Genomic DNA, 72,089 nt, shown 5'->3' with positions numbered 1-72,089 from the left:
GGCTTTAGAGTTGTGTTTGATAAAAAGAATTGTATCATTGAAAATGCTAGTGATAGAAAAGTTATATTTGTTGGAAATAGAGATGAAAATATTTATACTATTGATTTGAATGATTGTCCTATTAATGATAAATGTTTATCGGCTTTGCATAATGATTCCTGGTTATGGCATAGAAGACTAGGACATGCTAGCATGAACTTTATTTCAAATATTTCCAAGAATTCTTTGGTTAGAGGTCCCAAATTTAAATTTGAAAAAGACAAAGTTTGTGATGCTTGTCAAATGGTTAAGCAAACTAAGTCCTCTTTCAAATCTAAAAATGTAATCTCTATAACTAGACCCCTTCAACTATTACACATGGACTTATTTGGCCCTTCTAGAATTGCTAGTTTTGGAGGGAACTATTATGCATTTGTGATAATTGATGATTTTTCAAGATTTACTTGGGTTTTGATGCTAAAAATAAGGATGATGCTTTGAAAAGCTTATCTAGTTTTGCAAAAAGAGTTATTAGTTTTTTAATTTCTAAAATTAGGAGTGACCAAGGAGGAGAATTTGAAGCAATGCTTTTGAAACTTTTTGTGAAGAAAATAGTTTTTCTCATAATTTCTCCACTCCAAGAACTCCTCAACAAAATGGTGTAGTTGAAAGGAAAAATCTACTTTGCAAGAATTTGCTAGATCAATGTTGCATGAGTATGATTTACCTACATACTTTTGGCGGAAGCCGTTAACACCACTTGTTATGTTTTAAATAGAGTTTTAATTAGACCTTCTTTGGATAAAACTCCTTATGAACTTTGGCATAACAAAATTCCAAATATTGGGTATTTCAAAGTTTTTGGTTGCAAATGTTTTATTTTGAAAAACAAAGAAAAACTTGAAAATTTTGATTCTAAGATGGATGTTGGTATTTTCCTTGGCTATTCCTCTACTAGTAAAGCTTATAGAGTTTTCATTAAAAGAACTTTAGTAATTGAGGAATCTATGCATGTAGTATTTGATGAATCTTGCAATGTTATTTCTAATGAGCCTATTTATAGTGATGTTTTAGAAGGAAATTTTGGAGATTTACTTGCTAGTGACAAAAGCAAGGAAATTTTTTCAAGTAAGCAAGAGGTGAGCTTAATCGAAAAGAACGAAGTTGGTTCTTCATCCATGTCTAAAGAGTGGAGGTATGTTCCTTCCCATCCCAAAGAATTAATTCTTGATGATCCCAAACAAGATGTGAAAACTCGTTCCTCTCTTAATATGTTTAATAATCTTGCTTTTGTTTCTCAAATTGAACAAAAAAGTTTTAAAGATGTGGAAAATGATGAATTTTGGATTTTAGCTATGCAAGAAGAATTAAATCAATTTGAAAAGAATAAAGTTTGGGAGTTAGTCCCTAAGCCCTCTCATGCTTCTATAATTGGAACTAAATGGGTCTTTAGAAATAAAATGGATGAAAATGGAAATATCATTAGAAATAAAGCTAGACTTGTAGCTCAAGGTTATTGTCAAGAGGAAGGAATAGATTATGAATAAACTTTTGCACCTGTTGCTAGATTAAAAGCTATTAGAATGTTGCTTGCTTTTGCTTCTTATAAGAATTTCATTTTGTATCAAATGGATGTGAAAAGTGCATTTTTAAATGGTTATATCATGGAGGAAGTTTATGTAGAACAACCTCCAGAGTTTAAAAGTTTTGATTTTTCTAATCATGTCTATAAGTTGAAAAATGCTCTTTATGGCTTAAAACAAGCTCCAAGAGTTTGGTATGATAGACTTAGTAATTTCTTGCTTGAGAATGGATTTAAAATGGGTAAAATTGATACTACTCTTTTTATTAAGACTAAAGAGAATGATATGCTTTTAGTACAAATATATGTTGATGATATTATTTTGTTCTACTAATCCATCTTTGTGTGAAGAATTTTCTAAGTGTATGCATAATGAATTTGAGATGATTATGATGGGAGAACTTAGCTTCTTCCTTGACTCCAAATCAAACAACTCAATGATGGTATTTTCATAAGTCAAGAAAAATACACAAGGGATTTGCTCAAAAGGTTCAAATTCAATAAAGGTAAAATTGCAAAAACTCCTATGAGCACATCCACTAAGCTTGACAAGGATGAAAAAGGTAAGTGTGTGGATATAAAAACTTATAGAGGTATGATTGGATCTTTACTTTATTTAACTGCTAGTAAACCCGATATTATGTTTAGTATATGTCTTTGTACTAGATTTCAATCTTGTCCTAAGGAATCACATTTACATGCCGTTAAAAGATTTTTTAAATATTTGCTTGGTACTATTGATTTAGGCTTATGATATCCTAGAAATGTTGAATTTAATTTGGTAGAATATTCCGATGTAGATTTTGCGGGTAGTTTACTTGACCGTAAGAGTACTAGTGGGACTTGTCAATTTCTTGGTAGTTCCTTAGTTTCTTGGTTTAGTAAAAAGCAAAATTCGGTTGCCTTATCCACTACTGAAGCAGAATATATTACAATTGCTAGTTGTTGTGCTCAAATTCTTTGGATGAAACAAACTCTTTGTGATTTTGGATTAAAGTTTGATAATATGCCTATATTTTGTGATAATACTAGTGCTATTAATTTGACAAAATTAGGCTTGAGCTCGGTATTATTCGTTGTGATGCCTCTTGATTTTATAATTGTACTTGTTAAATCTTTTAGAAGACATTTAGGGAGATATGGAAAACATGTGTTAATATTCTTAGGGGGAGTTGTGCTAAATTTATGTTCATGTTTTTAAGGGAACATTTATGTAGTTCTAAATTTTTCTTAATTATTCTTTTTGATGATTCCAAAGGGGGAGAAGTTTAAGAAAAATATGTTATAGATTTGTTATGTTTTTTATTGTATTAATTAGGGGGAGAATTTTTTTTTTTTTTTTTTTTTTTGAGTTTTTCAAGAATGATCTTTATGGTGATATGTTGAATTTTATTATGTGCTACATATGGTTTACATATATTTAAAGCTATTTTTCTTGAATGGTTTGTCATCATAAAAAAGGGGGAGATTGTTGGCTTTTTGGCCCTTAATCCTAAATTAATTAATTATAATTAATTAATCAATGTTTTGATGATAACAAACTCAATTTTTAATTACTGAAAATCGTAGTGTTTTAATATGTCCATAGCGTAGAGCTCGGAACAATGATTCAAACACCTCTTGTATCACTCAAATCGGAGCTAAAACGAAGATGATATGACTGAAACAAGTCTATAGAGAAAATTCCGTGATGGATGATGTGGCATAACCAGACCATTTGCATGTAGACATGTGGCAACATATTGGTTGAATGGTGGATCATTAAGAGATTAACATATGATGGACTTTTTATTTTTAGATTGACTTTAAAAAGAATGAATTTAAAAAGAAAATGAATTAAAAGGAAAATAAGTTTAATATTATTTTATGTCTGTGTCTAATGGCTAGTTTTTTACACATGGTATGTTTTCTATTTTTGGATTGACTTTAAAAAGAATGAATTTAAAAAGAAAATGAATTAAAAGAAAAATGAATTTAATATTATTTTTATGTTTATGTCTAACGGCTAGTTTTTGACACATGGTATGTTTTTTTATTTTTTAGATTAATTTGAAAAAGAAAATGAATTTCAAAAGAAAATGAATTTAATATTATATTTTGTTTGTATCTAACGACTAGTTTAAAATTTCAAAAGTATAGTGATGATGATCCGCATGCTAAATATAACTATTGTGGTATGGTGTATGCATGTCATAAAATTGTATGTGCACAAAATTGGTTACGTTCTGAACAAATTAGCACTGGTTTACAACAATACTTGGAGGAAATTGAAGATGAAGAGGAAGGTTCGTGTATTCTAAACATATTTATATATATATATATATATATATATATATATATATATAAACATATTTATTCATATATTTATTATAGTAACTACTAACAAGTTTATGATTTGTTTCTTAGTTTTCATAATAGGATTGAACGGAGCGACAAATGCAAAAAACAAGGAGAAGGAGAATCAAGATTGACAAGCGAACAAATTTGTTTGTATTGATTGGATTTTTGGAATTCAGCACTAGTGTTTTAGCTTGTTATTTGCTTTTATGTGACCTCTGTATTGTGTACTTCTACTTTGGAGAACTTTTTAGTTTTTAACTTTTTATTGTAGTCATTTGGATTGATATGTTTTTATGAGTTATTGTGGATTGATATGTTTTTATGAGTTATCGTGGATTGATATATTTTTATGAGTTATTGTGAATGTGGATTGATATTTAAGAAATTTGTACTATGTGTACTTTGGAGAACTTTTAGTTTTAAACTTTTATTGTAGTCATTTGGATTGATATGTTTTATGAATTATTGTGGATTGATATTTAAGAAATTTGTGTATTGTGTACTTTGGACATATTTTTATTATGGATTACTGGATTGATATTTAAATTATGTTTAGAGTATAAAAAAAAGAGAATATATAAATTTCAAAAAAAGGAACAAGGAAAATAAAAGGTAATTTAAATTATGTGAAAAATTGGTAAAATAAAAAAAGAGAATATACAAATTTCAAAAAAATGAAGAAGGAAAATAAAAGAGAGTGGAACTTGGAAGGAAGAAGGAAAATAAAAGGAAGAAAAAACAAAAAAAAGGCAAAAAAAAAAGGCAAAAAAAAAAAACTAAAATCGATTCATGAAAACCGAACCGAATAGAATCGATTCGGTTTGGCCATCAAACCGAACCGAACCGAACTAAATTGATTCACCCCTAAGTGGGTGAAGGATATGTGTCATCATGTCCTGCAGTCTCCTTCATTGGTTTGCACTATGAGATCTTCTTGCAAAGCCTCGTGGCACCCTGGGAGCGTCCCCCTTCAGATGGTTTGTATGGTTGGTCAATATCAAGGTGAACTCCATAAATTAGTTTGTGCCCCAATCGGATTTTTTCCTTTCGAATTGGCTGTTTGGGGTGGAACTCTAGGATCTAAAATGAAGGGTCACACTTACGGAAACTGTTAAGCAAGTTAATGATTTATTGAACAAATCAATGATGGCTAGTCATTATAGGAACAAGAGTTGTTCTGGTGTTAATTACTGGTTGAGAGTGTCTCAATTCAGAGGAGGAATAAATTGAGTACCCTTCGGTGGCTTTTGTCCTAAACCACTGAACCATCATTGCAAAACTAGATGTCACACGGGATTCATTTAGATTTTGCTAAACCAGATTGGATTTTTTTTTAAAGAGTATTTGCTAAAATCTAATGTAGATCAATGTGTTTGTTTTTTTAGTAACATGTATAATTTACCATTAGTGGTCTTTTTTAATTTGACCGATTACATACATTGGAAAGAGTCTCTTAAAACATATTTCGTGGTAAAAGACCTCGAGTTTTTCATGGTTAAGGAGTGTCCTCAAGTCCCGACCTTTGATACACCACGAAATGTTTGTAATGCATTTGAGGTGTGGATGAAGGCTAATTCAATGGTTTGACTTCATATTTTGGCTAGCATATCAGATGCATTAGCCAAAAGGGTTGAAAACATGGTCATTGCACGTCAGATCATAGACTCATTGAGAATTATTCGAATATTAGTTCTCATTTTTTTAGCAAAAAGAGATGGATGACAAAGAAACCAGTAGTGTCAGTTTCAAAAATAGTCTCCAGTCTTTCTTGAATGTCAAAGGACTAAAAAAGAAAGCAATTATTGTTGACTCAGATGAAGTTCATCGACGAGAATTGTTCTCTGAAATGGAACTTAGAGCTTATATAGTTTCTGACATTGATCCCACTACTCTCCAGAAGAGGAAGAAGTCTAAAGACAGTAAATGTGATTTATTTATCTAGGAGACGTGTTTGGTAGAGAATGATGATTTTACCTGGATACTTGATTCAGGTACTACTTATCATGTAAGTTCTTCCTACCAAGAATTTAGTTCCTAGAAAATATTGGAAGAAAAAGAGAACTCTTCGAGTTGGTACTAGTGAGCTTGTTTCGGCTGTCACTATAGGCAAGCTGAAGCTATTTTTGGACAAGAAACATTATCTATTAATGGATAATATTTTGTAGTTCCTCATATCAAGATGAACATAATCTTAGTTTCTTGTTTGATTGACCAAGGTTATATCGTCTCTTTTTCTGAGAATAAAGTATTTATTTTCAAGAATGGTATGGAGATTGGTTTTGGTTCAATGGAAAATAACTTGTATGTACTAAGGCCGTTAGTCATAAAAATTTTTCTTAATACTAAAATGTTCAAAATAGCAACAACTACAAAAAGACCAAAAGTTTCTCCTAAGGAAAATGCCCATCTTTGGCATCTAAGCTTAGGTCATATCAACCTCAATAGGATTGAGAAGTTGGTGAAATGTGGACTTCTAAAAGATTTAGAAGAAAACTCCTTGCAGGTATGTGAATCATGCCTTGAAGGTAAGATGACCAAACAACCTTTTACTAGAAAAGATTATAAAGCCAAGGAAACCTTGGAGCTTATACATTCAAACCTCTATGGTCCGATGAGTTTTAGAGCTAAACGTGGGTATGAATATTTCATCTCTTTCATAGATGATTATTTAAGATACGAGTATCTATACCAAATCAACATAAGTTTGACGCCCTTGACAAGTTCAAGGAGTATGAGGCTGAAGTTACAAGGTAAGAAGATAAAAACACTACGATCTGATCGTGGTGGAGCGTATATGGACTTAAAATTCAAGAATTATATGATAGAACATGGAATCACGTCCCAACTCTCGGCCCCAGGTACACCTCAACAGAATAGTGTATTAGAGAGGAGAAACAGAACCTTGTTGGACATAGTTCGGTCTATGATGAGTTATGCTCATCTTCCAGAGTCATTTTGGGGATTTGCAGAGGAGGCTGCATGTTATATTTTGAACAACGTTCCCTCAAAGAGTGTTTCTGAAACACCTTTTCAGTTGTGGAGAGGCCGTAAAGGTAGTTTATGCCACTTTAGGATTTAAGAATGTCCCATCCACGTGCTTGTGGCTAACCTTAAAAAGTTGGAACCGCGTTCGAAAGTTTGCCTCTTTATAGGCTACCCCAAAGAAACGAGGGGTGGATATTGTTAGGTTGTATGTCCTAAAACTCGTGATTAAGTAGCCTAAATAGTCTATAGTACATGGATCAGGTTGGGTACCTCTTCCTGGAGACACTATTAAATACAGCCCGCTTCATAATTGTTACAAATGTTGTAAGGTGTCATAAATGAAGTGATCCTGATTTGTTCATGTAGATACATGTGAGTTGGGGTATTCTCCATAATAAGATTGTCCCTTAACGATTTGTTCATAAATAATCACTATTACGTATTAACACCGTTTACAATTAACACTGATTAATTTCACTTAACGATGACCTAGATAACTTAATCTGAATCTTGAGCTATCTATGAACTCCTATTTATTCAGAATTATCCCTTGATCTACATAGGTGAGAGTAAGCTCAATAGTACTGCTCAATATTTCTCCCATTTCAGGGATAAGACCAGGTAGATAGCTGGGGACATAGAATTTGTAAGACGGAATTCACTCCTACCTAACTTAGGGATAGTAGAAAGGTTGTTCTCTTAAGTGTTGTTCCCGGGTCTTGAACAAGGGGCCCTATCCTCTCACTGGCCTAAGAGGGAATGGATTTAGTGATTGGATCCTAAATCAATTGTTCATTAGAGGGACAGTGGTACTTAAGGAGAAAAGATGTAACTCAGAGGTAAATCGATAATTGACCTAGCTGAAGTTATGAAAAACCTGTGAAGGATTGACTTATCGATGACGGTTATATCAAATGGATACAAATATATCTATAGTGAGGAGAATGCAGCTACGGGCTTTAGTTGAGTATCCCGTTAGTTAACGAATGTTGGTTAACTAGGTTAAAGAGTTTGGCCGATAATCTCGGATCGTTGGAGCTCATAATCTGTAGGTCCGTTAGGTCTCTCTACTAGCTCATAAATGGACTAAAATCTTAGATAGTGTGGTGAATGAGTTTGAATCTTTCAAATCTTGGCTTAAGGAATGAAAGTAAGATATGTATGATATATCGACGTTTAATTACGAATTTAACAGACAAATAGAGTTAATTATAATATTTAAATATGATTTAAATATTAATTATATGAATAGGGATTCATATCTTTTTTTAGAAAAATCGAGACAAGTGGGAAAAAATAATATTATTTTATATTAAAAAAATATTATATTTAATTAAATTAATTAAATATTAAATTATTTGTATTTATTTAATTATTTAATTAATTATTTTTTAAATTAAAAATCAATTTTAATTCAATTTTTGGAAATTCATTGAAAAATTGATTTTTGAAGATTGGATTTTCCCACTAATTTTCCCACTAACTAAGCTAGGAGCTTGGTTGTCTTTTTCACAATTAACCAACAAAATAACCATTTTGTGTTGTCAAATTTTGATGCAATTGGATTGCATGTTATTCTTTAATAAATAGAGATGATTTTGGCATAAAATGGTTAAGAATTTTGTGAAATAAAAGGTTAATTTTGCAAAATTCAATCCATTATTCATCTTCTTCCCAACCTTTATTCCTTCTCAAATTCACCACAAATTTGGATCCCACCATCCAATCTAAGTCTAGAGAATAGTAGAGAAGACTCTTGTGGTGGTCTACAACCAAGTTGTGCTGAAATTCATCAAGAATTGAAGGCGAATTTGGAGCTTCAAGGGTAAGTGTTCTTAAAACTTTGTTTTTCCTTTTTTAATTGCATGTTTAATCCTCTAAATTGAGCATCTTAGAGTGAAAATTGATCGAATCAACTTCCACTGCATGCTCATTTATCCTGCATATATTTCTATGATTCGAGTGAGAATAAGGTGTTTGTGTCGACAAATTCTATCTTCTTGGAAGAAGACCACATCAAAGATCATAAGTCACGAAGTAAGCTTATTTTAAATGAGATTTCTTGTGAGACTACTGAAAGTTCAACAAGAGTTGTTGAACAGACTGATAGTCAACAAGAGTTAATGACATCGGTTCATCTAATCAACCATCTCAAGAGTTGATACTACCTCAACGTAGTAGGAGGGTTTCAAATCCACCAAAACACTACATGGGTTTGATTGAAGACTATCTTTTTAAGATATGGAAAATGGACATCAAGACTGCCATTCTGAATGGTAATCTTGAGGAAACCATTTACATGGCTCAACCAGAGTTGTTCCAAATCAAGAGTAAAGAGTTTGCAAGCTTAATAGGTCCATTTATGGGCTAAAACAAGCATCTAGATCGTGGAACATTAGATTTGATAGTGCCATCAAATCATTTTGCTTTGATTAGAATGTTGATGAGCCTTGTGTTTACAAGAAAATCATCAATAGCTCAGTAGCTTTCCTAGTGCTGTATGTGGATGATATCCTACTCATTGGGAATGACGTAGGTTTTTTGACTCACATTAAGAAATGGCTTGCCTCCTACCAAATGAAATATTTGGGAGAGACGCAGTCTGTTCTAAGGATCCAGATCATTCAGGATCGTAAGAACAAAAGTTTGGCCTTGTCTCAGGCATCGTATATTGAAAAGATGTTGATCAAGTACTCGATGAAGAATTCTAAGAGTGGTTTATTACCCTTCAGGCATGGAATTATTTTGTCTAAGGAACAGTGTCCTAAGACACCTCAAGAGGTTGAGGAAATGAGACGGATTCTCTATGCTTCTGCTGTTGGAAGCCTCATGTATGCAATGTTATGTACTAGACCTGACATTTGTTATGCAGTAGGGATTGTCAGTCGATATCAATCCAATCCAAGACTAGATCACTGGATGGCGGTCAAAACAATTCTCAAGTATCTTCGAAGAACGAGAGACTATATGCTTGTGTATAAAGATAAGGATTTTTAAACTTTTTGTACACATTGTTATTAATAAAATAAGTGTTATTTTATAAGCATTTACTCAATCCAATAAACTAAGATCCGTGGTTATTTTATGTAACTTAAGCATGTATGTGAGACATACAAGTGATCATGCCTTAAGTAATAACTTAAATGGTCTGTAGTATAAGGATAAAGAAGGGATACTCTATCTTGGTGACACTACGGATACGACCCACTTTGTAGATGTTATAAGTGTTGTAAAGTGCTACAAATGGTCTGATCCTTGCCATTCATGTAGAGACATGTGAGTGGGGGTATCCTATACAAAGAGTTTATATAAGACCGGACCACGAGATGATTAGTCTCTTTATACAATGCCGTTCATAATTGAGACTTACATTTCACTAAAATGACCATAGGTGACATGACCTTAATCTTGAGTGAGTTGGGAATTCCTGTCTATGAAGGAAGTCCTTTGATTAGTATGTGTGAGAGTGGCTAGATTGCGAACTTAACAAGCCTACCTTATTGGGAATTCATCTGATTGGGGAGCTGGGAACTCAGCTATACAAGACAGAATTCAATCATTTTCCAAAGTAGTGACAAGTAGATAAATTACTCCTTTAAGGGCTGATTCCGGGTCTTGAACATAGTGGTCACACCGTCTCTTTGGAAAATAGGACTCGGTCATAGTAGGACTATGACTTATTGTTCATTAGAGGCACCAGTGGTACTTAAAGAGTTAGATGTAACTACAGGTGCAAAACGGTAAATTGGCCCAACTGTACTTACGAGCGATTTGTGAAGAGTCATCACACTGTTGATTGGTTATATGGACACAAAAATATATCTACAGTGAGAAGATTGCAGTTGTCTGTCTTTAGTAGAGTGACCTAGTTAACACATGGTGGATCTCGTGACTAAATAGTTTAGTCAGTTATTCATCTACCGTTGGAGCTTCAAGCTACAGGTCCATGAGGTCCCCTTGGTAGCTCAATGGATTCAAGTTGAGAATCAGATTTTAGGTTGATTTAAAGTGTTCAAATTAACAAGAGGAAATTCAATTATATGTGATATAATTGATATGATGTATTAGATACATTAATTAGAGGAATTAATATAAATATGATTTATATTAAATATCATAAAATAGAAAAAAAAATTATGGTTTATATGTTTCATATGATGAAATATTAAAACTATAAGTTATAAATATAATATGATAAGTTGGTTATTATAAATATAAATATAATATTTATTACATATTAATTATATGATAATTAATTATTTTTTTTCTCTAATAACCGAATTGAGTGGGAGGTTATTGGAAGTTTATGGTAACCGCGAGATAAAAGAAAAATTATTTTCCAAAATTAGTTATTGATTCACTTGAAAAATCTCACGAAAAAGTCTATCAAGTAAAAAGTGTTTTTACTAAGCGATAGCATCGAGAGTATACACGATCGAGATAGGAATTGACTATACGATAGTTACTCGCTGATCGTTGCTACACGATCGAGTAGTAAAGTCTATACGATAAGCTTCCATTTTCTAAACGATCGAGTACATCGTCTGTATGATAGATAGTCTTCATCTCATATGTACTCGATCGTATACTGATGCGTTGTTTTATGTGATGAAATAATGGAATGAAATATGGTGAAGGAAATGTGTTGAGCAATAAGTTTTCTCAGCAAAATCCAATGTAAACCCTACTGAGATTTCTGGCAAGTCCAGGGTCGAACTCAGAGACTAAGGAAAACGATATGCGGTGATAATTTTCAAGAATATTTTGCGGTAACCAATAAATCAAATAGTTATTTTTGGTTGTTGTTTGCGGTATGAAATAAATGTATGCGGAGGACTAACGAAAAAAGTTGATAATACGGAAGATGCGATGAATATGCAGGGAACGGGTTAAGAAGGGGTTTAGCTAACACTTCCTAGGATGCGTTCATGTTATGCGATCATGCAACACATATACAATAGAAAATCATCTCTCAACGCAAATGCTACAGCTTCTAGTACTAGAACGCATGCGATATATGCGATAAGTCTATAGGGCCTACACATAAGCCTCTATTCTTACTTGTGCGATGACAAATGACACACACACAAATAAGGTGACCATTTAATATCATAACCTATCTCTAGGATGCATGCGATGCATGATAGTAAACAAAGCTTATCTCTAAGTCCCTATCTCTCGCTTATGCAGATCTAATCTCACTCTCTTGAGTCTAGATTCTAACCTAACTCTCTCAAGTCTTAGGTTCTTTCTTTAGACTCTCTCTCAAGTAGCTCTAAAAGGATGTTGGGCACAGCATAAGACGAGATAATCGCATGCACTGAAGATCCTAGGTCATGTTAGCTTAGTTCTTCTCAACCCATTCGATAAAGTTAGCTACTCATGCGTGCTTTTAAGAGAGTGAACAAATGCAGATAAGCAAGTTCCATTTTATAGATATAGAGTTGAAATACAAAATAACAATGCAAGATGAGAATAAAGAGCCTGGTAGCAATCTCTTGCTTCCCAAGGCTTTTACACTATCTTTTCTACTCTATTCAAAAGATAGTCTCACTCTCGTGAGAGTCGTCCCTCTCTCTGCTTTTCACGCCTCTGGATTCTCTCTCGAGCTGACAAGAGCGATCTTCCGACGTCTCTTCCCTTCTCTCGCTCCGCCTTCAAAATAAAAAGAAAAATTATGAACAAGGTTGTTTCTTTCTGAGGGAAAAATTCTCTAACTGTCCAAACTCCTTTACTAAAAGTTTCCTTCGGTATTTATAGAGCTTCGGAGTCAAAGGCGTCTTCTCTCTTATGATTGCACTAATGGAATGACATTAGTTCTCTGTCTGATGCAACGAATATTTGTCACCGAAAAGCTGAGTGTACTCACTACAATAGTTCGTTAGCGGCTTGTCAACTTAATTCAGACTCAACCGTCATCAGCTTTTTGTCCCATCGTGATTTATTATGCCTTCACCCGGATGTATCCACCAAGTTACGATGGCTCTATGCGACAATCCTTCTGAGCAAATATTTGCGAGCACAAATCACCGCAAAACCTTGCGGTAACGCTGCGTTTGGCCGTTGCTTTCTTGTGATCGCATTTTACGTTTTGCGTCAATACATATTCTGCACAAAAATACAATAGTTAACTGTTTTCATGCAATAAACGCATGTGACCGTAATATTATGGACTTAATGCTTTTTGGATGCAATTTTATATATTTTATCAACGCAAACCTTCGTTGTTTACTAACTTAGTATTGTAATAATGTACATTTCTGCCCGTTATCATATACCTCATATCTTCCCCAATCCAAGATCATACATAGCCCACAACTCTTTGCTTCTCACACCGAGAATACCAAGGTAACCAAGGTAACCATTGTGGTGGTGTTCCTGTTTAGTTCGTGGATAGAGTTGGACTTGATTGGGATCAAGGCTCATTCAGATGTTTGTGGAAGTTGTGTTCTGTTCGTTGCATTCGAGTGCTGCTTTGGACACATTGGAAACCGATCGAGGGATACTTGAAAAAGAGTTCTTCAAAGGTACTCTATCCCTTATATCTTCTTGTAGCATGCTATAATTTTTGTGTTCATTCTGAATGGGACTTAGAACGAATCACTTCCGCCGCTCATGGAGATCTCTATTTAGATTTCCTTCATCTACTAGCTCGTAAAACATGAACACCTTGAATTAATAAATTAAGTGAATTTGGAATGATATCAATTTGAAGTGTTTAAATTGAATTTCAAATTGAAATGTTCAAATTGAAATTAGGGTTTGAATTCGAATAAGTTCAAATTCAAATTAGGGTTTGTATAATTATATTTGAATAATTAATTAATGTTTAATTTATTGAAATTCAATGAAATTGGAGAGTTTATAATATTTAAATACTGATTTAAATATTAATTACATGAATAGGATTTTTGTTTAAAATTAGGTGTGTAATTAATTTAATATTTAATATTAAATTGTTATTTAATTAATTAAATATGTTTAATTAATTAAAAAATCAAATTAATTTTCAATTTCAATTCAATTTGAGAAATTGAATTTTGATATTCTAAATTTAATTAATTACATTAAATTTTAGTTAAATTTTGAATTTATTAAAATTTGTTTTTGAAAAACAAAATTAGAAATTTATGGTTTAGTGGGATTTTCCCACAAAATCACTTTGGAGAAGCTGTTTTCTCCTAATCACACCACCTATCCACTTGAACAATCAACTTTAGTGTTGTCATTCAGATGCTCCATTAATGCTTGCTTATAGGAAGTTTATAAAAAGCTCTCCATTTTTACTGAAGAATGGTTAAGGTGCTGGAAATTGGTTTTTGCTGCAACTATCATCTTCACCTGAAAACTCATCCAATTCCCTTCACAAATTCACTCCAATTTGAGTTCCACCACTCAAATTCAAGGTTAAGAATAGTAGAGAAGATCTCTTGGTGGTTAACTGTTGAATTGGAGCTAGAATCACGTGAAGAGCGGCTTGGATTTGGGAGAATTCATCAAAGGTATGTAGTTTAGAAACCCTCTTCTGAAGTTTTTGTTTAAGCATGCTTTTAGAACATAAATTACATATAATTAGAGTGCTTATTGATTCTGTTTGCTTCCGTTATGCTAGTACATCCTAACAGGAACAACCTCTCTACTATCCATAAAAACGAGTAAGAGTGAATTCCGTCTTGCACCCATGTTCTCAGTTATCTACCCAGTCTTACCCCTGAAATGGGAGACTTATTGAGTCGACGTTGTTGAGCCAACCCTCACCCATGCAAATATAATGATAATTCGAATAAACAGGATTTCATAGTTAGCTCAAGATTAAGGTCAAGTTACCTAGATCATCGCTTTGAAATAGTCAGTCTTAAATAGTAAACAACATTATAAAGTAAGAGTGACTATTTCTTGGTCGATTCTTATACAAACTCTTTGCATAGGATGCCCCCACTCGCATTTCTCCACATGAACGATTCATGATGACCTCATTTATACTAATTACAAAGTGGACTGCATCTGATAATGTTTCAATAATAAGGTACCCAACCTTATCCATATACTATAGACCGTTTTGGCTATCTACTCAAACTTGATCCATTTTTATGTCTCCATATAAATTCTAAGTACTCATGTAATAAACATGGATATTAGTTTATTCAATTTAGAGCAATTTATATATTCAATAACAGTTTTATTAAACAAAATCTCAATAACATCTTTATTGCAAATAGAATATGTTTAATCTTACAAATTGCAAGTTTTAGGACAACAACCCAATAGATAGTTGCACTCTTTGCACTGAAGATATATTTTTGTGTCTATGGATATAACCAATCAACAATGAGTTGACCCTGCATAAATCGCTCATAACTACAGCTAGGTCAAATTATCGTTTTACCCCTGTAGTTACATCTAACTCTTTCAATACCACTGATTCCTCTAATGAACAAACTATCTACAGTCCAACTAGAAACTGACACCTCTCGGGTCAGTGAGAGGTTGAGGCCTCAATATTCAAGACCCAGAATTAGCTATTAAGGAAGCAATTTATCTACTTTTCTTAAGGTTGAGAAGAAGTGAATTCCATCTTGTGTAGTTGTGTTCCTAACTCCCTATTCGGACAAATTAAAAAATGGTAGACTTATTGAGTAAGCTAACATAGCCATTCTCATCCATACAGATCAAAGGACTGCCCTCATAAATAGGAGTTCACAACTCACTCAAGATTAAGGTCAAGTCACATATGGTCATCCTAGTGAAATGTAAGTCTCTTCTAGTAATGGTGTTATATAGAGAGTCTATGCATTTCGTGGTCCGGTCTTATACAAACTCTTTGTATAGAATACCACCACTTACGTGTCTCCACATGAACTATCAGAATCAGATCGTTTGTAGCACCTTACAACAATTGTAACAACTACTAAACGATACGTATTTGTAGTCTCACCAACATAAGGTACCGAACCTTATCTATCTACCACAGTCTATTAGGTTATTACTTAAATATGATCCACCTATATGTCAACTACATATATGTTTTAAGTTATAGAAAATAACCTTGGATCTTAGTTTATTGGATTGAATTAATGCAGTTTAAATTTTAACAAAATATCTCTTATTTTATTAAATATGGGATTTGTTTTTACAACTTACAAGATATATGAGATTTAAGACACCAAATCCAACATTTGCATGGGTCAATATCAATGTGAATGGAGAAAGTATTTATAGTAAGTGAGAGAAAGATGTGTGTCAACATATCCTACGGTATCCTTCATTGGAGATCTTTTTGCACAACCTTAAACTGCCTTAGGAGCATTCTCTTTCAGATTGTTTGTGCATTAATATCAGGGCGAACTCTAGAAATGTATAGGATCGCTTTAGTTTTTGCCCCAATTTTTTTTCACTTTGGTCGGTTAATTGAGGCAGGACTTTAGGATCTAAAATAGAGGGTCACACTTACAAGAAATTGTTAAGTAGGTTAATGGGGTGAACATGCAAGTTTCCCTAATAAGACCCAAGTATAAGTCTTCTTAGGTTTCCTGGTAAGTACAGGGTCGAACACAGGGACTACTAAGTAAATATGCGACAGACACTTTGATTCTTTTATGGTTGTAAAAACAAATGAAGTGGATAGTGTTTGAGTAAGAATTTTTCCTATGTGACAGAGTTGAACACAGAGTTGATAAAAGCATAGAGTTACAATGAGTATGCGATGAAGGGGTTGAGAAGGGGTTTAGAAGGGGTTTAGCTAACATTTCCTAAGATTGTGCACAAGTTATGCAATCATGCTACACACACATAACAGCACGTCATTTCTCAATGCAAAATGCCATAATTTCTATTTCTAGGACGCATGCGACGTGTATACGAAAAAGTCGATAGGACTTATGTCTAAGCCTGTATTCTTGTCTATTTGATGATGAATGATGCACACATAAAACAAGGTGATTGCATATAATCATTCCTATTTCTAGGGTGCATGCGATGTGTAAATAGCAATAGAATTTATGTATAAGTTTCTATTTCTTGCTTATGCGATTCTAATCTGACTCTCTCAAGCCTAGATTCTAATCTGACTCTCTCAAGTCTAGACTCTATTTTTAGACTACTCTCTCAAGTATATCTAAAGGGTGAATGATGCATACATAAGACAAGATGATCGCATAAAATGTAAATCTTAAGTCATGCTAGCTAAGTACTTCTCAACCCATTCAGAAATTTAGCTACTCATGCGAAGTATGGAGAGATCGAACATAGATCGAAATGAGATTTCCATTTTCTGTAAATAAAGTACTGAATACAAAATAACAAATAAAATTGAGAGATAAGAAGCCCGGTAAGCAATGTGTTGCTTCCCGTGGCCTTTTATACTGTTCTTTTTCACTCAAACTCTGTTCTAGATATGTATTCTTGCTCTTGCAAGTGTTGGCCTTCTCTCCTTTGTAACGCTTTCCGACAGTCTCTCGATCAGTCTAGGAATGATCTCCCGACTTCCTCGTCTCCTTGTTCATCTCCGTCCTCTCAGTAGATGTATGAGTATGTATGTGAACAGGCTAACTGCTTCCCTCTCTCTTGTTGACCCTTTTACAATGGTGGCCTTCGGTATTTATAGAGCTCAAGGTGAAGTAGCCTTTCTTTCTAATGATTACAATGATAGGCGACATTAATTCCCCTGCTCTGATGCACCGATTAATGATCACCGAAAGTTGAGTGTACTTGCTATAATGTGGCTTTTAATGGCTTGTCAACTAAATTCGGATTCGACTGTTATCAGCTTTCCGTCCCATCATGATTTATTATGTTGTCACCTTGATGTGACGTCTTTATACGGCCACCTTTTTAAGAAACTTCTAATGATTGCATACGATCGCAATCTTCAAGTGCGCTGACGTCTTGCCCCTTTGGATCGCAATTTTACTTGCGCCATCGCATTTTTCCTGAACAAAATAAGTAAATTAACTACTTTTATACGATGGGCGCTTGCGATTGAGATTCCTTTCAGTTTAGCACTTTTGGACATGATATTGCTTATTTTACCATCACATTCTCTCATTGTTTTACTTATTTGAGCTGTAATAACTTGTATTTCTACCAGTTATCATTCCTCCAAATTTAAAACAATGCTTGTCCTCAAGCATAAACTAAAGATTTTCTTTAAAATGTCAACCGCTTTTACCCTACCTAGATTTCTCAAAGTGCTTTATTCAAATTTCATGAACCAATGCCTTCTTAATTTCTATCCTAATCTCTTCTTAAAATATTTCTAATCTTTAGGGACCTCAAGTTTAACCTTAAAAAAAATATTACTCGTTTCCAGGACATCGCATGATTTATTTCAAAACTTTCTCCAACCGGGGTGTTCCAAGTGATTTTTACCCTTGCGCAATTTAGATATTCTTTTCGTGTTTTGCGCTGATCCAACTGCCTAGCTTTCGTTTTTGCTTGCCTCCATGGGTGTCATGTAAGCATCCAACTATGAGCAAGGCGCTCTTTCTCAGTCAAAACTCATGCCCATTTCTTTATTTGGCAGAGGAGTTGCGATCACTTGGTTTATGCATTGATCACGATTCCCATCTTCGTTTTGGCTTGCCTCCACGGGTGTCAAGCAGACATCCAATTACGAGTAGGATCCAATCTCAATGTTATAATTTATTTTTTTTAGATTGAAATTTCTAAAAGTAGCAAGGTTTAAAATAAAAATACTAGCACCCCCAAATTTACACACAGCAATGTCCTCATTGCTGATAGACGAGATAACTCATGCGATGGACTTAGGAAATTTCATAAAAATAGTTTGAAGGAAAACTGGTAGATCGCTAATTTTAGAAATGTTTCATGAATTGATTGACCTGAAATTAAGTTGACTCTAGTACATGCGGTAAGAAATAAAGGCATGAATTTCATCATTGAAATCATAATTGGTATGGGGCGAATGCGGTGATTAAATAATGTAAGCAAAATTTCAAGATTGAGTCAACTAGAGAAGATGTAGAATTTAGCAATATTAACTTGAAATGCGAGAAATGTCAAATTGAAATAAAATGAGTCAAGGAAATACACAACCCCCAAATTTGCTCCATTGTCCGTATCATCTTTGATCGCATCCTTTCTTGCAATGGGTTGATTCCTTGATTGCGATGAGCTGATCGAACTGGTTGCGTATTTGAGGTTTAGCTCCACCGCAATCGTTCACTACGATCATTGCTACATATCAAGAGGATACAAAGTATGAAAGATAGAGTTGGTAATTCTAAAGGGTAGTGGTTATGCAAAAAGTAAGATAAGTTCATGAAAGAAAAATATCAAAAGGATACTAAAAAAGATTCGTCCCTAATGAGTTTGTGTCGTAAATCAACGTAGGGACTACTCGTTTCTTCTTCATTTTGGATTCCTCAGGTCCACGGAGGTTTTCTCGCGATGAAAGTCTCCTCCATGATATATCTTAATTCTTTGTCTATTGACCTTAAATGCGCTAGTCCCTTCTTCATTTGTTAACTCGACCACATCGTGCGGGAATACTTCTTTAACTATGAATGGTCCGGACCAGCGTGATTTCAATTTTCCCGGAAAGAGTCGTAGCCTAGAATTGAATAGCAAGACCTTCTGACCAACTTGGAGATTCTTCTCACACAGTCATTTGCCATGCCAACGCTTTGTATGTTGTTTGTAGATCTTGGCATTTTCATACGCTTGAAGTTTCCATTCGTCTAGCTCGAGTAACTAAAGTTTTCTCTCCTCCCCTGCAGTTCTCAAATCAAAGTTAAGCTTTTTCACTGCCCACAACGCCTTATGCTCTAATTCCAGTGGTAGATGACATGCCTTCCCAAACATCAACGTATACGAGGACATGCCTATAGGTGTTTTATAGGCAGTCCTGTATGCCCACAAGGCATCGTCAAGCTTCATGGCCCAATCCTTTCGTGAAGGATTCACCACATTTTCTAAAATCAGCTTGAATTCTCTATTAAACATCTCGAATTTGCCATTTGTTTGGGGGTGATATGCGCTGGCGATCTTATGACGGACATTGTACTTCAGCAGCAGTTTGTTAATGATGCCATTGAAGAAGTTGGAGCCTTCATCACTTATTATGGCACGTGGGATGCCAAAACGAGTGAAGATGTTTCTCTGTAAGAATCTGGAGAATGTCGCCGCATCGTTTGCGACGCATGATACTGCTTTAATCCACTTGGATACATAATCGATGGCCAACAGAATGTACTTGTGACCATTTGATGGTGGAAATGGTCCCATAAAGTCTATAACCCACACATCGAAGAGTTTCAATTCCAATATAATGTTCATCGGCATCGCATTCTTCCCTGAAATATTTCCCGTGCGTTGGCACTTTTTGCATTTCATAGAATAGTCTCGCACATCCTTGAATAGAGTTGGCCAATAATACTCGCTTTGTAACACTTTTGTTGTTGTGCGTTGTCCCCCGAAATGTCCGCCATAGGGTAAGTCATGTCATGTGAAAAAGTATGCACTGAAAAGCAGTCTCTGGCACACAGAGTTACAAGACCTGGTCTGGTCCCTTTCTGTAAAGATTCGACTCGTCACAGTAGTAGGATTTACATTCATGCATGAGCCACTTCTTTTTGTGGGCTATGTAATTTTTCGAAAATTGCTCACAGACAGGAAATCGACAACATCTGTGTACCATGGTAATTCTTCAAGTCTGAACAGCTGCTCATCTAGAAAGGATGCGTTCACCTCTGACTAAATGCGGTCTACTTCTGGATTCTCTAATCTCGATAGGTGGTCAGCGACCTGGTTCTCCATACCCTTGCGGTCAATTATCTCTATGTTAAATTCTTGGAGGAGGATAACCCATCGGATTAGCCTCGGCTTTGCATCTTTTTTGGTCATTAAATATTTTATTGCTGACAGGTCGGTGTGAACTATAACTTTGGATCCCAATAAGTACGGTCTAAATTTTTCAAGCACAAAGATTACCGCAAGAAGCTCCTTCTCTGTGGTAGTATAGTTTGCCTGGGTGGAGTTCGATGTTTTGCTCGCATATGCGATGGCGTGTAACATTGTCTTTTCCTTTTGTGCTAACACTACCCCCATCAAATAACCGTTGGCATCGCACATTAGCTCGAATGGCTTTGTCCAGTCGGGTGCGATCAAAATAGGCGTTGTAATTAATGTGTTCTTCAGTACTTCGAATGCGTTGAGGCATTGTGAATCAAAGTCAAAAGTTCTATCAGCCTCTAGCAACGCAGTCAACGGTTGAGCTATCTTAGAGAAGTCCTTCACAAATCGTTGGTAGAATCCTGCATGTCCCATGAAACTCCTTACAGCCTTCACATTTGCTGGAGGTGGAAGTTTTTCAATGGCCTCAATTTTTGCTTTATCCACCTCTAGCCCCTCCTTCGAAACCTTGTGCCCGAGCACAATTCCTTTGTTAACAATGAAATGGAATTCCTTTCAATTCAGCACTAGCTTGGTCTCGTCACATCTTTTTAGTATCCTCTCTAAGATTTTCAGATAGACTTTGTACGTTTGCCTATAAATTGAGAAATCGTCCATAAAGATTTCCGCTGAGTCCTTGAGATACTCGGAGAAGATTGCCATCATGCACCTCTGAAACATGCTCGGCGCATTTCATAATCTGAACGACAAGCAACAAAAAGTAAACGTACCATTTGGGCATGTGAATGTGGTCTTTTCTTGGTCTTCTGGTGCGATCATTATCTGGTTGTAGCTCGCATACCCATCAAGAAAACAGAAGTAGTCATTTTCTGCTAGTCTATCTAGCATTTGATCAATAAAAGGCAAATGGAAATGGTTCTTCTTCGTCACCGCATTGAGCTTTCGGTAGTCTATACAAATTCGCCAGCTAGTGGCGGTCTTCATGGGTATTAACTCGTTGTTTGCATTCGTGACTACTGTCATTCTGCCCTTTTTGGGAACGCATTGCACGGGGCTAACCCACGTGCTATCGGCGATTGGGTATATGATGTCGACGTCTAACCATTTAATGATCTCCTTTTTTACAACCTCTTTCATCGCAAGGTTCAGTCTGCGTTGATGTTCGACCGAGCCTTTCTGGTTTTCTTCAAGTCGAATTCTATGCATGCAATATGTTAGGCTAATTTCTCTTATATCTGCTAACGTCCACCCGATTGCTTTTATATACTTCTTCAAAATGCTGAGTAGTGCATTTTTTTATTCTTCTGGTAGCGCAGAGGATATTATTATCGGCAAGGTTTCATTTTGCCCAAGAAAAACATATTTCAAATGACTTGGCAACGTTTTCAGCTCCAAGGTAGGTGGTTGTTCTAAGGAAGGTTTCTGTGTTTTTCTCTCTTCATTCAAATTCAACTTTTCTTCATTGTTTACTATCTCCGTGATTACATGGCAAGTTTCTATGGATGTTGTCGCATCATCTTCTTCATCGGACTCCAATTCTTCATCGCAACTATGTTCATTGTTAGATTCTGATAGGTTTTCATCTTCTGGATACTTCATCGCTTTGATGATGTTAAACCCAAGCTTTTTCCCATTAATGCTCATCGTGATCTCTCCTTTGTGCACATCAATTTGAGCACATCGAGTTGACAAGAATGGTTGTCCCAATATGATTGGCATATCCTTGTCTGCCTCATAATCTAGAATAATGAAGTCTGCTGGTAGAATGAATTTATCGATTGTGACCAAAATATCCTTCAACTTTCCTTTAGGGTGAACTAGGGACCTGTCTGCAAGCTGAAGAGTCACCATCATGGCTGTCATCTGTCCCACATTCAATTATCTTTCCCGCAGTCTCTCGATCTGTCCGGGAATGATCTCTCGGCTTTCTCGTCTCTTTTTTCGTCTCCATCCTCTCTGTAGATGTATGAGTATGTACGTGAACAGGCTAATTGTTTCCCTCCCTCTTGTTGACCCTTTTACAATGGTAGCCTTCGGTATTTATAGAGCTCAAGGTGAAACAGCCTTTCTTTCTAATGATTGCAATGATGGGCGGCATTAATTTCCCTGCTCTGATGCGCCGATTAAGGGTTACCGAAAGTTGAGTGTACTTGCTATAGTGTGGCTTTTAATGGCTTGTCAACTAAATTCGGATTCGATCGTCATCAGTTTTCCATCCCATCATGATTTATTATGCTATCACCTTGATGCGCAGTCTTTATGCGGCCACCTTTTTAAAAAAATTCTAATGATCGCATACGATCACATGACTTGCAATCGCAATTTCACTTGTGTCATCGCATTTTTCTTGCACAACATAAGTAAATTAACTACTTTTATGTGATGGGCCCTTACGATCACAATTTCTTTCAGTTTAGTGCTTTTGGACATGATATTGCTTATTTTACTATTGCATTCTCTCATTGTTTTACTTATTTGAACTGTAATAACTTGTATTTCTACCAGTTATTAGTTTGTCACAAAAGTTCGACCTGTAGGATAAAATATGGAGTTTCAGATAAAAGAATTAAAACTAATCTCACTATTCTCCATAAAAGGAAGAATTTCAAATATGGTAAATGTGATTTTCTTGTCTTGGAAACATGTTTAGTGGAGAATGATGGTTCTGCATGATCCAAGGGCTACTAATCATGTTTATTCTTCCTCACAAGAAATTAGTTCCCAGAGGCAGTTGGAAGTTAGAGAGTTGACTCTTTGAATTGGCACTAGAGAGGTCATTTTTAATGTTGTCATAAGTAGCCTCAATTTATTTTTGAACAAGAAATAAAATATATTATTAGATGGCATATACGTTGTTCCTAAAATTAAGAGGAAGTTAATTTTAGTTTCTTGTTTGATTGAACATATGTATTCTCTTTCCTTAAGTATTTAGTTTTAAGAATGAGGTTGAGATTTGTTCTACTTTAATAGAACATAACTTATATATTAAGCTCATTAGTTACAAAGGTTGTCTTAAATACTGAAATGTTCAGAATGACAACACTAGTTAAAAGACAAAGAGTTTCTTCTAGAGGCGTTTGACGCACGATAAAAGCAGACAATTGAGTTGAGTTAAGTTGGTAATTATTAACTAGAGAGTTAAATTATCTGGAGAGTTATATTGTTTGTGTTTGGTGTGCAGAGTTGAGTTGAATTGGTAATTATTATTTGTGTTTGGATGCAGAGCTGATTTAAGTTGAGTTGGGGTATCTGGTGTTGTTTTTGTAAATGAAATCGATTATCTTTTTTTTTTTTAATTTTAATTTTCAACTATACACATATTTTTCTAACTTTTCTGAGATAAAAACAAAAAAAAACTTTCAATTTTTTTTCCATTCACAAGATATAACAAATTCTCTACAAAGTATTCACATACATAATACAAAATTTTTTAATTCAATTTTTTAAACACTCAAATAGAAGTGGTTATTCCATTCAAAAACCTAACTTAATCATTAATTACCATAAAAATTAAAAGGAACTGAAAGGATTAGTGTCATTAAATGAAACTATTGACATTGTTTTAAATAGAAGGGATGACACTTAAATGTTAATCATAAAAAAAAAAAAAAAAAAAAAAAAAAAAAAAAAAAAACCAAAATCTTACAATTTAAATCATAAAATCAATTATTAGATAGTGTTTCTTTACCAATTTGTGGAATATGGATTTAGCTTTTTTCAAAAACTGGTGAAATGATTCTAGAATTATCGATGTCTATTTTTTCTACTATTATGTTGCATCAGTGTATAAACTATCTTTTTTTTAATAAAAATAAAAAAATAAATACAAATAAATAAATTTTAAAAAAAACCCTTGAGCCATAATTTTAAATTCCACTATTTCATTAGAATTATTTAATATTTAAAAACATCAAGGGATACGTTGTTTAAAACATATCATTGAACTTTTGTTTAGTGAAATAATAATAGGACGTCGTATGTATTATTTTTTTAGATCTAAGAAAAAAATGAAATAGAAGAAGAATAATTAAATCTAAATAAATAGCCATAGAAAGAAAATCAAAAAAGATAAAGGAGGAGTTGAGAAAGAAAAGAGAAAATAAAACTCATACGAGCCAAACATAGAAAGAAGAGAGAAAATGAGAACGAACCAGATGGTGAAAGAAGAGCAAAGATGAGAGAAGGGGAGTAAATGTAAAGTGAGCATGAGAGAGAGAGGAACGACAAGTAATTGAGGGAGTTGGGAGAGTAATGAAAACACGTGGGAAAACGGGTAAGAGTGAGAGTGCTAAAATGGTGGGTAACTAAACCCACCATTTTATTTTTATTAGTGGACGTTGAAGTTGGGCACACGAAGGTGGTAGGCAGAGTATGTCACTGAGGTTACTTGTGCGAAGGTAGTCGTTGGAGTAAATCTCTAGAGTTGTCGTCAGAGGTGTTGGTGGAGCCTAGAGTTGTTCGTTGAAGTTGGTCATGTGAATGTGGAAGTCAGAGTTTTCTTTACCAAGGTGGTTGTTGGAATTGGTTGCTGGAGTGTTGTCGGAGGTGGTTGCCGGAGCTCAAAGTTTGTCATCAGAGTTTGCCACCTGAAGGTGGTCATCGGAGTATGTCGCCGGAGTGTGGTAACAGTAATCGCCAATGGAGACTGATGGGTGGAATCATTAAAAACATTGGATAGAGAGAAAATTGGGGAGAATTGAGGTGAGTTGGGGTGAGTTGGTTACCAACTCAACCCCACCAACATTTAAAGTTAGTTATCAAATATTGAGTTGGTAAAAAATACCAACTCAATCCAACTCTCCTTGGTTGTCAAACACCCCCCCCCCCCCCCCCCCCCCCCCCCCCACCAAAAGAGAATGCCCACTTTTGGCATCTAAGGTTAGATCACATTAATTCCAATAATATTGAGAGATTGGTTAAGATTGGACTTCTAAATGGCTTAGAAGAAAATACGTGCCTTGATGGCAAGATGACAAAACAACATTTTAATGGAAAAGGTTAAGAGCCAAAGAGCCCTTAGAGCTTATACATTCAGATTGTGGTTCGATGAATGTAAAAGCGAGAAAAGGGGTACAAATATTTCATATATTTTATAGATGATTATTCAAGGTATGGGTTTTTTTTTTACCTAATGCAACATAAGTTTGAAGCTCTTGAAAGTTCAAGATGTATAAGACTGAAGTTGAAAACTTGTTAGGTAAAAAGATAAAAACACTTCAATCAGATCGATGTGGAGAGTATATGGACTTGAGATTCCAAGACTGTGATAGAACATGAAATAACGTCACAACTCTCAGCACCTGATACACCTCAGCAAAATGGTATATTAGAAAGGAGAAACAGAACTCTGTTAGATATAATTAGGTCTATGATGAGCTTTGCTCAACTGCTTGACTTGTTTTGGTGATATGGAGTAGAAACTGCAGTTTACATTTTGAATAACATTCCATCCAAGAGTGCCTTTGAAACACCTTTTAAACTTTGGAGAGGCTGTAAAGGTAGTTTATGTCACTTTAAGATTTGAGGATGACTGACACATATGCTAATGATAAATCCAAAGAAGTTGGAACCTCGTTCAAAAGTGTTCTTATTTGTAGGTTATATCAACGAAACGAAAGGTGGATACTTCTTTGATCCTAAAGAGAATAAAGTATTTGTATCGGCAAATACTGCCTTTTTGAAAGAAGACCACATGAGGGACCACAAACCACGGAGTAAAATAGTGAAAAAATGAGCTTTCCTATGAAACTATTAGAATTTCAACAAGAGTTGTTGAAAAGGCTTGTACATCAATAAAATTTGTCGATGTTGGTTCATCTAGTCAAGTACATCCATCTTAAGAGTTGAGAATGCCTCAGCGTAGTGGGAGGGTTACACATCAAGCTACTCGGTATATGGGTTTAATAAAAGCCCAAGCTATCATATCAGATGATGATATTGAGGATCCATTGACCTATAACTAGGCAATGAATGATGTGGACAAAGATGAATGAGTTAAAGCCATAGATCTAGAATTGGAGTCCACATACTTCAATTCTATTTGGGATCTTATAAATCAATATGATGAGGTAAAACCTATAGGTTGCAAATAGATATACAAAAGGAAAATGGGTGTAGATGGTAAGGTGCAAACCTTTAAGGCTAGACTAGTGGTAAAGGGTTATACCCAAATTGAGGAAATAGACTATAAAGAAACTTTCTCACCTGTTTCCATGCTTAAGTTTATTTGGATTCTCTTGGCCATTGCCACATATTATGACTATGGGATATGGAAAATGGATGTCAAGTCTATCTTTTTTAATGGTAATCTTGAAGAGATCATTTATATGTAGCAATTAAAAGAATTCTTTAGACAAGGTTAAGAAAAAATGGTTTGCAAGTTTAATTGATCTATTTATGGATTAAAACAAGCATCTCAATCTTGGAATATAAGATTTTATACTGCGATCAAGTCTTATGACTTTGACTAGAATGTTGATGAACCTTGTGTCTACAAGAAGATCATCAACAGTTCAATAGTTTTCTTAGTGTTATATATGGATGATATCCTACTCAATATGAATGATGTAGGTTTATTGATGGATGAAAAGAAATGGCTAGCTACCTAGCTCTAAATGAAATATTTGTGTGAGGCATAGTTTATTCTAGGGATCTAGATCATTAGGGATCGTAAGTACAAAACGCTAGCCTTGTCTCAGGTATCATATATTATCAAAATGTTTGTCAGGTATTCAATGCACAATTCAATGAAAGGTTTATTACCTTCCAGACATGGAATTATATTGTCTAAGGAATAATGTCCTAAGACTCCTCAAAAGATAGAGGAAACGATATCTAGGATTTAATCACTAGACAGTGGTGAAAACAATCCTCACGTATCTATGGAGAAGGGAATATATGCTTGTGTATGAGGCTACATATTTGATCCTTATAGGATATACGGACTTTGATTTTTAGACTAACAAGGATTCTAGAAAATCTACATCACGATCAGTGTTCACTCTTAATGGAGTAGCTATAGTGTGGTGAAGCATCAAGCAAAGATGCATCGTGGACTCTACAATGGAAGTTGAATATGTAGCTACTTGTGAAGCTTCTAAGAATGTTGTTTGGCTGAGGAAGTTCCTGATTAATTTGGAAGTCGTTCCAAACATTTCTTTGCCCATTACATTTTATTTGATAACAGTGGTGCTTTGGAAAATTCAAAGGAACCCATGAGTCATAAGAGAGACAAACACACTAAAAGGAAATATCACTTGATTCAAGAGATTGTGCAACGAGGTGGTGTGATCATCACAAAGATTGCTTAAGAGCACTATGTTGTTGATCCGTTTACAAAGACTCTCACAACTAAAGTATTCGAGGGTCATCTAGAAAGTCTGTCTATGGGATAGGAGACGTTATCGAGTATAATGTATGCCTAATTTATTGTATTGTGTACTTTACTTGTATTGTACACCCCACTAGCTTCAGGACAAGTTGAAGATTGTTAAGATTAGTGTCCTAAATCTCATGGTTCTTGTAATTTGTAAACTCTATATGAATTGATTATAAAATAAAGAGTGATTTTATTTGTGCATTAACTCAATCAAATAAACTAAAATCCAAGGTTATTTTATGAAACTTAAACATATATGTGGTTGACATGCAAGCGGATCAAGTTTAAGTAATAACCTAAATGGACTATAGTATATGGATAAGGTTAGCTGCCTTGTCCTAGTGACACTACGGATATGACCCACCTTGTAATTGTTACAAGAGTTGTAAAATATTAGAGACGATGTGATCCTAATTGTTCATGTGGAGACATGAGAGTGGAGGTATCCTATACCAAGAGTTTGTATAAGGTCGGACCACAAAATGATTAGTCTTTCTTTATAAAGCCATTAATTGAGGAGATTATCATTTCATAGGATGACCATAGGTGACTTAACTTTAATTTTGAGTGAGTTATGAACTTTTGACTATAAAGGCAATCATTTGATATGTATATATGAGAGTGACCAGATTCATCGACTCAATATGCCTACCATTTTGAAATTTTTTGGAGTAGAGAGCTGGGAACATGGCTACACAAGATAGAATTCACTACTTCTCATCTTTAGGGTAAATAGATGAATTTCTCTCTTATGGGCTGATTACGGGTTTTGAACAAAGAGATCTCACCCTCTCACTTGCATGAAAGGGATTAGTTTATAATTGGACTATAAACTGTTTGTTCATTAGAGGGATTAGTTGTACATATGGAATTAGATGTAACTATAGGAGTAAAATGATAATTTGATCTAGCTGTAGTTACGAGTGATATGTGAAGGATCAACTTACTATTGATTGGTTATATCCATGGATGCAAAAATATATCTATAGTGCGAAGAGTGTAACTATGGGTCTTTAGTAGAGTGATCTGCAGTTAATGAATGTTGATTAATTTAATTAATGAGTTTAAGTCATTAATCTCATATCATTGGAGCTTCTAATTTGTAGGTCCACAATATCCTCTTGCGAGCTAACTAAGGATAAAATAATAATCAATTATTTTTTTTATTAATTTGAATTCTTCAAATTAAATAAGGGAATTAATTGTATAAGAGAAGTTAATATAATGTATATAGATACATTATAATTTAAAGTTGATTTTGAATAAGATTCAAAATTATACTTTATAATATGTGATAGATAAATATTTGAATAAGATTCAAATATTAATTATATGAATAGGATTCCTATAATATTATAGGTTATAATTAATATAAATGAAATTCATATTTAGATTATAGGTTATAATTAATATGAATGAGATTCATATTAAACCTATAGGTTATATGAGATGTTGTTATTTGAATATGATTCAAATTAAATTAAATATATAATAATTAATTAATTAATTAATATTTATTTAATTATATATACTATATTTGATTTAATATATAAATTATTTAAATTAAATTTGAATTTAAGGAAAATTTGTGAAGTGTGGAAGGGAGTTATAACTCCCTCTTCAACCATTTCATCTTCACTCATGAAAAGAGGAGTTTTTTTTTCTTTTTTTTCTTGTTTTCTTTTTTTTTTTGTGTGTGATATTGGTTTATTGGTACATGTCACAGGAGAGGAGAAAGGGTTCTCTCAACTAAAAAAAGTTATTCTTCTGCCTCACAAAAAAAAAAATAATAATAATAAAAATAACTCTCTCACAAGAACTCTTCCTACCAAATTAAGGATTCTACAATCCTTGATCCTTGTCTAGAGAATAGCTAGAAAATCGAGTGGTGGTGTGTGCTACAGGTTCGTGTTCACTCTTAAGTTTGGAAAGAAGTTTCGATGTTCGTGAATTCATGAAAAGGAGGAGAATTGCATTGAAGAAGGTCTTCAAGAGGTATTCTTCTCTTTCCCCTAAAAGCATATTGTATATATGTTTATCTTGTACATGTTGTATCTTTTCTCTGTTTTTCGAGTTTTCAAAATGAATAACAATGGCACGTGCATTCACACGCTTCTATTATGGAATTTCATTCTTTCAATTAGTACTTAGGTGGACCTAAGTTATATTATTTCTTTCATTCTTACTTGAGAGAAGTTGAGAAGAGAATATACTTAAGAGGAGCCTAAGTAAGCTAGTTTTAGGGGATCTCAAACTCTTGCCATGTGAAGAGCATTCATGGAAGTGAGGGGATCTCAAACTTAGGGGAAACCTAATTTAAAACTAGGGAGTTGGCTATTTGTGAGTCACTATAGAGAATTTCTTACAGAAGTACTACAGTGTAATTGTTGAACTTTCTTCATTAGTGAAGTTTCTTTCCAATGGGTACACTACCCCTCAGATGTAGGTTGATATGGAAAATGCGCATCCCAAAAAAAAAAGATAGAGCTTCAAGTTTTGGTTGACCAGTTGAGTCGATGAATATATACCAATAAAAATATAACTAACTCATACTCGATCTAGCACGCTATAGCCTTGAGTATCGCAAGCTACCCTAACATTGTAAGAGTTACACGAAACCATAGGCATGTGTATAGAAGAAGAACATTATAAATAGCCCCATCCAACGACCCCTAAAGAAAAGAATATGTAATCTCTAAAGAAAGGCTTGAACTTACTTTCATGTGTTTAGCTACTCTACACTCACTATAATTAGGTCTTGGAGTGTGGTAGGTTCGGCACCACACTGGTGCAAGTAACTCTCATATAGGTTAGATCAAAAAGAGAGATTAGACCAGAAGAAGTGAGCGGATAGACAAACTCATAAGAGTCCTGCAACGATGACAAACTCGCGTGAGTTTTCCACATCCAACATGTTTAATTGGTCTATCTTGATTAGGACATGAAAATGTGTCCACGTGGTTTTAGCCAAGCTTTAACCTTCTTGGCTAAGATCTCTACATCCAAAAGTCACCGTTGGTGGAAAATTTCTTAGTTCTCTCCTAAATTGGGAAAAAGAAAAGTTGTCCATCTATTCCAATTCATGTTAGTTACTTTTATTTGTTGAACAATTGAAGATTAAACCACCGATGACTTTTTTTTTAGTTATTCGAATTGATTATATAGCACCCTTCTCTACTAAGCTACCATTGGTGCAACAGGAGTGCCATATATTAATCTCATGTAATTTTTTAACCTACCACTATTTGTACTTACTGAATTAAAGGTTATAATATAATGTTATTCAGAAGGCCGGAAAAGGTTATATATGTAGGCACAATAATGTAGTCTCTAGGCCAAATACATTAATAATTGTACTTTAACGGCAGATCAGAGGGGAGGGGGGTGGAAATTACAATAAATACTATTCAAGTAGTTCAATTTTGAAAAATATAAAAGAATATTTTATGAAGCAAATAATTTCATATACACATTCACCATTACTGTTGGATAGAGAAATGAGTATTAAAGATTGACAATTCTTTTCCACAATTATGCTTTGAGCATAGAAACATGATATTCTTGAGTTACCTTACAAGACCTTTCTAGCCGTTCTGATATGCATAAATGATTTAAAGGTAAAGCTTTTGTAGTGTTGCAAGGAAGTCATATCTAGCCTTTTTTTCCATAAAATGAAATGGAAAAGGTATAAGAGAAAAGGCACTTTATTTTTCCTTATGGAAGGACATGGATTTGTGGGCCTAAAACTTTGAAAACAATATCTCGAGAGGAATTGTTTCAAAAGTAGCCATAACACCCATTAGGAAACTAGACAAAAGAGTCCTTGCTTATGGTGCCCAACACATTATACCAAAGCATTATACAATCAATACTTATGAATTCATCATACTAAAATCTCTTCTACTTTTCTTTATAGGTTAGTTTTGTGTTTTGCTTTTTCTTCTCCTTACTTCTTGGAATGGAATATCTTAAATCTGTTATATGACGCTTTAAATGAATGTGCACATATATAAATTCTCTAACTCTAGAGACATGATTGCAATCTATAATATTATATTTCTCTAATAATAAAATTGCTCTCGTCTTTTATCCGTCTACTGTTAATAAATCATGTAAATCTCTATGTCGATTTTTTTACTATTTACCTGTTATATTTTTTTGTTGTCAATTTCATAACATATATCTTCAAAATCTTTGTTTTGCTTAGGGTTAATTAGAAGAATAAGGTAAATTTTCAAAATATTAGATAAAAGGGGTACATTTCAAACTATTTAGCAAAATAAGACCTTTTTTTTTTTTTTTGTCTTTTAATAGAATGCATTTGTTAAAAAAAAAAACGCATTTGGAAATTTGTCACGTTGAAAAGGCATTTAAAAAGGTAATGGAAGATTGACTGGGAATTTAAATTTAATGGATATTTATTTAATTTACATAAATTCTGTGTGGTTGAGTGCATTAGATGGTAGAGCATGTGATGTAGCCGCAGAGTCTTTAATATTTATATAAACCGAGCCCTTAAATTTTAAACTCCCAATCAACCTTCCATTCTTTCTTTAAATGATTTTTGAATGTGGCACAATTGTCAAGATAAGTGTATTTTTTGAACCAACGCATTTTACTAAAAGACAATAAAAATACCCTATTTTTCATAGTTTGAAATATACCCTTTTTGCCTAATCTTTTTCAACAATTATCTCATTCTTCTAATTTACCATTTTACGTACCTTGAAAAATCTGAACTTCCATCCTAAATTCATAATTAATCCTTCTCCTTTCCAAGATACGTTATAATTGAAAAAAAAAAAAGAAAAAGAAAAAAAGAAATGCTTTAGGTAAAAGATTGAATCAAGATGTCAATTGTGTCAATTATAATTGACAATAGCACTAACAAGTGGTGAAAGGATGTTGTGGATACTTACATTTTGAAGTCCCCTTATGATACCAACTACCAAGACCATACAAACGTGTCATTTCGAGAGTCATTCTAAACAGATCACACATCTTTTATTGAAGTCATCTATATAATAATACAACTTGAAACATTGACCTATGCCTAAGCTAAAAATTGACTATAAATTGACCGTGTGCAATATAGACAGCAACTTGTTAAGAAAGTCAGTATAATGGAAATGGTTGACCATGGAAAGAAGAAGAGGGTGTGGGAGGTAAAGCATATAACATATAATGGGTTAACATAATTGAAAGACAATATATGCATTGACATATGCTAGAAAGCAAGAAATGGGGCAAATTGACACATACAAAGGTAGTTGAAACAGCAAAGCCTAAGTTCCTAGTATTCGTAAACTCATGAGGGCCAAGTGAAGTGAGGTTAGAAATGGTACTATTCTTGTAGGGATTTTTATTCATTATTAAGGATATCATTCACAGTTGGCTTCCACTCTCTTATGTGAGATTTGTTCCTTTGCACTTTGTTAGAACAAATAGGCTAATTTCGTACCCTTCATCAATTTGTACCTAAATCTACCTAAGTTTGACTTCAAATAAAATGTCTTATTCTACTAATTAAGTGTTGTCTCTTCTAGTAAGTCCATTGTATTTTTTTATTAGAGCTTTTCATCACACTTCTAACGATAATAAATAATTTAAGGAAAGCAGGTGAATTGAGAAAGTTTCTTTTTTTTTTCTTTTCTTAACATCTTTGTAATCTCTCCCTGTCAAGTAATAAAGAAGATACCTCTTATGGTCAATCAAGTTCAAGGAGAGACGTAGCAAAAAAAAAGGAAAAAGGTAATTCATGATTTTAAATTGAAGTGTGTATATAAGTTTAAATTTGGATATTTTCACTATAGTTTTCACCTCTAAACTTTTATTATTGAAATCTTTTATTGTATAAAAAGTAAAAATATGAATTTATGAAAATTTATTGCTTCCTTGATTGCTCAATAAATAAAATTATTACCCTTTGGGAAACATGAGGTTGATCACAACCTAGAGGTATGTGGAAATGTGTTCATGTGTCACAGAAATGCCAGCATAAAAGTTAGCGTATGTTTTCAAGGAAGTTTGGAAGATATTGCTAGCTACAAATGTAGATGCCTTTAATTGCAAAATAGAGGAGCTATTTTTTCAATATAGAAAGAGGGGTCTTTTTAATTTATCCATGGGACTTTAAGAAGATGCCAAATAACAATAATAAAAGTAAAAGACAAAGTCGTTACTATTTGTTCTTGAGAGAACTAGTAATAATGATAATATTGCGAGTAAACTATGATAAACTGTGTTTTAGACAAATAATCTCCTTGCTAGTTGGGGATGCATCCGTCATTTGTAGTCGAGTCTAAGTCAAAGATTTTATTAAGATAACAAATTAACTACATATCCTTACAATGGTACGATATCACACTCTAGCTAGTTCTCAGATAGATTTATTGATAAGGACAATAGAACATCCAATTTATTTTCGCAATGATATTATATTGTTCACTTCGGACATAAATATTTATGACTCTGCTTTTAAAACCACCCAAAATGTTTCATATCAATGAAGATAACTATCCACACTTATATACTCATGACCACTTCCTAATCGACGTGGAACTTTGTTTGCACTCCTAACACTCACTAATTCTCTTTATTCAAAATCTTAAAATTTGTTCAACACACAACTAGGTCAAGACCATTGCTCTTATGATAAATTGTCAAGGATAACGAATCCTCCACATATCTCCACAATAATATAGAATTGTTCGGTTTAGTCATACATGCCCTTGATGGTTTTTTTTTTTTTTTTTGCTTTTTATTTTACTTAAAAAAACTCGTACCAATGGAAGTTAATTACCATCATTTATAATCATTTATAATCTATTCGTCTCTCATCTTTAGCTATTTTGATTTTTTTTAATTTTATTTCAATTTTTGTACTCTAAACAATTTCCACTCTAATTTGAGTGAGGGTTGAATTGAATCTCATTCAAATTTGCATGATACTAAACTAAAAAGGGAGGAAAAAGAAAAAAACAAGATTATCTTTGCAAGACAACTTAAAAAATCATCTCTTATTTACAAGATGTATGATAGATAAAATTTATGTTAGAATTTCAAAATTTATCATATTCGTACGAATAATTTTGAAACAAAGCTATTTTGTTTTTGTCCATCCTAGCATGTGATATAAAACGTACTCACCAAATAAACATCTACATTACTCTTGAAAGTGAATAAGAAGAAGGTTTAAAATAATGCCAAAGTCGTGAATAATCAAGATTTAAAATGTGATGCCAACATAAATATCGAGTGTCAATGTTATGAAAATATTGATGGGAATATCGATATTAAAAGATACTTGTAAAGAAAATATAAAAAAGTAATTAAATTAATAAATAAATATTTTAGGCTTTTTAAACAAGTGAAAATGCCAATTATTTATATTATATTCATATTAATGACAAACCATTAATTATTTTTTATATATATTTTATAGATAAGTACAATAAAATTCATATCTATTAATATTGTCTATTTTGAATATAAACCTTCGTCATTTGCTTTTTTAATCACCCAAAAGACGGCATATAATAAAGATAATTATCTTCACATGTTGAATACTACAGACATCTTTTAGTAACAAATATGAGAATTTGTTTAGACGAGTAAGATTATGAATAAATATTGAATAATGTAGTATGATTTTGTGAAGTGTGTATTGGCAAGAGAAAGAAAGAGAGAGGGAGAAGGGAAGGTGTGTTTGATAGTGACTGAAATATGCCAAGACGTGGCCATAAAGTGCCAAGAGCAAGTCATTGGAGCAGAGGCCATCGATTCGAACAGTCCACATCTTAGTTAGCCACCTCCCACAAATATATTAACAAAAGAAACACACATTTCTCTCTCTGGCTCTCTCTCTCTCTCTATTTCTTTTCGAGTCTCCACTCACTCCCTCACTCTACGCTGATTCTACCTTCTCATCTCTCTTTTAACTCTTAACAAACTACAAAATAAATAAACTTACAACTCACCCTATTTCTTTATCTTTTCTCTCCTTTGTTCGATGAAATTGCCACAATATAATTGTTATTTTTTTTTAATTTGTATTTCGTATTTCATATTTCTTTAAAAAACAAACACAAATTTTCAAATATACATCACATAGTTGTCTCTTAATTTTGCTCACATTGTTTTATTTCTTAACAATTCATTAGTAAAATTAAAGTCTGTTTTATTACTTATGACTGGTCTTATCATCCATGCCAGCTCCCCCGCAGATGCAGATAACAACCTCCTTTTCTTTCACTTTTTTTTTTTAATATTGCATTTATTATTATTGTTTGGTTTGATTTAGTTGTGAGTTATTACTTATTACATGTTTTTACTTAGCATGCCTATTGGTGCCCCCCTCCTCTTCTCAGCACTTTAATAATGGATTTCTACGACTTGGCCGTAATATAGCAAAAATAGGCGACTGCAAACCCCAAGACAGCTACAAGAAGAAAAATGATTCAATCCCATTTTTATGTTTTATTTTTAACTAATAACAACTCTTCTCTTCTCCCTTCAATTCCAATGGTGCTGCCTCTTGTTCTTCTTTAAACACTTTGGTCTCTTACTCTTTTTCCCTTTGGGCCCATAACTTCAACATTCCTTTTTTTTTTTTTTTTTCTTTTTTTCTTTTTCTTGCTTATTATTATGGGTGAAAAGGGTGAGACGACTCCACAGCAACAAGACTATGATTCCTCTTCTCCTAAAGACCCACTTGATGATTCTTTAGAAACAAGGCCTCACGGCGGTGGCCGCCACCACCACCACCTCCATCGCCGCCACCACCACCATCACCACCACCAACATCATGATTCCTCTCTCATCGTTGCTACTCCTTTTATCTCAACACCACTCTATCTTCCCACTACAACTCCAAATACGACGCCGTTTGAGGCTGTGAATCCAAAGCGGACCCGGTACACGGCTGGCCAATGGAAGCTTCTCCCATCTCCGACCACCTCTCAACCGTCGATACCCGTCGTTGGGAGTGACTCTAGCCCATCTCCGTCGCAGCGTCCGGCTGGCACTTCCACTATCGCCGCTGCGTCGTCTTCCGATACAACATCATCTCCTTCTCATTCACCACTGCCGGCGAGGAGTAAAGGAGAAGGGGAATCTCAAAATCAGCCACAATACAGAAAGGGAAAGTATGTTAGCCCAGTTTGGAAACCTAATGAGATGTTGTGGTTAGCTAGGGCTTGGAGAGTCCAATATCAAGGTGGCACAAATCAACTACTGTTAAATTAGGTTCCTTTTTTTTTTTTTTTCTTAAATAAATTTCTCTCATTTCATCTGAAGTTTCAAACATTTTAATTATACTTGAGATCCAACACATGGGTCTGTCATAAAACATGATTTTATTAAAACCCATCAAATGATCTTGTAATTTTGAAGTGTTTGATAATTATCCTTTTGTATAAATTTCTCTCATTTCATCTAAAGTTTCAAACTTTTTTAATTATTCTGAAGATCCAACACATGGGTCCGTCATAAAACTTGTTTTTATTAAACCCCATGAAATGATTTTGTGCATTTGAAGTGTTTTGATTATTATTGTTGATTTATAGGTGTTTATTTTGTTGTATTATGCAGGTGGTGGATCATCAGATGAAATTGGTGGTGGGATTGTAGGAGGAGGTCAAGGAGGAAGAGGAAGTGGAAAAACAAGGGCGGATAAAGATAGGGAGGTGGCCGAGTATCTCCAAAAACATGGGGTTAATAGAGATGCTAAAACGGCAGGAACAAAATGGGATAACATGTTGGGTGAATTTAGGAAGGTTTATGAATGGGAAAGAGGAGGAGAGAGAGAGCAATTAGTTGGTAAAAGTTACTTTCGTCTTTCACCTTATGAGAGGAAACTTCATAGACTTCCTGCCTCTTTTGATGAACAAGTTTTTGAAGAGCTATCTCAATTCATGGGCTCCAAAATGAGAAACAAACCAACCCCACTTCTTCCTTTAACTACATACCTCCCCCCTCCCCCTCCTTTTCGAGATCATCACCTCCCTCTCTCGAGTAAGTGATTTAATTAACTAAATGACATTATAGGAGTTCGAGCATATAACTTTTAATTTTAATCTTTTATTTATACTTTTGGATATGTAGGTCGAGCGAAACAAGTATTTGGGGTTGATTATGCTTCGGTTGATGCAAGTGGCAATCCGAGTTGTCATTCATATGGTTCGAAGGAGATTCGACGAATTGGGAAAGTCCGGATGGTATGGGAGGAATCAGTGAGTTTGTGGGGTGAAGAAGGAGTAGGTGAAGAGGTTAGATCAGGAGGGAGGATTAGAGTTGAAGGATGTGGGTTTCTAAATGCAGAAGAGCTAACTTTTTTTGACGAATCAATGGTTGCTTGCACAATGGAATCTTATGACCATGGTCCTCTTAAAGGCTATTCTGTTGATAGATTCGTTTCAGGACAGCAAATCAAAGTGTTTGGCAGAAGAAAATCCCCTTCTACTGCTTCTCCTTTTTACACTTCCACTGGTAGTTTGCATCATCATAAATATTTTTATTCTCTTTTTATTTTCTACTCTTTCAAATCATCTTTGATTCCATATCTTATTGATCTAACACATTGCCTTATCCTTTTCAATTGTCAGCTCCTCCTCATAGACTCCCTCTTCCTCACTCCAATGAGCCTTCAAGATGTAAGTCCTCTAAATTCAGTTATTTAATTCCATAATTTGAATATAGATTCCTCTTATGAAGGGCTTACAAATCATCACAAGACATAGATAAGAATTTACGACCATGACTTCATAGTCTTGGAACCTGTATGGAATGACTTTCTAAGTGCTTAACATACAACAATTATGCTATGTTGGTCTTAAAGTCGATAGGCTATGCTCTAAATACCGACTAAGGATGAGTTAATTTGTTTCGTTCTAGTTTTGATTAGAGATAGTTGTTGAATGTGGCTAATTTTAGGATGCTAATTTGGTTTTTATGCAGCAAATACTTCATGGGATTATGAGGATCCAACCGAATACTATGTCGGGTGTCTACGAATCCCACCAACATCTCTTCCGAGCTTAACGGAGCTCTCATGGCACATACAAGACCCACCATCGGAGGAGCATCGATTTCCCGTTAGAAAAGACGTATACGCTTACTTACCACAAGGGAAAGAGGTGATGTTTACAACCACAACCGAAATGTTAGATTGCAAATCTTTCATTAACGAGATGATATGCCCTATCATACGCACCAACCCTTGTATTAGCCTCCCTTCAAGTCGAGACTCATTCATAAGCCTTTGGGATGATTGCATCAACCGCCTTGTTTCCGAGTTTTGTTGCATGGAAATGCAAATAATTCGTAAACCCAATAATTATTCCCCATCTTCCACCACCACAGATAATTTGCAAGATGAATGGCCAAATGTAACGGGTTTCATCAGAAATTTTTGTTTATGGAGAGGTGAAGAAACCGATCAAATCAAAGATAATGGTCTCAACCCTTCTAACTCTCTAGTGGATAAGCTTCTTTGGAGTTATTTAGAGATTCCTTATGTATTGGGATACTATGCAATAGGGTATTTGGTAACATTTTGTGCTTTAAGTCGTGGCCAAGATTATAGAATCATTCGAACTGATTTATATTCATTAGATTTATCATCGCCTAGTGAAAGACTCAAGGCTTTAGTCCCATGTCATAGAATTGGTGGAATTCTATCTTTGTTGGCTGAGCAATGCCAGAAATTGGGAATTTCAAGTGATTTTGAGAGAACTGATATGGGAAATGGTGTTATAATGGAAATGACACCAAATTTAGTCACTAAAATTTTCTCTTGTAGAAGAAAATGGACGGCAGTGAAAGAGATTTATGATTTCTTGGATCAAAGAATCCCACATTCGGAGTATATAATTGGATCATTAGAGAAAGATTTAGCATTGGTTTTCAAGCCAAGGGTTTGCAAATTGAGACCAACAAGCTATGAACAATTAATTGAAGCATTAAAGAATGTGACCAAAGCGCTTGTGGCATTACATGATTTGTGTTTCATGCATAGAGATATTTGTTGGGACAAGGTGATGAAGAAAAGAAGCGATATTCAAGATGAGGAAATTAATGAAGAAGAAGATGAAACAAGAAGGGTAAAGGGAGAATGGATTTTATGTGGGTTTGAAGAGGCGGTAGGAGCACCGCAGATATACCCGTACGCGGCGGCGAGTGAAAGACACGCGCCGGAGATGGAAAGGGGTTTGCATGGGGTGAAAGTGGATATGTGGGGAGTGGGATTTTTGATAAAAACTTGTGGGTTAATTGGGATTCCAAAGATGTTAATGGAGCTTCAAAATCGGTGTATGGATCAGAATCCAGAGCACCGGCCAACCGCCGCCGACTGTTACCACCACCTGCTGCAGCTGCAGTCGTCGCTGTCAACTACAACCGGAGCAGCCGGTGGAGGAGGTGGTTTGATGTGACTGAGTAGGTGTGTGTTAAAGTTATTAAAGATCGAAACGTTTTTACTTTTTTGTCGTTGGATTTTGATGGGTTTGTTTGTTGAGAGAATCTAAAAATTTTTACCTTAAAATTTTTTTAAGAAACGAAAAAGGTGACTGAAAGAGGAAGTGGGTTTCTAGTAATTCAGGTCTTTCAGCTCAAGCTTCGAAAAATGGCGGCTGTTTCTGATCCTTCCCGTTTAGTTTAATCAGATCAAATCAGCCAATTTTCAGGACTGATGTGTAAGTTCAACAGTATTTTTTTTTTATTAATTTTATTTTTTCACGCTTTTTTAGATCACATCGCTCCCTATATCTTCGTTCTATCGATGAGTGTGCATTTCATCAATTTACACTATTCCTAATTTCCAGTTTTTTTTTTTTTCTCCTTAAATAAACTAATGCTTCTAATGCAAACGTTGGACCTGGAATTTCTTTTGAATGAATCCATTTTATTTAAATTCTGAGGATTTAACGAGCATTAGATTATGGTCAATTAGGTTTAAATTAATTACTTTGCTTAGTATATTTTGTTTGGGTTAATACTTTGATTTGACGTAAAATCTGACCCTAGGGTTTTCATAATACTTGTAGATACATACTTTTTTATTACTCATTTCTCTTTCTAATCTATTTAGAAAAATAAATCCAATCTACTTTTAGTGACAACCATTTTTGTTTCTTATTATATCTTATAACAAATAAGATTTAGTAATATATTTTGTCTTCAGAAAAATAATAATAGGAATATGCTTGATGATAATTTTTACTGGTTTTGCATTTTTTGAATTATTTAATTTTATGAATAATTTAAGTTAAACAACGTTTTTTTTTTTTTTAAACTTTTTCATTTTGATGGATAACTGCTAAATAAATATAAACGAGAACACATAATTTAATCCGTAATACAAGAAAACTGTAATGTATATTTATGATATCTAGGTTAGTCGTGTTTATTTTAACACGAATAATTAAAGTATGAACTATGTATGTTGGTTGGTACTTTATCATATTGAGTTGTTTTATTAGTTTGAGTTCTATTATGTGATCTATTTAATCAAGACCTTAGATTATTAATTATGTACTTAATGGACAAGAAGTTCATTCCTAGTTAATTAGGGTTTAATAGAAGCTCTAATGAATTAGTATATTAAGAGACTAGGTTATGATTCCCAAGATACCAAAAATAATTTGCACCCAGTATTTCTAAAATTGAAGAGATCCCACTTAGGGCATACGTAGGACAATAGTCATCTTATAGTTAATATCAATCTTACCATGGAATTTTATCTAACAACCTATGCTATATTTAACAATTTTAAAGTTTTTTATGACAAAAAGTAAAATATAATTTAGGAGCATCAATTTTTAGAATTAGTAACATTAATATGAAAAGAAATCATAAAGAAATGTTACCAAATACATCGTATAATGTATGTATGTATTAACCATAAGAGGATCTTTCTTTTCCTTCTAGTACAACAAAATGTAGAGATAGGAATGTGAACCTTGATATCAATTACCTTTAAGAAAAACTAGAGTAGCAGCTTTAATTATTTGGCTATGTATTCATGTTGGACTAATAGTAAACAGCCAAACAAAAATTTGCAGACCAACCAATAACACAAAAAAATTGCAAACCAACCAACAACATCAACCAAACAAACCAAACCAAACCCGTACAACAAAACCAACAGTACACTAACACACAAACCAACCCCGCATAACAGCACTCCCCCTTGATTGCCATAAGAGGAAAATTAAACAGGCAGAGATGAAGGATGAGTGAAGTATAAAGAGCTTCATCCGGAGGCAAAGATAAACTCAACAATTGAATCAAAGTATCCACAGTCGCCCGACGATCAGTAAGCGATCAAATTATGCCACTCAAGGTCTATGATTTAGAGGTCAGCACTTGTAAAATGCGAGTTCCAAGATCAGTGGGAATCAAGAAACCACCTTCAAGAGCATGAAGCTCATCAGGCATCGGTATGTCATAGACTTGGGTGGACGAATGTTATGCATAATGTTAGGCACATGGTAGCCTTGAAAGAATTTGTAGCTTAAGTTGATACACTTGAGAAAAAGACCAAGAGCATTGGATAAAGTAAGAATGGTGGGACACTGAGTAAGCATAATACTACGTAGAAGACGTGAGAAGCAAATAGGTAGTTTGATAGTGAAGGATTCAACATGTTGTAACATTTGATTGTAGACAAAAACACCAAAATTAAACTGAGAACTGGTTCCAATTTGATAAAGCAAGCTGACAAGAGGTGGAGACACCCCATAACCATGTATGGAGGGTCACCAATTTGCTATACCCATTTTATAAAGAATAACATATTTTACATTCAATGCGACAACAAACAATTGACCAGATGAAGGTCAAGCAGTGTAGTTTCCTCCAGTTATCTCAGACACCAAGGATTCAGTTGAAGGATGTGGACCACCAAGAGTAAGACTATCATCACAATAAGGAAATTCATCGATAGCTTTAGGAGATATATTGAAGGAGACACCTCTAACATGCACTTTTATGTATTCAGTACTATTCAGATCATCAAACAAATTTGGAAGATTAACGGAAAACTCATGAATAAGCTAATGGCTCAATCTAAGTAATCGTCTTCAATAATCCGCTTGATTAATAAGCTCCATGATGACCAAACAGAACCGAGTCTTGTCAGAGACAGTCTGTTCATTCGCATTTCTTCTTCGAACAACATACTTCCCATTGCAAACATTCTTTTCACAGTGGAAGAAAAGTTCATCAATGGGAATCGAAGGGACATTTGGAAGAATCTTTCTTAGACCAGTTTTGGTAGTCACTCTTTTAAAGGCCATAATAACATTTACTGTATCAGAAGATGAGTGTGAGTGAACACTAGATACATAATCAGAAGGTTTCTCTGAGGAAAGAGGAAGTATCGAGTGAGTTCTGCATGAGGGACCAGGGTTCTGTGACAATGTGACCGTTTTCTTGTTTTTATGGTTTCCCAGTTCAGCAAGCACAACATGATCATCAGAAGAATCAAAGGAAATCTATTTGTTAAACACATGCTGACTAGCATCAGTGTTAGAGTTTTGAGAGGCAGTTTCTCCAGTGAGAGAGGGAGCACCAATAACATTATTAGTAGGGATGGCATCGTTATACTCAACATGAAGGATCCCTTAACTAAGAGTTCCATGAGCGCGTTCAGATTTCTCCAATTTCACAGTGACCGAAATACAGCAGATACATTCAAACGCACAGTTATGCAAACAAACAATAATTAACGACATGCTTTAAACAAGAAAAAACAAGGGAAAGAGTTCTCATACTAGTTGAAGACGGTCTTCAAACTTTGGAGTGAGAACCCAAAGCGTGGTATTTGGTGAATTTGGTAGAGGTAGGAGGAAGAACAAATCGTGTAGGCGATAAGCAAGTGGGAGGGAATAAGAAGCTATCGTATGGCAAGATGCTTATCGTTTAGGAAAAAATACACGATCGTGTAGATTTTACTGAACGATCATTTAGAAAACAGAAGGCGATCGTTTAGCAAACACGACACACTATACGATCATTTAGGTAAGCTAACCGATCGTTTAGGACTTAGTGTTCGATCGTTTAGGCGCTAGGTAGACGATTGTTTAGGTGTTAAGCGACTAACGTATAGGTTCTCGATTTTAAGCGATCGATTACTTTTCACACCAACGTGCGCCTACAATCCTTTTCTAGACTAACAATTCAAAATGAAACAAATTTCATTTTAATTCATCGGTTACAATAACCGACGCAGTTCCCACTAAAGCACGTCTGAACGTGATTTTGGATTAATTATCATATAATTAATCAATTAAAATATTAATAAATATAATCATATTATTTTTTAATTTATAGTTTGATATCACATATCTACTATAGTAATTTCTCCTCTACTTGATATAAATCATATTTATATCTAATTTCCTCTAAAATAATGTATCTCATAAATTTATCCAATTATATCATATATAATTAACTAGTCCAATTATATCATATATAATCGAACTTTCTCTTGTCAATTTGAACATTTGAAATTAACCCAAACACTGATTCTCGACTTTATCCAAGCTACCCAGGGGACCTAATGGACCTGTGGCATGAACCTCCAACGGTTCGTGACTAGCTGACTAAACTCTTTAACCATGAGATCCACCATCCATTAACTGTCAGACATTTCACTAAAGACCAACAGTTGAATTCTTCTTACCACATATATATTTCTGTGTCCATCGGATATAACCAATCATGAGTACGATGACCCTTCACAAATGCTCGTAAGTATGCTGGGTCAAATTACCGTTTTGCCCCTATAGTTACATCTCACTCCTTAAGTACCACTGATTCCTCTAATGAACAATACAACATAGTCCAACTATGTGTGAACACCTCTCGGGCCAAGAGAAGGTATGTGGTGCCACACCGTTCAAGTCCCGGAATCAGTCTTTAAGGGAGCTATCTATTTACTTACCCCTGCCTCGGGGAAGGAGTGAATTTCATCTTGTGTAGCTGAGTTCCCAGCTTCCAAATCAGACGAATCCCCAAAATGGTAGGTTTAAATCGGCGACCTAGCCACTTGCACCCATACAAATCAAAGGACCGCCCTCAATGGCAAGAGTTCGCAACTCACTCAAGATTGAGGTCATGTTACCTATGGTCATCCTAGTGAAATGAAGTCTCTGTCACGAACGGTGTTATATAATGAGACGTTAACACTTCGTGGTCAGGTCTTATACAAACTCTTTGTATAGGATGCCCCCCGCTCGCATGTCCCTAACACTAATAATTAGGATCAGACCATCTGTGACAAGTCACAACCCTTATGACTATTCCACAAAGCGGGTCGCATCCGTAGCATTATCAGGATAAGGTTTCCCTTCTATATCCATAACTATAGACCATTTTGGTTATTACTCAAGACATGATCCAATTGTATGTCATCACATACATGCATGAGTCACATACAGATAATCAGAGATTTTATGTTTATTGGTTTGTGGTAAAGCAAATAAAACATGCAATTGAGCAAAAAAACAAGATGTGAAGTAAAATATCATATATTATCAACACAAGCGTTCGTACAAACTGTTTACAAACTATAGGACACGAGACTTTAGGGCATCAACCCCAACACGACATTATCATCAGTAGAAACAGAGTCATCATTTTCATTTACTTTCGAATCTTTAATAGGCTGAGAGATCAAAATAGAAGAGGCACGAATCACTACAACAAATATTACATTTAATAACTTTTTATAGAGAGCCATTTAATAAAATAACTATGAAAATTGGAAGAAAAGCGGGAATAAAAATGAAAAAAAGGCGCGTTCAAAATCTGTATGGAAAATTCGCTAGAAATCCCTTTTTCCCTCTCAATCAACTTTGTCTTTTTGCCTTCGTTCGAAATCCTATTCGACATCAACTTCTCCTCGTGCAGACTCTCTCCTCGATCAACTTCGACTTCTCCTCACCTAGACTCTCCACGATCGACTTCGAGTTCTCCTCGCTAAGACTCTTCTCGATTTATTTAGAGTTCTTCTTACTCAGACTCTCCTCAATGGACTTCGATCAAGGTCTCCTCGCTCAGACATCGAGTTCTTTTTACTCAAACTCTCCTCGATCGAGTTCTCCTCACTCAGACTCTCCTCGATCGAGTTCTCCTCGCTCAGACTCTCCTCGATTGAGTTCTCCTTGCTCAGACTCTTCTCGATTGACATCGAGTTCTCCTCACTCAGACTCTCCTCGATCGACTTTCATCGAGTTCTCCTTGCTCAGACTCTCCTCGATCGACTTCCATCAAGTTCTCCTCGCTCAAACTCTCCTCGATCGACATCGAGTTCTTCTCGCTCAGATTCTCATCAATCGACTTCTTGACTGTTTGCACTCAACTTCGACTTCTCCTCGCAGATTCTCCTCGACGTTGAAATCTCCATCTTATTCGACTTTTTCTCTTCAATTTTTCATTCTTTAGAGCTCTCCAAACGAAAGAATGTGAGCTCTCATTTCTTATCGGAATTACCAAAGGTGAATTTCAATTACTTCTTCCTTTTTTGGGGATTTTGTATTATTTCTTTTTCTTTTGAATGTTGTGAGATAACTCTTGATGATTCTATATATGTGAGATAGCTCTTGAGGATTTCCTGCCACTAACACCTTTTGAGTGAGTTTTGATTTTAGTTTTGTTCTTGATCATATGACTTGAACTCTTTCATGATTTGAACATTAAAATTAATGGTATATTGGAATCTTGATTAATTTATTAATTACATGTATTTTTATTGATTTGAGCTTTGTGTCACTTAAGACGATGTTAAGTCTATTTGTAACTCGAATTTGTAAAAGCAAAATAAAGTCATTTCTTGCTTGTTAGTGACTTCCAAGACTTACTTGTATGTTGTATTGCGTGGGTTTGATTAATATCATTTATGAATCTCATTATCCATAATTATGTTCATATACAAATTTTCTTTTTTGACTTTTCTCATCTCATATACTATGTTTAGCATATTGTGTTTCTTTTTAGTGAAGGTTAAATGTTTTTGTAGTCTCAAGTTTCTAACATATTCCACATTTGTAACTCTATTTTGTGAACTTTGATTTAATTGTAATATGAGGATTTGTGTTCTCTCTTTTTGTAGCATTGGTTATACATTTGACATCTTAATAAATGAATTTTTCATTCCTAGTTTTGGATTGTAGGGGGGGAGGTATATATCACCTGAGTTATTGTGGTTACTGTTATTGTTAGATTTTGCTTCCAAAAATGTCTTGTGACTATAAAACTAGTACATATGTGAGAGTTTGATTTAGAAGGTTGTGGCTATATTAAGTTTTGTTTTTTTTTTTTTTTTTCTCATTTTGCTTTCTATCTATCATTTTCACTGATTTCCTTTCTCTTTACTCTTTTCTTTGTATGTCTCTTTTCATATTTATTTTCTGGAAGTATGCCATAAAAAAGTTCATTAAAAAATTAGACATAAGAGCAAAGTAGCCGTTGATTTCACATTCTCACATTCTTTAGAGACACAACATATTTGAGAGTTGTAAGGTGAACACCTTTCACATACTCTTCTCTTTTATTAATTTGGAAATTTTTGTCCTCCTTTGTTTCCTTTATGTCTAATTTCAATCTATTTTGAGTTATATGAGTTGATCTCATAGAGAGAGGGGATTAGAAATCCAAAGAGCAAAGGCATTATTGTTGCATATAGAGGAAATTTTATGTAACACAGACATACCCATTTTGCCATTTATTGCCACAAAAGTACTACTCAAAGTTATAATTGTTAAGAGAATTTAAAAGGAATGAAAAGAAGAAAAAGGTAAGAACTTTTTAGTTGGCCATTAATTTTTATGGAATTAGGTGTTGTATCTCAGAAGGTTGCACATAGAGTTTGAGTCTGTTACCCTGTTTTGCCACAGTTATGTATGAGTTTGGTTCGAAGATTTCATTGGGGAATTTCGAGTTATGGGTGTGAGGGAATAAATGCCCACTGCCATACCTTTTTCATTCTAATTTATGGGGTTTTCTAATTTTAGTCTTTGAAGCCTTTATTGTATAGTGGTTTTGTTTTGGGATTTGTGAATAAAAGCTCTTGCTATTGCCCCAAAAAAACTCCTATTATTGATTTGAGATTTGGGATTGATTCAAGTTTGAAAGATTTAACATACTATAACACAAATCAAATACAAAAAAAAAAAAAAACAAATATTATATAATAATATTTGTCCAATATTATTATATAATAATAGTTTACCAAGTGTAGGATGACAAATTTGTAACGATATTATGATTGAATATATTGACCTTAATTATGTTTAATTTTTGTTAATAATATTGTTGCTTGATGAAAAGAATTTTTAGGTCATCACAAGGAAGAAAATTGTATATATAAGTTGTCCGAATTAAAAAATTTTCTAGATAATTAAAAGAATAAAAAGTCATCAGGACATGTTCTCATTGTGATCATTTGACTTCCACACAATTGTTCATACAATAAAGTTCTTGAAAATATTTTCCTTTTATACTGTCTATGGAATATCTAACTTGAGAGAAATAGAAAGGGTCTAAAAGGTAAAAAGGGCTCTTAAGAAGAGGTTTGAACCTTGGCTAAAGATCATTGCTTCCTTTTGGATTTTTGTGGCTCAAGAGTATAATAATTTCAAAATAATCTAGTAATTATTCTTTCTCTGATTCTTATGAATAACATACTTCTTAAATATGTAGTTTGGTAACATTTTGAAGATCCAAGTCGAGTTTTGAAAAGCCTATATATACTATTTCCACCTATTGGTTTCTTGGTTTTGTTATGTATATTTTATGAGTGTTCTATAGGCAAGCACTTTTATAAACAGTTAGGAGTGTTCATCATCCCGTGAAACATTTATCAAACAAAGAATTTGATTACATTAACTAGGTCCACCTTTGTCTTTTATAATCAATATATTTGGATTCTGTCACAATCTTTGAACGTTTAATTCTTTGTTACTTCACCATCCCATTTTAAGATGCAAGGCCTATGAATTTCATCAAGTTAGCTCATTGAAAATTGATATTATCTTTTCTCAAATAGTGCTTGGTGACCAAGTCATTGGCGATTGAACTGATCATTCAAAGAGATTACCAACACTTTGAAAATGTTCAACAAAGATTAGGTGCATCTAAATCTGTATAAAAGTAACTAACTATTAGTTCTGAGTTAATCTTTTGATGCATACTTAACAAAATTGACTTTGTCCAATAGTGCTAGTAATGAATATACGGAAGGAGCATGGAATCTTTTACAAGAAATGAAGAAAAGGAAGTCAAATGCCAATAAACTTTTATGCACATGTAAAGAATGTAGGAATATGAGACATTGTGATTTTCAAATCATATATGAGCACTTGGTCATTAAGGGAATTGACCTTACATATAATATTTGGTATCATCGTAGAGTAGTATGTGAAGGGGATGAAGTCCAGAATGAAATTGATGATAGTTTTATGCTTGAAGCAACAAACTTCTATGAGAGCACATATATTGGAGAAGAGGACAACATTAATGACCAATTTGCATCAAGAAAGGAAAACAATTTTTCTTAAAAGGTTCAAAAGGCAAATACTCCATTGTATGCAAGTTGTACAAAGTATACGAAAATGTTAGCAGTTGTAGCATTGTATAAACTAAAAACTTTTAATGGTTGGTTAGATATAAGCTTCACCAGCCTTTTAGGGCTTTTGCATGAGATGTTCCCAATGGACAATGTTATTCCAAGATCTATTTATGAAGTTAGAAAATTATTCAAGGAATTTGATTTAGGCTAACAAAAAATTCATGCATGTGTTAAGGATTATTGCGTATTTAAAAATAAGAATGAAAAGTTAGAAAGTTGTCCTCATTGTGCGACTTCAATATGGAAGATTGATGAACAAACAAACCAAATTAAACAAGGTGTTCTTGCGAAGGTATTGAGATACTTTCCTATCATTCCATGACTTAAACAGATGTTTAAAATAAATGAACTTAGTAAAAATTTACGTTGGCATTGGAACCATAAAAGTATTGATGGAAAAATTCGACATCCAGTTGACTCTGTTGCATGGGAAACAATTGATAAAAAGTAGTCTGAGTTTTCTATGGATCCACGCAATCTAAGGTTAGACCTTGCTACAGATGGGTTTAACCCATTCTCCAATTTGAGTAGTCAGTACAGTTGTTGACTAGTCATGCTTGTTACTTACAACTTTCCTCCTTGGTTATGCATGAAAAAAAAAAATATAATATTGACATTGTTGATTCCTAGCCCTAGACAACCAGGAAATGATATTGATGTTTATCTACAACCTCTTGGAGAAGATTTACAACAACTATAGAAAGGAGTACAAGTTTATGATATTGTAAGTAAAACACATTTCAAATTGAGATCAATTCTTATGTGGACTATAAATGATTTTCCAGCATATGGAAATCTTGCCGGATGCACCACAAAAGGTAAATATGTATGCCCAACTTGTGGAGATAATACTCATTCTTATTGGTTGAAAAATAGTAAAAAATTTGCATATATAGGTCATAGACAATTCTTATCAATGGCTCATCCATATCAGAGAAAAAAAGGCATGGTTTGGTGGGAAAATAGAAGAATAGTTACCTCCCAAAATTGCAACAAGTAGTGCAATTTATGCCCAACTTGAAGATTTTGATAATTGTTAGGGGAAAGGTGATAAGATAAAGAGCAAGAGTCATAAAGAATTGTCAAAGGTGGAAGAAGCGATCAATTTTCTTCGATCTACCATATTGGAAAGTTAACGAAATCTAAGTTTATGGTGTATTTTATTGAGTTTCAAATTATTGAGGTTCAAATTAGACCATTAACGATTTGAAACTTTGATTGTGTAGGAATTACCAATATGCCACAACTTGGATATCATGCATGTGGAGAAGAATGTGTGTGAGAATATTATAGGTACATTATTAGATATAAATGGAAAGAAAAAAGATGGAATTAATGCAAGAAAAGATTTACAACTTTTGAAAATATGCCCTGACCTACATCCTCAAGAACGAGGAGGAACTTACCTACCTCCTACTCTACACACATTATCGAAATCTAAGAAGAAATTATTTTGGTCAAGGTTGCCTAATGGATACAACTCAAACATTTCAAAGTGTGTATCATTAGATGAATGCAAAGTGATGGGGTTGAAGTCTCATGATTATCATTTGTTGATGCAACAACTTTTATCTGTGGTGCTTAGAGGTTTGCTTCCGAAAGGTCCAAGACATGCAATATACAGGCTATGTTCATATTTCAATAGACTTTGGCAACGTATAATTGATAGAGAGGTTATGTTAGAGCTTGAAAAAGAAATGGTGGACATTTTATGTCTTCTTGAAAGGTACTTTCCACCTTCATTTTTTTTATATAATGACATATTTGGTTATTCATTTGGGTCGTGAAGCTTGTATATGCGAACCTGTTCAATTCCATTGGATGTACCCATTTGAAAGGTAACTGTTTTACTTTTGATATATTGATAATTTTGGTCTTCCTTATACTAATAACAATTAACCTAGATATATGAAGATATTTAAAGGTTTTGTACGGAACAAAGCATGACCAGAAGGGTGTATTGTAGTATGTTACTTAGCTGATAGATGTGTTGACTTTTCAAACAAGTATTTTAATATTTGTATTATCTTATTATGTACTTAAGAATGCACACTGATATGTCCTATTCAATATAGCAGATGTGGAACCATTTATCGAGTGAGTTATTTTGTGTAACAATATTACTTAGTTTAATTTAAGATTATTATTTAATGATAACTTATTTAGGCAAAATGCATATGAATGAACTCATGATCTTAGATAAAAGACTGACAAAAGATTCTAATCTATTTGGAAGGTTCATACAGAACAATTTCCATAATGGTTGAAATCCAAGGTAATACTAACTATTTAATAACAAACGAATATTTAAAACCATAATATACTTTCACTAACAAGTTGGTATGTTTATTCTTACCAGATTGAATTAGATTCGTCTGTTGAAGGTTACTCTAACTTGTTAAAATGGCTTGCAAATAGGCCCAGAAAAAATACTATGTCTTACACTGAATACATCATAAATGGGCAACGATTTCACATAAAGAGTGTTGAAAAATCAACCCAAACTAGTGGTGTTTTTGTACATGTTAGAACATTATGTACATCTAATGCAAAAGATCAATATCAAGTTGTGAAACTAGTTCCTTATTATGGGGTGTTACAAGAAATCATCTTATTAGATTATTATATCTACCAACTTCCAATCTTTCGATGCGATTGAGCAAATGTTCGTAATGGATTAAAAGTCGAGGAAAGATCCACTCTTATTAGTTTACATCAAAGCCAAAGCATATTTGTATGGGAGCCTTTCATCTTTGCCTCGCAAGCAAAACAGGTGTTTTATATTAGAGAATATGACACCTCAAGTTGGTATGTCATATTAAAAGCACCACCACGAGGATTTCATGACTTGAAGGTGTATGATGAGAATTATGATGTATTGTGGTTAGTAATGAACAAATTCGTCGTGTGGAGATTGACGTTGATGAAAGTGATGAGCTTACTTATGCAAGACAAGGAGGGTTTTCATTTGAGGAGCAGTTTGATGCATTGTCTAAATGCTTATTTGTGATTGTTATACTTTATAATATTTATTTTGTAAAGGTGCTTTGATTACATGATCTAACCTTTATTCTGTAAAGACTGTTTAATCACTTTGGCAAACATGATATATTGATGTAAGTTATTTACTATCAATTAACTTTCTTTATAAATACTTATTCATAACTTTGTATCAATATCGATGTATATGTCATTGGATAAGCCACCTCCACTATAGTTAGATCACGAATGATTGTAAATATTTATATTGTAAAAAGAGTTCATTATTGTAACAGAAAGAACCGAGAAAAGAGATTAGTAGACAGCTTACCTTTATTTCTTCTTTCTGTTTTGTTTGTTGTAACCACCAGCTCACTATGAGCTTCTTCCTTTTATAAATAAGAACCTGTATAAAAGGGGAAGAAAAAAAAAGAGAGTAAGTGAGTGAATTCATTCTGTAAAGAAAAATTTAAATGAAGAAACAATAAAAATACACCCTCCCTTTTGCACAGTGGACGTAGGCCCTTGGCCGAACCACTTAAACTCCTTGTGTTATTTCTTCCTCAACTATCTTCTTGTTCATCTTTGCATCTCCTACACGATTTTGCTCACATGCAGGTGAATCACTGAGATTTGAAACTCAAGAACTTCATCTTCCCTTCTAAAACCCTCAAGAATAAGATGAGCATGGAAGAACTGGTTTTCTCTCTCGTATAGTGTTACGAAATCGACAATTAAAGAACACAAAAAGGAACGTAGAGATAAAAAAGATCGACACACAGATATATGTGGTTCACTAACAGTATATTAGCTACGTCCACGGGTAGAGGGAGAACAATATTATTTGAGAGAATGTTTTTAGAAATTACATCAAAACAGCGCCTCTAAGGTTAGAAAGTTTATATAGCACACTACTCTAAACACTAGGGTCAAAAGCGAGACCCCCGTACTTGGTTTTTCGAAGCACCAGCAAATAGATTCAAGGAATTTCAATAAATCTCCATGATGAACTTGATCCTTGGCTAGACATATTGCACTCAAACTATCATAATATACAATAGCTTGGTCATGATGCAAACCAAGATCACTAACTAACCCCCTCAGCCATATTCCTTTTTTAGCAGCTTCTGTCAAGGCCATGTCCTCTGCTTCAGTAGTAGACAAAGTAACTGTAGGCTGTAAGTTTTCCTTCCAAATAACAATAGAACCACCCAAAGTGAACACATAGCTAGTCATAGACCTCCTACTGTCAACATCTCCAGCATAGTTAGAATCAGAGCAACCGGTCACCAAACACTCTGTGCAAATCCATAAACAAGACCAACATCAGATGTACCTCTACGGTAATGAAAAATCCTTTTTAAAGGCTTGCCAATGCTCCTTCCCAGATTGACCCATGAACCTACTGACAACACTAACAGCATGGGCAAGATCAGGCCTAGTACAGACCATAGCATACATCAAACTTCCCACTGCACTAGCATAAGGAACTCAAGACATGTACTCCTTCTCAGCTTCAGACTGTGGTGAAAACACAGATGACAAACGAGCATTTACAGCACTAGAAGTATCTATAGGCTTAGTTGATGACATACCAAACCTAGACAATATTTTCTAAATATATCCTTTTTGGGATAAGAAGAGCTTATTCTTATCTCTGTCCCTATAAATCTCCATACCTAGAATTTTCTTAGTAGCACCCAAATCCTTCATATCAAACTCAGCACTGAAAAGATTCTTCAATTTTAGAATATCAGACTTGGACTTTGCAGCTATGAGTATATCATCTACATATAAAAGTAGATAAATCATCAAACTATCATCAGCTTTGTTATGATATACACAACAATCATACGGACTCCTGTTATAGCCAAGTCCAATCATATAGTTGTCAAATCGTTTGTACCACTGCCTTAGAGACTGCTTTAACCCATACAAAGATTTCTTCAACTTGCAAACATAATCTTCTTTACCTGGACATTGGAACCCATCTGGTTGGGTCATATAAATCTCTTCCTCCAACTCTCCATGTAAGAAAGCTGTCTTCACATCTAGTTGTTCAAGTTCCAAATTCTGATGTGCTACTATAGCTAGTAACACCCTGATAGAAGTATGTCTGACTACTGGTGAGAAGATCTCATTATAATCAACTCCTTTCCTTTGTGTGAACCCTCTAGCAACAACTGGAGCTTTATATTTAATGCCCTCTAAAGGTGATATTCCCTCTTTTTTCTTGAAGACCCATTTACAAGTGACAATTTTTCTCTCCTTAGGTCGTTTAACTAATTCCCAAGTCTGATTTTTGTCAAGAGATTCCATCTCATCTCCCATAGCAGCAAGGCAGACTCACCACATGACACAGCTTCTCTATAGGTGGATGGCTCATGAGGATCCACCTCTTCAGCAACCTGCAACTTAAAAGTAACCATATCTTCAAAACCATACCTCACAGGAGGTCCAACACCAACTCTTCTAGCTCTATCACGAGCTATGCTTGGTTGATCTACTTGTGATCTACAATTTTCAGGCAAAGCAACTTCTGACGTTTAAGGCACATTAATTTCTGGTTGCACATCAGTTTCTGTAGTAACGTGTTGATCTTCTCCACCTTGATGTTGTAATTCATTCACAGCTGAATTGAATTGCATCTCCACATGTTTATCAACACTACTACTTTCTCCCACATAAGTAGACGTCAAAAAAGGCTTTACAGTTGAGTTAAGCATGGAATTTTCATCAAATATCACAGTCCTACTAAGTATGACTCTATTCTCAAAAGTGACCAGACTTTATATCCCTTAACTCTTTCCCAAAACCCACAGATATACCTTTTTTAGCTCTGGTTTCTAATTTACCCTCATTAATATGATAGTAGACAGTATAACCAAAAACTTTTAATAAAGAATAATCTGCAGGCTTACCAGACCATACCTTGTAAGGTGTTTTACAATCAATAGTTGTGTGAGGTCTACGATTGATCAGATAACATGATGTACTTACTACTTCTGCCCAAAACTTTCTAGCCAACCCTGCATTAAAGAGCATGCATCTTGCTCTCTCCAACAACGTCTAATTCATATGTTCTGCAACCCCATTTTGCTGTGGAGTATTCCTAACAGTATGATGGCGAACAATCCCCTCAGCTTTACAGAACTAATTAATTCAGATCCACAGAATTCCAGACCATTATCAATTCACAGCCTTTTGATCTTCTTCCCAGTTTGATTTTCAATCAATATCTTCCATTGCTTGAAATTCTTGAAGGCTTCACTTTTATGTTTCATAAAAAAAAAACCCAAGTCATTCTTGAGTAATCATCAATTATCGACAAAAAATACCTACTGCCTCCAATAGATTCAACTTTGGAAGGTCCCTACAGTCTGAATGAATATAATCAAGTGTCTCTTTTGTACGATGAACACCTCTTGGAAACTTGCTGCAATGAAGCTTCCCAAATACACAATGTTCACAAAATTCAAAATCCTACACCTTGTGCCCACAAAGAAGATCTCTTTTTTATAGAATTTGCATCCCTTTTTCACTCATATGACCAAGTCTCATATGCCATAACTTACTCATATCATCCTTGTGAACGACCGGCGATGCAACAACAACATAACCTGTTATCGTGGAACCTAATAGAAAATACAGTGTTCCACGCTTTATGCCTTTCAGAACTAGCTCAGAACCCTTATAGACATACATTGCTCCACCTTTACCTTCAAAACTGTAACCCTTGCTATCGAGTACACTAAAGGATATCAAACTCTTCTTCATTAGTAGAACATGCCTAACCTCTTTTAAAGTGTAGAAGGCATCATTATGTGTTTGTATCTTGACTGAGCCGATTCCAACTATCTTGCACACAGCACCATTAGCCATGCTAACATTCCCTCCATCTATTTGCTAATAGTTGAGAACCACTCTCTATTTAGGCACATATGATAAGATTCCCCACAATCAAGAACCCACACATCATCAAAATGTGAATGTTCATTCACAACTAAAGCTAGATCTCCTTCAGAATCGATCTCGACTTCTTTAGAATCAATCTCAACTTGTGCAACAGAGGTGGATGCTTCCCTTTTGTCACTTTTTTCCTTCTTTTCCTAATTTCTTTTTATCTTAGGACATTCGGTTTTTCAATGCCCCTTTTCTTTATAGTAGTTACAAATATCATCTGACCTAGAACCCTTTGACTTCGAAGACTTTTTATTTTGGTTCGACTTCTGCTTACCAGAATTCCTATGTCACTTGCTTCCTGTAGCAGTTAACCTAGATGCCCGACTTTCTGTAACTGAACTTCCTGCATTCTGACGGTCCTCTCTCATAAGCAACGTGGACTTTGTATCTTCCAAGGTCAGAGTTTCCTTCCCTTCAATATATGAGTCAATGAAAGTCTCATACGACGGGGGAAAAGATGTCAACAAAATTAGGGCAGCAACCTCATCATCAACCTTAACCTCTACATTACGCAGATCTAATAAAATTTTATTTAATTGATCAAGATGGTCTCGTAGAGACATACCTTCCTACATACATAGATGATACAAACGTTTTTTTTAGAAATAACTTCTTGGTTAAAGATTTCGTCATATAAAGACTTTCCAACTTCAACCAAAGGCCAGTGGCAGTTTCTTCATCTGCGACCTCGATGATGACGTCATCAGCCAAACATAGCATGATCGTTGAATGAGCCTTCTCCTCAAGAGTCTGCCACTCTTCATCATCCATGGCAGCCTTCTTTGACTTACCCATTAGCGGCGCCTACAGCCCCTACTGCTTTAGCAGGGATCGCATCTTGATTTGCCATAAACCAAAATTGTTCCTCCCGGTAAATTTGTCGATCTTTACGTTCATGCCAGACATCTTCAATTTTCGAACAAATATGGAATTTCGAAAAAAACCTTTAACAACGCTCTTATACCAGTTTGTTACGAAATCGACAATTAAAGAACACAAAAAGAAACGTAGAGATAGAGAAGATCGACACACAGATATACGTGGTTCACTAACAGTGTGTTAGCTACGTCCACAGGCAGAGGGAGAACAATATTATTTGAGAAAATGTTTTCAGAAATTACATCAAAATGGTGCCTCTAGGGTTAGAGAGTTTATATAGCACACTACTTTAAACCCTAGGGTTAAAATTATAAATAACTACAAATAAATAAATATGTTGAATATCAAACCCCCGTACTTGGTTGTTCGAAGCGCCAGCAAATAGATTCAAGGCATTTCAATATATAGCCTTTAGACTTCTCTCTGATTCTGCACTCAGTGTAATTGAAAATCTAAATAGAATGCTCTGACCCAGCTGGTACGTGGCAGAGGAGAGTCATTATCAAGTTGAAGTAAAATCTTTCCTGATTCCACTAACTTAGCAATTGTGGGCTGGTGTTTTACACAGAGTTGGGTTGTCTCCAACATTAAACTTGGGCATGCAAAGGAAGAAAAATTAGTCCATTAGACCAACAAGTGGTATCAGAGCCAAGAAACATCCTAATTCTAGTCCAAGATTTGAATTCTTGCAGAGAAAGATTCAGACAAAGTCAATCTTGAAATTAAAGGATAGCTACAACTAGGTTTGAAAATGAAAATTTTGATGAAAAGATAGATTTTGAATTATGGAAAGCTAAGATCAAAGAAGTATTGGGACAACAAAAGGCACTCTTGGCCATCACAGACCTAACAAGGCTTCCAGAAACACTCACAGATGTAGGAAAAGAAACAATGGAGGTAAATGCCTATGGAACTATTGTTTTAAATGTTACTGATAGTGTTTTAAGGCAAATTGTTTATTAACAAACTGCTTTTGATCTTTGAAACAAATTAAATGAAATCTATCTCAATAAAGATCTTCCTAATAAAGCTTTCTTGAGGGAAATATTCTTTACATGCAGAATGCATGTTGCAAAATCCCTCATAGAAAATTTGAATGAATTCAAGAGGCTGTCATCTGAATTGAGGTTTATGGGAGACAATATTGGAGAAGAGAATGAGGCTTTTATCCTATTAAATTCACTACCATATTCATTTAAGGATGTTAAAATAGCAATGAAGTATGGTAGAGAAATGATTACCATAAAAGCTATTTTTTCAGCTGTTAGAGTTAGAGAGCTTGAACTACAAATGAGTAAGAAAGATCAACAAGGAGGAGAAGGATTGTTTTCAAAAGGGAATTCATTTGTCGAAGGAACAGCGTCCTAAGACACCTCAAGATTTTGAGGAAATGATAAGAATTCCATACGCATCTGCAGTTGGGAGTTTGATGTATGCAATGTTATGTACATGCCCTGACATATGCTTTGCAGTTGGAATCGTCAGCAGGTTCCAATCCAATCCGGGACACAGTCATTAGACTGCTGTTAATAACATCCTCAAGTATCTAAGGAGAACAAGGGACTATATGCTTGTGTATAGATCTAAGGATTTGATCCTTACAGGATACACTGATTCTGATTTCCAGACTAACGTTGATTCTAGGAAATCTACTTCAGAATCAGTTTTCACTTTCAATGGAGGAGCTATAGTTTGGAGAAGCATTAAGTAAAGTTGTATAATTGACTCCACAATGGAAGCGGAATACGTGGCTGCATGTGAAGCTGCTAAAGAAGTAGTATGGCTTCGCAAATTGTTGGCTGATTTGGAAGTAATTCCAGATATGCACCTGCCTATCACACTGTATTGCGATAATAGCGGTGTTGTTGCTAACTCGAAAGTACCAAGGAGTCACAAACGTGGAAAATATATTGAAAGAAAGTACCATCTCCTCACCAAAAAGATGTGATCGTCACAAAGATTACCTCTGAAGACAACCTTACTGATCCATTTACAAAGGCCCTCTCAGCTAAAGTGTTCGAGGGCCACCTAGTTGGACTAGGACTCCGAGTAGTGTAATCAAGGGCAAGTGGGAGAATATCTATGGTATTAGAGATGCCCTAGTTTATTGTATTTTCCCTTTATGTTTCTCAACATTATATTGTATATATTTGTTCTCACTGGAGTTTTAGTCCAAGTGGGAAATCGTTGGGAATATCCTAGAACTCACAGTTCGTGTTAAACATTCTATTTATCAATAATAATAAGTTGTTGATTTTGCATTCTATTATGAAAATCCATGGCTATAGTTTGAATACTTTAACTTTATTTGGTGACAGAAACAGGATCAAGATAACAGTATATAGCCTAAATGGTCTAATAAGTATATGGGTGAAATTGGGTATCTCATCCTGGTAACACTATTGGATGCGGCCCACTCTATAGTTGTTACAAGGAGTTGTAAAGTGCTACAAACGATGTGATCCACAAATTGTTCATGTTGAGACATGTGAGTGGGGGCATCCTATGCAATGAGTTGGCATATAGATTGGACCACGAAAATAGTCACTTTTCTTTATAACGACCGTTTATTGTTAAAACTGACTATTTCATTTATTAAGTAACCTAGGTTAACTCGATCTTAATCCTGAGCTAGCTATGAACTTCTGTTTGTTTGGAATTATCCTTTGATCTACAAACGATGAGAGTATTCCAATAGCACTGCTCAATAAGCCTCCCATTTTGGAGATAAGACCAGATGAATAGCTAGGGACATAGCCCTGCAAGATGGAATTCACTCCTACCCGATTTAGGGTTACCTAATAGGTTGTTCTCTTAAGTATTGATTCCAAGTCTTGAACAATCGGGGCCTCATCTTCTCATGATAGAGAAAGGACTTGATTCATAGGTATTATGAATCAAAATTGTTCATTAGAGGGTCAGTAAGACCTTAAGGAACAAGATGTATTCACAAAGGTAAATCGGTTATCTTGACCCAGCTGTGATTACGAACAACCTATGAAGGATCGACTTACTGATTATGGTTATATCAAGTGAACCTAATATAGTGGAGTGACCCATTAGTTAACAAATGGGGGTTAATTCGTTCTAATGATTTTAGTCGATTAATCTCGTATCGTTGGAGCCCATGATCTGTAGGTCCGCGAGGTCCCCTTACTAGCTCGTAAATGGATAAACTTTAAAGTAGCTTGATAAGTTAATTTGAAACATTCAAATTAAAATTAAACGGAATATGAGAATTTATATTTAAATATCATCTAAATATATGAAGGTGGATTTGTGTAAAAATTAATTTAATATTTGATATTAAATTAATTAGAATTATTTAAATTATTTAAATAAGTATTTATTAATTTATTAGAAATTTAATTTTATAAAATTAATAATATTTTCACTTTTGAAATCAAATTTGATTTATTGAAATCATTTGATTTTTGGGAAAAATTGAAAAATTACAAAAATAGCACAAAATAGAAAAAGAGGTTTTTCCATTACCATCTTCAACATGCTCACACAAAAACCATTCACTTTGTCTTCAATTACTCCAAGCATGAGCTGCATCTCATGCAACCATCTCCTTTGCATGTTCACCTGCAATAAATAAAGAAGATTGGAGCGGAATTGAGGCATGCATTCAAAGAGATTTTAGAGAAAAATTCGTGTTGAAGAAATGGTTCTTTAAATAAACTGGTGTAGTGAACTTCTCCCTTGTTTTCCATCGGTTCAAGTTGTTCTTGAGTCCTACAACTCGTTCTAAAGCTCCAAGAGGTTGTAAAGATCTTGAGGTGGTTCACAATGAGTTTTGGAGAAGACAACTACTGAAGATCAAGATCCTGAAGAGTTCTACAAAGGTATGACTACAAACCCACTTATATTAGATGAGCATGCTTTAGTTTCTGCCAAAATTAATGAATTAGAATGCTTATTGATCCTTGTTGCTTCTGCTGCATGTTGATATACTCTTACAAAACATCCATGAACTCCCAAACTATTGGTACGTCTTCCGATTTCAATTTTTCATCTGGGGAGACCACCACATGAGCTAGATAGGCTTCACATCCTTTTCCCATCAACTTCCTGGCCTTTACTACTGAGACAAGGCTACCTAAAGTTAGCCCCTTATATCCCACAAGATCTACTTACTGCTTCCCGGGTCTCCTGAAGGTCACTTCCCTTTTATAACAATCAACAATAGCATGGTACTTACCCAGGAAGTCCATTCTCAAAATTGCGTCAAACTCTACCAAGTCTAAGGGAATGAGGTTGACATATAAATCATCACCTTCAATCAACACGTCACAACTTTTATACCATTCACTTACTACTACTAAATTTCCCATAGGAGTAGAGATAAATAAGTCCTCTGACATATCCTCAGGCTACCTATCTAAATGCGGTGCAAACATGCTAGTTACCAAGGAATGTGTGGCACCAGGATCAATTAAAACATAAGCAGACAGATTACATAAGGTCACATTACTAGTCACTACATCTGGGGCTTCCGCGGCTTCTTGGTTTGTAACTGCGTACACACGCCCTTGCTACTGAGATCGTTCTGCCACACTCTTCAGCTTTGCACCACTTGTTCCCTCTCTCCTGTTTTCAACACCCCTCGACTGGTTCACTGTTTGGGAGGTCACCTATTGTACTGACTGGACCCCTCGGGTTACCTGGAGGCACTCTCTCTTAAAATGACCCATTTGCTCGCACTGAAAGCTAACTCCACTTCCACTGTAGCATGCCCCAAAATGTTTTTTGCCACAACTCTAGCACAAGGGTTTCTAGTCTGTACTGTTCGCCGGAACGTGCTCCACTAGGTCGACTAGTCACGCTAGCCGTGGATTGAGGTCTCCTTCTCTTAGACTACTGCCAATCCACGCTTCTGGACCTACTCATACCTGACTGGCCTAAAGTTGGGGGTTGAAAGCTCCCATCCATAGCCCCCACAGAGAATGCTTGGTCCTTCTGCGCTTACTCATCCTCCGTCAAACTCCGCTCCACTCGGATGTCGGTCTCCACTAGATGGTTAAAATCCAGCAAGTTGGCGATAGAATTCACTGCAGACCTAATCTCTTTTCTCAAACCTCCTGTATCGATCCTTCTCTTCTGTTATAATGAGAAGAGCATACTGAGATAGTTCGGTAAATTTATGCTCATACTTAGCCACGGTCAAAGTTCCTTGCACCAACCTGAGGAACTCATCTCTTTTTGCCTCTCGAAAAGAGCTAGGGTAATACTATTCCGCCTAGCAAATACTACCTTTCAACACTTTTCTGCCCCTTCTCGAAATACGAATATACCCAACCCGACTTTGCGGTCTTCCAGATAGTTCATCACATTGAAGCACTTCTCTATTTGGTCCAACCATACCTCCGCTTCTACGGGATCAGCCATTCCCTCGAAGGTCGTAGCCCCAAGGGCTCGGAGCCTTTCAATGTCGTACTTCTTTTCCTAGTTAGCTTGTACCACACTTACACTAGCTGCCAACCTTTAGGCGATTTTTTCGAACACCCTGTCCTCTAGCTGAGGATCTACTTTGATCGGGGGAGTGCTCGACTCTCCCTCAAACGTCGCCTCCTGATTTACAGGTTCTCGGGTCTTTCTCTTGCTCACTCCTGAGTTCCTCTCAACCTCAAGTTCACGGTCGGTAGGGTCAATGTTCCCACTCCGCCTACTACCTCTTCTCAGTATAGGATGGAACCGAATCCGCTTCGCGAAGGCGCACGACTAGAATAATTGATAGTACATATATTAGGGACTTTAACCATTGAGACTTGGACATATGCATGAACTCTCCCTCATTCCAAAAACCTCATGCTCTAATACCAACTTGTCACACCCCCTCCAAGTTTACCCTCTGAAAACCAGAAGAGGATATGATGGTAGCTGGTTGCCTAGTGAGTGACATATAGAAATACATTTCTTCTCAAACCTTTCATATGCTTTAAGGTAAAATAATTAACATGCTGGAAAATAACCTCAAGAAACTTGCATCGTATCCTACATTAATCATAGTGTTATAATCAATAATGCTAGGAAACCTTAGTTGAGAACGAGCATTCATAGCTCAAGCTCCCAACATCCATTCAAGGCCGTGAGACCCATACTTCGGTCCCTGAATGAAGATTGTCGCCAAGAGACCTATACTTCGGTCTCTCATAAAGAACTACCTACATGCACGTGGAGTATACTAAGTACCGTCAATACTTTAGGTACTTCCTCGAATACCTTCTATACCTTTGGTACCCGGTATATTAGAAACATAACATCCATGGGAAATTCAAGCATCATTATCAGTCACATGCATGCTTTACAATTAATAACATGTAGTTGCTTTAGGATTAACAAAACTCATTTAAAATACAAATATAACTTTAGTTGCTTGGAAAACCATGAACGTTAGCATGAAATTCATTTGAATTGCATGTCCCTTTTATGGACATATTTGAAAACATTTAGTCACTCACAAATTCTTGGGCTTGGTTCTTCCTATGCTTTGTAGGCCTCTCCAATGGACGGAGTTCCTACACATACAAGAATAAGAGTTTAGTTGCTACTTGGCCTCCCTTTTGAGACTACTCTTTTAGCTAAGCTCATACTTGGCAATGGATAGCCCAATCGTCCAACATTTTCCAGATTCAAATTCTAGCATAAATAACTTGAAAACTAGAAGCCATTTCATGAAAGTTCCTTCTACAAACATGTTCAGAATTTCATTACCAATGTTACCTCAAAGTTTCTACATGAAATCCATTGTGGTTTAACCTAGACCCTCGAGTCTTTCCCGATAGCCCTAACCAAAACTTCCTACTTGAGTAAAGATTCTAGGGTTATTTCCCAAAATATATAACTCAAACCATAAACCTTTTCTCGCCAAGGTTTCTTCTACAAACTTATTTGGAAAGGAGTCTACGAGACTACCTTAAAGTTTCGGCTCGAAAATCTAAGTGGTTCGATCTAGATTTATGTTTCTTCGTCAAGTGCCAAAATGCCCAAAAATGAACCTCCGACTTCTCCTTCCTTCTCTGGCCTTCTTTCCAAGTAGATCTCCCTTAAAAGGCCCAATTTCAGCAACTAGACTCGAAGAGCTTTCTCATGGTACCAAGTTCTCCTGGTTTGCTCGAGCAAAACGTCCAAAACGAACCCTTGAAGTTCTCTTCCTTTTTATACTACTATCTAGCCCTTCACCTAAAATCTCCTTAAGCCACCACCTCACCCATTTGTGGAGATCAAGGGTCGAGATTAAGCCACATGTCCAGATAACTAAAAGAGGAGTCTAAAACTGAGTGTTTAAATCTGAGTGTTTCGAGCAACTCGTTTCTCGCTGAAGAAACTCGATGCGGAGTGGTCTTTACTCGACAGATATTTCCATGACTCTCTGTTAAATACTCGATGGGAGGACTCGCTATTCAATGGAAAACTCGACACTGGGAATTCGCTCGACATGCAAGCCTTCCTCGCTCACCCTCGACACTCGCCTCCTTCCTCGCTCACATATACTCGACACTCCGCAGCATCTACTCGATGCTCGACCCTTTTCGTCATTTATACTCGATGCTCGCCTCCTTCCTCGCTCACTTATACTCGATGGTCGCCTTGTGCTTACTCGATGTTCAAGCATCCTTCAGTACGATCAACACTTAGCTAAAATTTTCCTTATCAAGCCAGGATGATGTGAACGAGTGATAAGCTTCCTTATTTAACCATTTTCTCCATCTTCAAACTCATATTTTACGTCGAGATGTACAAATCCAATCTAACTTAGATACTTAACCCAACATTGTGCTTAACTTAACAGTAAACATAGTTAAAAAGAGAAAAGTAAGGTGTGGTTCTTACATTTATAGCCTTGTCTGAGAGCAGTTAAAGAAGGGTTATGGTTGAAAGGATTACTAAACAATTTCGGCATTACACAACCTAAAGTGAGAATATACTATGATAATCAAAGCACTATATATCTATCTAAGAATAAAAAATTTCACAGTAGAACTATGCACATAGATATTAAATATCACTTTATCAGACAAGAAATTTAGAAAGAGGAAATAGAAGTAGTCAAAATACATACCTCAGACAACGTGGATGACATGTTGACCAAGACTGTTCCTCAAAGCAAACTTGGTCGTTGTTTAAACCTCCTTTGGTTCGAGTTACCTTAAAAGGGTTAGCTCAAAGACAGCTTTACAAGCAAAAGGGAAGGTTCACTGGATGATTATAAAGGTGGAGATTATAACAGAAAGAACTGAGACAAGAGATTAGTATACAACTTGTCTTTTTTTCTTCTTTCTGTTTTGTTTGTTGTAACCACCAGCTCACTATGAGCTTCTTCCTTTTATAAATAAGAACATGTATAAAAAGGGAAGAAAGAAAAGGAGAGAGTGAGTGAATTCATTCTGTAAAGAAAAATTCAAAAGAAGAAGCAATAAAAATATACCCTCCCTTTTGCACAATGGACATAGGCTCTTGGCCGAACCACTTAAACTTTTTGTGTTCTTTCTTCCTCAACTATCTTCTTGTTCATCTTTGCATCTTCTACATGATTTTGCACACATGCAGGTGAACCATTAAGATTTGAAGCTCAAGAACTTCATCTTCCCTTCTAAAACCCTCAAGAACAAGATAAGCATGGAAGAACTGGTTTTCTCTCTCGTATCGCCTTTAGACTTCTCTCTGATTTTGCACATAGTGTGATTGACAAGCTGAATAGAGTGCTCTGACCCAGCTGGTACGTGGTAGAGGAAAGTCATCATTAGGCTGAAGTAAAATCTTTCCTAATTTCACTAACTTAGCAATCATAGGTTGGTGTTTTACACAGAGTTGGGTTGTCTCCAATGTTCAATTTGGGCCTACAAAGGAAGAAAAATTAGTCCATTGGACCAACAATTATTTTTTTTAGAATATGACCCCTATTGATTATTCATTAATGATGCTTTAGGTTGAGATGAAGGGAAACATGCTACCACCTCAGACTATACAACACATACAAGATACCTTGGAACTAAAAGTCAAAGGTAAAAAAAGGTCTCTACAAAGAAAGATTTATAGTGATGAAATGTTGCATGACCACCAACTAGAAGAGGTAGGGGTCTAGAGGAAAAATCAAATGCGTCTAACCATGATAATGATAGTTTGCCTCTTCCGAATGACCACCCTGAATATTTCTCAACCAATCCTAATGAGAAGACAACTAAATGTAATCCTATTTCAATTCCTACATTAGACTCACCGACTGCTCAAACAAGATTAGCAATTCGTAGGCAAACAACAACTTCTAATGTAAACAGACTTGAAAATGAAGATCATATGGTCAATGAACTTACATCTGAAACAACAGCTCTGCCAAAAAGAACATGGGGCCCTACAAAGATGAAGACAATAGTCGTTGATAAACAATCTAGAGTGAACCTTCTTTTTCAATGAATATGGACAACCCATTGGGGATGAATCGATAGGATTAGCTTCATTTCTTGGTCCACTAGTGAGAGAGATTGTACTAGTGAATTTAAAGAATTGGAAGAAATTACCTACGAGGTTGAAAATAGTCTTATGGAAATCTATCCAGGTATAAAGTTACTTTATTTCATTTATATAATTCAAATTGAACGCGTATATCATTATGATTTACTTCTAACTATTCATAACTTTAGTCAAGGTATAATGTAGATGAAGATTGGCAAAAAGAGGTTTTTTTTCAAAAGATGGTTAGATTATGGAGGGCTGGAAAATGTCGTCTAGTGAAACAAATTCGATATGCCCCAATAGAGGATGCACTTTTGAAGCTAATGCCCGATAATTTGCAATCTGTAGATGACTTGATGGACTTTGTTCAACTTATCAGAAGTATAAGTACCAAGAAAAATATTCACACACAGGTCAATAGTAGCCGAAGAAGGCATACCATGATTCTTGGAGACATTATAAAGCCTAGATGACACATGCAAAGAGAAGGAGACAAGACAATGCTCAGGTAAATCAGACGACAACAAATTCACATTTAAAGGACCATTAACACCCTCAAAAAGGAAGAGAATCACGACAACCAACATACGGCACAATAGCAAGAGGGCCAATTTCAATAGTTTCTATAGGATCAGATACATGCACGAGATTCTCAGTATGAATAGCTGAAGCAATACCTTGATCAGCATGCAAGTCCACTAGGAGAATGAGGAGAACTACGACCCCATTTGGAGGCAGAGGAAATAGAACCTTTCATTTGGACCGCAAAAGCATTAACCCCTGAAGTCGAACCATCAGACTTAACATTGCAAGGACGCTTTGTCGAGTTGCAAAGGTTTACCACAGACGCGCGAATATTACGAGCATGACTCCTTGTATCCACCATGATGAAGACACAGAGAAACTGAAAGCGCAACACCAGAGCACTACACTCAGGGTTCAAAGCAGAAGACCCAAAATCACAATGAAGAGTGCAATCGAGAGAGACAAGTCTGAGACCCTGTGAAGACTTTAAATGGTTTAAATAGAGATGTGCGAACGTTTTAATACTCGCAATAAATGGGACATCAATCGAAGGCTATGAAATCCAACCGTCGGTTCACATCTCTTAATACATCATATCATACATTAATGACTATAACGATAGCTTACACAACCGAAGAGTTGCCCTCAAGGATTCAAATGTAACGGTATCTAGGGTTTTAGTGAAAATTCTACAATCTTTTTATTTATTCTAATATGTTCAAGAGAGATCACTCTTTTTTTCAACCAGTTCGTGGATAAAATGATGTCTAATATTGATGTGCTTTGTTCGACTATGTAACACAAGATTTTTTGAAATGTTTATAGCGCTCATGTTATCGCCATACAAAGTCATAACATCTTGGAACACATTATATTCAGCCAGCATTTGTTTCATTCAGAGTAATTGAGCACAACTACTACCCACTGCAATATATTCTGCCTTTGGGAGTAGATAAGGATACGAAATTCTGCTTCTTACTGAACCATGAGATAAAATTATTCCCAAAGAAGAAGCATCCACCTGATATACTTTTTCTATCTTCGGTACAGTCTGTCCAATCAGCATCGCAATACCCCACTAGAACATGATTTATATCGAAAGTGTACAAAAGACCATAGTCAATTGTACCATGCACATATTTTAGGATTCTCTTCAATTGGCCATATGACTGGTTCTTGGTTGTATTGATACCGAGCACAGACACCCACAACAAAAGCAATGTCAGTACGATTAGCTGTTAGACATAGCAAGCTCCCTATTATACTTCTATAAAGGCTCTCATCAACAGGTTCAGCTTTAGAGTCTTTAGTGACTTTGTCATGAGTGGCAGCTGGAGTACGTTCAGGTTCAACCTTATCAAGCCCAAAATTTCTCACCATATTTCTAGCATACTTCTCTTAAGATAGAAAAATCCCCTTTTCCATTTGCTTAATCTGTAAACCAAAAAAGTATGTCAACTCTCCCACATAATCATTTCGAACTCAGCCATCATTTGATCAACAAAGGTACCTACCATACTTAGAGGCATGCCCCAAAAAATGATGTCATCCACATAGATTTGAGCAACAATGAAATTCTGAGCGACCCTTTTTTATAAATACAATATTGTCTATTCCTCCACAAGTATACCCATTCTTAGTTAAGAAGACAGTCAATCTATCATACTAGGCCCATAGTGCTTTCTTTAGACCATAGAGTGCTTTCTGAAGTCTGTACACATGTCGAGGACATGTTGGATCAACAAACCCTTTGGATTATTCATCAAATACTTATTCATTTAAATACCCATTCAAGAACGCACTCTTGACAATCATTTGGAACAATTTGAACTTCAGCAAACATGAGATTCCCAGAAGGAGACGAATAGCTTTCAACCATGCAACTAGAGCAAAAGTCTCATTGAAATCAACTTCTGCGATTTAAGTATAGTCTTGGGTAACCAACTTGGCTTTATTTCTAGTCACAACTCTATTTTCATCAGATTTATTTTTTAACATCCACTTTATGCCAATTACATTGACATTCTCTGGGCATGGAGTAAGATTCCACACTTCGTTTCAAGCATTCTACTTCTTCTTACATTGCATTGATTTAGAACTCATCTTTCAAAGCTTCATTTACATTTTTGGGTTCCACTGGTGATGTAAAGTATACATTTCCAATCGTTTTCAAGTAGTCAACTTTGTTCTTCTTTCAAGTAGTAATCCCTAAATTCAGGTTCCCAATTATACTACTAAAAGGATGAGCCTTCTATATCCTAATGGAAGGAGCAGGTTTATCACTATTGTCAAGCTCGTCAACCTATGTAGTTGTAGGTTTCTGAATGTCACTAACAATGTTAGGAGCATCAGCAAAGTCAATCTCATCCTTATTAGGACCAGATGATTCCGAGTTTCATCTTTAACAATATTTTCAGTCTCTGGAAATATATGTTCTTCTTCATAATCATTACTTTCTAAAGTTGGTGTTAAGTCATTTACCACAATGTTTGTTGATTCCATCATGGTTTGAGTTCGCTTGTTGAAAACCCTGTAGGATCTACTGCTCGATGAGTACCCGAGGAAGATTTCCTCATCTGATTTAGAGTCTTGTTTCCTTCTATTTTCACAATCAATTAGGATATAACATGTATTACCAAAAACATGGAAATACCTCACATTGAGTTTTCTTCCTTTCAAAAGTTCATAGTTCATGCTGACAATACCTGGAGGAAGTGAAACTCGATTGAGAATATAACAGGCTGTATTCAAGCCTTTTGCCTAGAAGTGGAAAGGCATCCTCTCAGCATGAAGCATGGCATGACCCATTTCTTGGAGTGTGTGGTTTTTCCTTTCAACAACTTCATTCTGCTGAGGAGTTATAGAAGTAAAGAAACTCATGTAAAAACCCCTCAGAAGCACAAAAATCAGCAAATTGGAAATTTTCAAATTCCTTTCGTGATCATTTCTAATACAAATGATGTTTTTCTCTTATTCGCATTGAAGTTGAAGACACAATGTCTGAAATACCTTGAAGGTGTTGGATTTTTCTTTGATAAATCTCACCCACTTGAAGCGAGAAAAATCATCCATACAAACAAAAACATACCACTTTCCTCCCAAACTTTCAACTTGTATGGGACCCATCAAGTCCATGTGTAATAACTCTAGAGGCCTTGACTTGTTTGCTAGTTTCACATTCTCTATAGAATGAATCAGCTTCTGGATGCAAAAAAGGTATCCTAAGAATAGCTTCTATAGTGATGGCTTTTCTTATTGATCGTAGACTTATGTGACCAAGCCGTTTGTGCCACACTTTAGCCTCACTCACTTTGGAAGAGTGACAAACATCACTGGAGACATTAGAAATCCAGTGATAGAATTTGTCTGTTGAACAGGAACCCATCATAACTAATATGTTTTTATCATCTTTTACTACACGTCTTTAGAGAAATTCATCTGATATCCTTGGTCACATAGTTGATTGATACTAATTAAATTAGTCGTTAGGCCTTCAACAAGCATGGCATCACGAAGGGCAGAAAGTCCAAATCTCAACAAGTCTCCTTTACCCAACACCTTTCCTTTAGCTCCATCACTAAAGGTTACATGCCCAGAACCACATATCTTTAGATCAAATAAGAAAGATTTTTCACTTGTCATGTGCCTAGAACATCCATTGTCAAAGTACTAATCTTCTTTGGTTGAGGTGTATAGAGAGATAAAGGCCATATTTAGGACGTACTCTCCTGAGATTTTTCTCCTTTGATACGCCATTCAAGTTTCTTTGAAAATACTCTTCTACTTTCATGACTTATAGTTCTCGATCTCGAGGAGGAATGTCTTAATATTTTATACTCCTTTTTCCAAGAAGGTAAAAACAAAAGGGACGAATGTGACCTACCTTCCCATAGTAATAACACACTCATTTCTTCCTAGGCCAACTTATTTTAAAGTAAGGCATGAGTTTCGTGTCATCCGATTTTAATTCAAAATGTGAGCATTTTGAGCAGGAACAAAGACAATTTTAGAAGAGGATTTTGTTTTACATCAGATTTCCCACGACTATTGAAACATACCCCCTTTCTATCCGCTGCTTGTTTCCCTGAGGTGAGAACCTTGTTTAGTCATTTGTACCAGATTTAACATGCAAACAAGCTTAGACATTGAATCCAGTTATTGTCAAGATAATTTTTGAATCCAGTTATTGTCAAGATAATTTTAACTTCTTCTTTAATTCAGGTATGGTGCTCTAAAGTTGATGATTATCTTCAATTATATTTTGAATACGATATTTTTACTGTTCCAAAGAAAGTAAATCTTCTTCCCATCTTTCATTAACTTCTTCAATAGTTAGATTCCTAAGCTAAGGAACAATCTAACTCAGTCCAAACACGTTTCATTCACTTCCAAATTTTCACTATTGGCTACTACAAATTCATCAACAATTGCACAACTAATCAAGGCACGAATCTTATCTTCTGACTCATTACTTGTGTTTGATTCATTATCTGACAATGTTGCTGAGTGTTCTTTAT

General features: G+C 35.1%; 1 protein-coding gene and 2 pseudogenes across 1 annotated transcript; all 3 read left to right on the top strand.

Annotated features, from left to right (window-relative positions):
• The first annotated feature begins 36,782 nt into the window (after window positions 1-36,782).
• LOC120074408 (Protein kinase superfamily protein) lies at window positions 36,783-40,878 on the top strand. The gene is made up of 5 exons (XM_090312945.1): window positions 36,783-37,356; window positions 37,728-38,150; window positions 38,241-38,624; window positions 38,741-38,788; window positions 39,093-40,878. Exons 1-5 carry the CDS (start codon window positions 36,783-36,785, stop codon window positions 40,565-40,567), a joined length of 2,904 nt encoding a protein of 967 aa, XP_090169071.1. The 3' UTR covers window positions 40,568-40,878.
• A 10,145-nt stretch (window positions 40,879-51,023) lies between these two features.
• LOC150038380 (uncharacterized) lies at window positions 51,024-51,952 on the top strand (annotated as a pseudogene).
• A 74-nt stretch (window positions 51,953-52,026) lies between these two features.
• Window positions 52,027-52,777, top strand: LOC150038379 (uncharacterized; annotated as a pseudogene).
• Window positions 52,778-72,089: the final 19,312 nt, after the last annotated feature.

Source organism: Benincasa hispida, chromosome 1 (assembly GCF_027475165.1).
Source record: "Benincasa hispida cultivar pf3 chromosome 1, pf3_genome.v1.1, whole genome shotgun sequence".
NCBI lineage: Eukaryota > Viridiplantae > Streptophyta > Magnoliopsida > Cucurbitales > Cucurbitaceae > Benincasa > Benincasa hispida.
Note: the sequence above shows the minus strand (reverse complement) of the source record. Positions and strands in the feature narration are given on the sequence as shown.

Excerpts from the sequence above, each read along its gene's own strand:
- LOC120074408 (XM_090312945.1), top strand. The coding sequence starts at position 36,783 with ATGGGTGAAAAGGGTGAGACGACTCCACAGCAACAAGACTATGATTCC. Across the intron at positions 37,357-37,727 it reads GAGAGTCCAATATCAAGGTG|GTGGTGGATCATCAGATGAA; the intron begins GCACAAATCAAC and ends TGTATTATGCAG. Across the intron at positions 38,789-39,092 it reads CTCCAATGAGCCTTCAAGAT|CAAATACTTCATGGGATTAT; the intron begins GTAAGTCCTCTA and ends GTTTTTATGCAG.